We start from the raw sequence: 60,948 nt of genomic DNA, 5'->3' as shown, positions 1-60,948 counted from the left end.
TCTAACTTCAGCTGGCCCTGGTGGCCCACATGGGCATAAGGTCTATTTTTAGCTCTGCCACAGAAGCCCAGCCACCAGGCTACAGGGGTAGCCAGTATTTCTCAAAGGCTGTCCGGGCAGACGCAGGAGTGGGAGAGATCAGCTTTGCTTCCATCCATATCACCCTTGGCCACCCCCAGCCCAGACTAGTTCTCCATGGTCTGGCAGACAGCCTGCCTCTGGGTCAAGGGCAAGGTCAGGGGGTGCAGCTGTGAGGGCAGATGGACGCGGTCTTGTGGTCTGGACAAGGGTTGCATCAGCCCAAGCAGTGGCCCGGGGCAGAGGTCCCTACTGAGAGGGCAAAGGCTGGCTAGGTTGTGGGAAGACGTGTTCAAAAAGCCAGCACTGCCCACAAGGGGTCAGTCCCACAGGTGGTCAATAACGCTGTTTGAACTTAGGAGCCTGCCTTCAATGGGCCTCAGTCTTCGGTCCATGCAGTGAGTGCTGGACCGGAGCGCTCCTGCCCTGGGGTTCCCACCTTCCCTATTTGCTACAGAAGTTCCTGAGGTCCTTCTAACCCTGGCTGTGGGTGGCCACATGCCCCTGTGGAGAAGAAAGTCCTTCTGGCTGGCACTGTCAGTCTCCTGGCTCCTCCTCATTCTCCTGGGAGTCTTCCCCCTTCGCTTGGCCGTGCCACCCAGACCTCTACCAGAGCGCTCCCAAGGCTGGCCCCGCTGGCTGGATGCTGCCTTCCTACAGAGCTTCTCCCAGTCTGAGACACCCCCAGAAGATGCTCCCCGGCTTCCTCAAGCTCCACGGGGGAGCAGCTGCACCTGGGGATCTTGCTTTGACACCTCCAAATGTAAGGGAAATGTCCTCAAAATCTTCGTGCACTCCCCAGGTGGTCCAACCACCGAGGCTCATCGCAGGATCCTGGACTCCTTGGAAAGCTCCCGATACTATGCACCTAGCCCAGCGGAAGCTTGCCTCTACCTCTTCCTCCCCAGCCAGGACCATACATGTGGACCCCTGCCTCCTTACTGGAACGGGGGCCGGAACCATCTGGTCCTCAGTCTGTATCCAGCTCCCTGCACCAGGCTGGGACAGGCAATGGTAGCTGAGGCTAGCCCCTCCTTGGACATCTTCCGACCAGGTTTCGATGTATCCCTTCCATATCTTCCTGAAGCTCACCCACTGCAAGGTGGGGCTCCTGGCCAGCTGCAGCAGCATAGTCCCCAGCCTGGGGCCACCTTACTGGCAGTAGCAGAGAAGGGCAGGTGGCGAATCACAGACACCCATTCTTCAACCTGCCCTTGGGACAAGCACTGTGAGCAAGACCCAGGACTCCATCCGTAAGTAAACCTACCCTTGGGGAGTAGAAGGGAGGGGCTGCGATAGGAGCAAGTCCAGAGGATGGAGTAAAGGCAAGAAGTGTGACATCCTGTCTGATGGGAGCTAGTCCTGACAAACCAGTCTCAGCAGCAGTAGGCGTGATAGAGTTAAGATAGCAGAGTGGACTTCTACCAAGATGATTTGCCTCGAAGGGAGTGAAAGGCAGTTTTGGAATTCTCCCTTGGGGGCCTTAGAAACATAGCAATGCTCACTCCTACTCCCCCTCCCCCATTCCTGTTACCCTGGTCCCTCCTACTCTTAACATTTTATGTAACAGACAGATATCCGTGTGTCACTCACTTGGTGTAAGCACTTCCATAAACAGTGGTTACAGATGGGGGGGGGGTTAGATCAGTCATACGGTGTTTGCCTGCCAAACATAAAGACAGGATCTCAAGCCCCACGGCACCCCCAGCTGATGGAAAAATCCAGTGCTGAGGAGGTAGAAAGATCCCTGGAGCTCCTGGCTGCCAGCTTAGTTGAATGAGTGCGTTTCGGGTGCAGTAAGAGATCCTGCCTTAAAAACTAGAGAGATGGCTCTGTGAGCAAAGAAGCTGACCACCAAGCCTGATGACCTGCGTCCAATCCTGAGCCGGCAAGCTAAAGAGAGAGAGAACAGACTCCTGGGAATTTTGTCTTCTGACGTCCACACACTCTCCAAGACACATAGGCATCCATGCACAGGAGTAAGTAGATAAGTGTAAAAAAGATGAAATAAAGTGGAGAGTGACTGAATCTCTAGCCTCCACACATGTACACACACACAGGTGTACACACACATTATATATAATAAAATAGTTCTAACTACTATCACTAAAGAACCTGTATTCTAAAGGCAATATAGGTTAGGTAACTATGGCCACCCGGCCAGAGGAAGCACAGCCAGTATTTTAATCCAGAACTCTCTGTCTCCAAAGCCTTCAGTATGACAGTTCTGTGTTTTAAGCAAGAGTTATGATCAATCCCGTCAAAAGGCCTCAGGGGAGCCACAGAGACTGGTAACTGGTCCCAGCTGGAAACTGCTCTTGTGTCTAATTTTGGAGATTAATCTCTCAAGGAAATAACAGCCTTTGATTTTGGAAAGATGACTTAGGTCGGATGTAAAGAACTTCTTCAAGAATGAATGCCTGCATGGAGAGCTTGGAGAGACAGCCCTCCACCTGGGCTGGCCAGCTGGGCACACTTCCTAAGTGACCTAAACCTGTCTAACTAAACCCTTATATCTCCAGAAACTACCAACACCAGCTTCTAAGGTTGCCTAGGTGGAGGGGCCCAGGGCTCCCTCTCTATCACCCCAGGGCAGACATGAGTTTATAGCCCTCTGGTGTCTCTCTTTTGCCCCCTCCTGAAGTCTCCTCCTGTCCCCCAGCTGGGCTATTCTGAGCTCAGCTTCCCCCAGCATGCTTTCCCCTGGCCAGACTCCAATTCTGCCTCTGCTTGAGTCTCTGGGCTCTGGAGAGAGTAGAATCCTTACCCTCCTGGAGGCACTTGGAAGACCTCCCTGTCATTCCCACAGCCATCCCTCTGGTCCTCTGGGCTCCTCAGGCCCAGAGCCTAACAGGAACTCTGCTGTGGTGACAAGGCTCCTAGTGTCATGGCCACCCTGTTTCTCTTTTCCCACTGGGCACCCCTGGCTCTGCTTGCTTCCTGGAAATCCCTCTTTGAGCTAACTTCAGTTATTACTATATGTGCTGAAGGAAAACCGTTCCAGTGTAGCATCGGTCACCTGTAGATACTTGTATAGTGGTAGTTGTTTTTTGTTTTGTTTTGTTTTGTTTGCTCTGGCCTACTTGGAAGGCTCAGGGTAGACCCTGCTGACCTTGAGCACAGGATAATTCTGCTGCCTTTGCCTCCTGAGTGTGGGCTAGGGTTTACAGGTGTGTGGCACTCCATTCTGCTCCGGGCAGCATCTCCCATGATGAGTTTATTCCCAAGATCTGCTGTATGGTAGCCCTTCATTGTCCTCAGTTTCTCAGAAGTCCCTGCAGCTGCCTAGGCCAGACAGCATAGGGACAGAGGGGGAGGCCAGCCCCAGGAGACAGCCTGAATAAACAAACTCTGGCCAGAGAAAGAGGCACTTGAGCCCCTGCCACTGTCCCACATTCCCTGGCTGGCAGGCAGGCGGTGGTGGTGGAGGCTGCCCGGGGCACCGTGCTGTACCTGACTTCCTCCTTTATTATTGATTCTCCCAGCATCCTCCACAGTAGGTATTAGCCCCCATCTCAGGACACAGGAAACACTCAGGGGGTTGTGTGTGGGGAGTGTCAGGAGCCCTCGGCTGCCCAGGCCTCTTCACTTTTCTGATTAAGCACTCCATGGGGTTGGGATTCAGAACTGTACTTCTTGCATCCTGCGCCAGTATTTTTCCACGTTGGTTGAATAGTCTCCTGTTGCCTTGGAATAAGGGCCCGCCCACTGAAATTGTAATTTCTTTATTTTTATGAATAGGTGATTCATTCACAGTATGAAGAATTCCAGTAGTACAAAGGGGTACACATTCACATTCCTCCCCTCCCCGCCTGACTCGACCACCACCCGGTTTCCTTTCTGGAGCAGAGTGCTGGTTCCATCATCTTGTGTGCCTTTCTTTTCTGGGCAGCTCTATATATCCAGGGCATATGTAGGCATGCCATATGCCGTTTCTTCTGCTCAATTGCTTGGGTTTTCTGAGACAGGGTCTCCTCTAGCCCAAGCTAGCTTTCATCTCACGGTGTGGATGAACTTCCTGCCTCTACCACTCAAGTACTGACTGAGATTACAGATGTGTGCCACCAGGCCCAGCCTTTTCTCCACTTTTAAAATTCTGTACATGTCTGTGGTGTACATACATGCATGCTAGCTCACATGTATGTGGCCACGTATGGGAGTACATGCACACTAGTGAGCACAAGCCGGTGGATGTCTGTCTTCGTCGATTGTTCTCTACCTTATACATTGAGGCAGGGGCCCTCCCTTGAACCCAGAGCTTACCAATCTACCCAGTCTAGCTAGCCAGCTTGCTCACAGGTCCCATCTCTGTACACCTCATGTTGAGTTTACAAGTGGTCCGCTCTGCCCACTCAGCATTTTGATGGGTGTTGGGGGATCTAAAGTCTGGTCTCTCAAAAAAATTGTTTAATTATTTTTTCAACTGTATGTGTGTGCTTGTATGCATTTATGTGTACCATATGTATGAAAGATATTTTAACCGACCAGAAAAGGCCAGGCGGTGGTGGTGCACACCTTTAGGTCCAACACTCAGGAAGCAGAGGCAGTCAGATCTGTATGTATTCCAGGGCATCCTGGTCTACAGATTGAGTTCCAGGGCAGCCAGGGCTACAGAGTGAGTTCCAGGACTTCCGCTGCTTCCTGAATGCTGAGATTAAAGGTGTATATCACCACTGCCTGGCCCATCTTCCCATTCTTAATGTAAATTGAGCAGATATTTCCATGCCTCGCTCCCACCCTGTGGATGGTATGTATAGCCCAGGGACACTTTGTGAAACACATAAAAGCAGCTTCAAAAGAAAAAGTGTGAATGTTTAGGTGAAGGAAAATGTTTTGATATGTAACATTATTTTTTTATATATCAACCCAGTATTTAAATACAATTTGAATATTTTCTCCCAGGGTAGGAGTGACTGCAAAAGCCTAGGACCCATGGAAGCCACAATATGGCTCTGCCATGGCCAGGCTCTCGTGAACCCCATGGCCGTGGGCAGAGTCATGCCGTTCACCATGGGCTCTGAAGTCCTAGGCCTGTGGTGCATACTGTAAACAGTAGACATCCTCAGACTTCCTGGTGATGTGCACACAGAGACACAAGTTTCCTCTCTGTTGCCCTGAGCCCCACACAGCTGCTCAATCTTCCTCTACACGTCCATACACCGTCTCCCAGGGGCCCCTTCCTCACAACCCTCAGCACCCTCCGCCCCTGTGCTCCGTTAACCGTGTCAGGAAGGCAGGTGCTCAGTGGTAGAGTGTTAAGCAGAAGGAGGCTGTAGAGTAGTGATCCTCAATCTGTGTGTGGGTCTGACCCCTTGGAGTCAGATTACCCTTTTACAGGGGTCACCTAAGACCATGGGGAAAACACATATATTTACATTATGATTCTCAGCAGCAGCAAAATTACAGTTACAAAGTAGCAGCGGAGGTATTTTTATGGTTGGGGGGGCACCAGCCCAACATGAGGAACTGTATTAAAGGGCCACAGCATTAGGAAGGTTGAGAACCACTGCTCTAGGGTCTGCTCTACTTTGGAATTAAGCATGTCTTTGGTGCTGTTCCCTCACCTGTCAGGTAGGATGGTAGAGAGGGCTTTCCATCTCAGAGCGCTGCTGTGAAAATGATCTTCAGACATGGAAAGCACTTAGAACTGTGCCGGTTGGGACATCAAGGAGGGCTTCCTGGAAGAGGTGACGCCGAGCCAGGTCTTTGCTGCAGAGCAGGAGCTCCCCGTGTGAGGTAGGGAGGGCACTCGGGATGAGAGGACAGAGCATCCAGAAGCACAGAGGTAAGACAGAGAGGACCTAAAAGCCAAAGTCAGTGCAGTGAGCCCCTTTCTTTCTGTGTGAGTTCCTTTTAGTTCCATACGTACTGGGGGGAGCTGGGCCTGCCTGGCCAGTGCTGTGGCTTCTATTGTGATAGGTGGGTGATGTTAGCTCTGTGGTTCCTTCCAGAGGTTCCTGGTATACCCCTAAACATACCCGTCATGATGGCTGACATCACCGGGGATTGGAATTGACCCATCTTAGTTCTCACCACAGCCCAGTCCCTCTCCTGGAGACTCAGTCTCCCTCACTGGTCTTGTACCGAAGCTTCTTGATACTGCCAGAGGCGGGGCTCAGCGCTGAGGAGGCTCTTAGGTGGCCCCCTTCATGCATCTCACTGAGCATTGTGAGCACCCATGGGTCCCCTCTGGCTTTTTCTTCTCCAGCTGGGCTATAGGCAATCCCTGAGAGGTTGTGGCTCTGGACTCCTCTCCCTCAGACTCACACAACCTGATCAAGGCTCTGGAGGGGGGGGCTGGGGGAGGAGGGGAAACAGAGGAGCCCTGTCCTCCAAGATGGGCCTGTGGGCAAGGGCTTCCTGAGTGGTTCCAGGCTGGAGGCCCAGCCCACCTTAGTACAGAGAATCCTTTCATGGCTTGGCCACCAGTGCAGGAGGGCTGAGTGTGGAGGTCCTCAGGTGACGGGGGGGGGGGGGGCTGAGTGTGGAGGTCCTCAGGTGACTGGGGGGCTGAGTGTGGAGGTCCTCAGGTGACTGGGGGGGGCTGAGTGTGGAGGTCCTCAGGTGACGGGGGGGGGGCTGAGTGTGGAGGTCCTCAGGTGACTGGGGGGCTGAGTGTGGAGGTCCTCAGGTGACGGGGGGGGGGCTGAGTGTGGAGGTCCTCAGGTGACTGGGGGGCTGAGTGTGGAGGTCCTCAGGTGACGGGGGGGGGGCTGAGTGTGGAGGTCCTCAGGTGACTGGGGGGCTGAGTGTGGAGGTCCTCAGGTGACGGGGGGGGGGCTGAGTGTGGAGGTCCTCAGGTGACTGGGGGGCTGAGTGTGGAGGTCCTCAGGTGACGGGGGGGGGCTGAGTGTGGAGGTCCTCAGGTGACTGGGGGGCTGAGTGTGGAGGTCCTCAGGTGACAGGGAGGGCTGGATGTGGAGGTCCTCAGGTGACTGGGGGGCTGAGTGTGGAGGTCCTCAGGTGACTGGGGGGCTGAGTGTGGAGGTCCTCAGGTGACGGGGGGGGGGCTGAGTGTGGAGGTCCTCAGGTGACAGGGAGGGCTGAGTGTGGAGGTCCTCAGGTGACAGGGGACCTGGCTATGGAGGTCACTCAGGTGGGGAGGGCTGGGCCAGAGTGGAAGTGAAAGGGAGGACATGAGATCCAGGCACCTCCCGTTTTGTAACTGGGGTACAGGGACGAGGAGGGATATGTCTGAGGCCACGAAGGGCACTCAGGGTGTCTGAATCCCCGCAGAGCAGAGGAGAGGCCAGGTCGCTGTCCCCGTGACATCGCTGTAAGTGTGTGGTTATGTGTCTGAGGATGCAGTAGGCGTCAACATCTTGTGACTATGGGAGAGGTGTCACCTGTGGCAATTCGTGTCACCGCAAGGTCACTGGGGCAGCCAAGTGTAGCCAGGGGCAGCTGTCCTAGGCTCCTGTGTCCAGAGACCTTCCTATACCTTCTCAGGACCCACCCAGGAGAAACACTACCCAATGCCACCTTCTGCCTCATTCCTGGTCACCGACCTGCTGCCTCCTGCTTCCTTCAAGCCCTTCAGGTACACCCCAACCTGAGTATCCCCAGCCTGTATACCTCACCCTTGAGCTAGCAGGGCTGCTGGGTAATGCACTTAGGAAGGGTTCCCTGCCCCCCTGCCCCCCCAAATGCTCTCCTCTTTATCCTTCCCCCTAACAGCAAGGGCTGCTACCTTGGCCTGGGGTGGTGGTGAGTGTATGTAGGGAGGGGCTGGGCTCCCCAGTAACTGCCCTGCCCCCCAGGCCGGCTGTATCCCTGTGCTCCTCAGCCCGCGCTGGGAGCTGCCTTTCTCTGAAGTCATCGACTGGACCAAGGCAGCCATCATTGCTGATGAGAGGCTCCCATTACAGGTAGCTCAGGGTCTATACCATGGTGGGGGGGCATTTCAGGGGAGGGACCCCAGGAACTTGACCCCCTTCTAGTAGGCATTCCTATCCCCATTGCCTCCCTCTGGGGCTCCCACAGACACAGATGGACATGAAGACTCTGGAGGACGCTGAGAGAAAATTCTGAGCCACCTTTGGCCTCAGTTTCCCCATCTCTACAATGGGATGTTAGACCAGGTGATCTTTGGGGATCAGCTGAAAGGAGATGTGTAAGACCCTGTGTCTTTTCCATCTGATGAAACTAATTTTGCCTGGGTCTGAAGGATACATAGGAGCCGCCTTGAGGAGTCTGGGGAGTTAGGTGGAGGTGTGAAAGAGACCAATGGCGATCCTTTAACTGGGCGTGGTGGCCACACCTCTGAAGCCAGCAGGGAGATCAGGGATTCAAGGTCAACTTCAACTTCATAGCAAGTTTGAGCCTAGCCTGGAGAGTATCAAAAGGAAACGAACACACTCACACACACACACACTCAACTACTATTTACTCATTGAGTCTCCACATGACCTAAATACTAAAGGGTCATTTTCTATTTGAATCTATACACATGAGGGAGGTGTTTAATGCACCCATTCCACAGATGGGGAAAACGAGACTGGAGGTGTTGTGACAGTTCCTGTCTCCTCCCCCTCTGGGTTGGTCTCATGTAGCCCATGTCTATGAATCTATGCATACTAGAATGGTCTTGAACTTATTTTTTTCCCTAAAGATTAATTTAGTATATACAGTGTTCTGTCTGCATGTGCCCCTGAACCAGCAGGGGGCACCAGATCTCACTACAGGTAGTTGTAAGCCACCACATGGTTGCTGGGATTTGAACTCAGGACTTCTGGAAGAGCAGACAGTGAGTGCTCTTAACCTCTGAGCCATCTTGCCAGCCTCCTGATCTTGAACTACTGATCCTCCTGCCTCCAGCTCCTGAGTGCTGGGATTGCAGGCACGTGTCCATGGTGTCTCAAACCCAGGGCTTTGCCCATGCTCTGCAGGCACTTACCAACTGTTTCCTCTCCTTCTCCCCCATCCCCAGCCACTCCTACCCTTTGTTTTTGTTTTTTTGTTTTTTGTTTGGTTTGGTTTGTTTGTTTTAAGACCTTCCTGCCTCCACTTCCTGGGTGCCGGCAGGACTTGCAGCCATGTACCACCTCACCTAACATTAAGTGTCACTTAAAACTAGCTCTGTGTGACCCTGAACACGGGGTGCACATGTCTGGAAGCTCCCAGTTCCCAGAGCTCTGACAGGGTCAGTCAGGGCCCAGCCCCAGGCCTCCTATTTTTCTTCCTCTGTCCTCCAGGTCCTGGCTGCCCTCCGTGACATGCTCCCTTCGAAGATTCTGTCCCTGCGCCAGCAGACCCAGTTTCTGTGGACCGCTTACTTCTCCTCAGTGGACAAAGTCATCCACACCACACTGGAGGTGAGGGGGACTCATCGGCAGGGCCCCAGGCTCCCCTGCAGCCCTTCCTCTCTCCATCCTTCTCTTCCTGTGTTGTGGTCCTCCCTTGGAGCTTCTGGGAAGACCTAGTCGTGGCACACATCTGCTCCCAGTCTTGAGCTTGTCCTGGTCTGCGGACACCACACCTCTGCCACTGTGGCCCGGGATTCCAAGGACCGGCTCACTCTTAACTCATGGCAGGAGCAGTCTGGAGTGCTTTTGGGAAAGAGGCAGGCTCATTCCGAATTTTGAGTCCTGAAAGAATGGTTATGATCCCACACTTGTGTCTGTGGGAGTGAGGAAAGAAGTGAACGCTAAGTCAAGATCTGTCACTCATACATTCCTGCTACAGAACTGGGCTCCTCTGGCTTCTGGATTCTCTGCTCTCCTGCACCTGAGAGAAGGTGTGGGTGTGGGCCTAAGGGCCCCTGGTAGAGAGTTAGCCCCTCCCATCCCACCACTCAGACCCCGCCTCTTTCAGGCTCGGCCCCTCCTCAGGCCCCACCCACAACCTGCTGTCTGAAACCCGCCACTCCCTCTGTACTGCCGCCTCCTCTGTCCACAGATCATTCAGGACCGGATCTGGGGTGCATCAGCTCACTCCTCACTGATGTGGAACAGCCCCCCGGGGGCACTCCTGGTTCTTCCTACATTTTCCACGAGCCTAAAGGATTTCCCCTTTTATCACCTGCAACAGGGTATGTTTGCTCAGCTTCATCTGTAGATACTCTCAAACTCTAACATCTCTCGTGGTTCTCCGGGGTCCCCCAGCTCGGGACACTCCACGGGCCTCCACTTCCTCCCTAACTATCTGCCTGCGTCTTCTTCCCGCAGGCTTCAGCCCGGAGAGCAGTTTCAGCGCCCTGATCTGGGTGGGGGTCTCTGGCGAGCCCCTGCTGAAGCTGCTGCAGGTGGTGGCAGGTTCCCGGTATTGTGCCCAGGTCTGCCCCCTCCCGCCCCCCGACAGCTGGAGCCCTGGGGTCCAGGGTGGACGCCAAGGAACAGAGCAAGGCCCCAGATGACCACACATCTGAGGGGGGGGGAGGCACAGGGAGGATTTCCAAAGATTCTTGTTGCCTTTAAGTCTCGGTTTCTTGTTCTTTCCATGAACTCTATCAGAATTGGTGAAGCCCTGGAAGAGCTGGTGCTTCTTGGTGAGGCTGAAAGGAAGCATTCATTCATGTATTCTCATTCATTCATTCACTCATGCATGCATGCATTCATTCTCTCACCTTGAGACCAGACTGGTGCTGAGTATCAGAGAACATAGTTTGCCAGGTGTGGTGGCTCATGCCTGTGATTCCAGCACTTGAGTTGGAGGTAGGCTAGCCCGGATTTCAGAGAGCCCAGGCACTTGGGGTACAGACATGCAGGCTGAACCTGCATGTACAAAAAATAATAAATCCATCTAAACAACAACAAAAACCTACCAAAGAATCCAGGTTGATTCTCAGAGGAAGTGGGTAGCTAGGCCAGGGTGCAGAGGGAACCACTGCAGATGGGACATTGGGACTGAGCAGGAGATGACACAGAGGAGACGGCAGGCCTTGGAGGGAAGATGGGGATGGCACGTAAGGAGTACACAGGACTTTAACCGGCATTTTGGAGGCAGAGGCAGATGGAATTCAAGGTCAGCCAGGTCTAGATAGTGACTTCCAAGACAACCAGGGCTATATAAAGAGACCCTGTATAGGTGGCTGCACTTTTTTTTTTGGGGGGGGAAGGGGGAGAGGCTTTTTTTGTTGTTGCTTGGTCTTGGGTTTTTTTGTTTTGTTTTTCAAGACAGGGTTTCTCTGTAGCTTTGGAACCTGACCTGGGACTCGCTCTGTAGACCAGGCTACTAATTTTACTATTTAGCACTGGTTAACCCTGGCTAGACTCAAAAGATCTGCTTTCCTCTGCCTCCTAAATGCTGGAATTACAGGCATTCACCACCACCCGTCTCAACCAGAATTCTTGCCTTCCAGAACACCCGAGGCAAGACTAAAGATGTCAGTGAAGGGATCTGCCCCCTCTTGAGTGTGCAGAAGTAACTGCTCTCTGCTCCATCCACCCTAAGAAAGACCATCCTTGGGACTTCCCTTCCAATCCCGACCCCAGATTTCAGATACATCTCCTTTTTTTCTAGATCCTGATCCTATGGAGGAGTGAGAAGCCACCCCCTGACAGGTGGCCTGAGACAACAGTGCCCTTGACAGTCATTGAGGGGCGCAGGAAGGTGAAGGGGGAGGACTCCCGCTGGGGGTCAGGGAGGACCAACACGGGATGTTTTGAACCAAGCTGGACTTCTATGTGGCTCTGAAGGAATCAGGCCATGGGTTTTAGCTGAAGGTCTAATTGGAACGATGCCCTTACATTAAAGTGGGTCTTAGTGGTTTTGCCGGCTATGTGCAGGGTCCTGGGTTCCATTTCTAGCCCTGGGAAATACACTTCTAGAGCATTACAGGAGGTGCCTGTAATATGGAAGACAAGAGACTGCATAGATGTCTCGTGGGCTCGTGGAGAAATGCTACAGAGAGCAGCTCAATGGGCTGGAAAGGGTGGGAGCAGGGGACCAGGGAAGACACTTAGCTCTCCAAGTCTGAGCTTTTCAAGTAGTTGGTGCAGGATTGATAAGAGTATCTGATGTGGTAACAGAGGGAATCCTAGATGCCAAACCAAAGGGCCCTTGAAGACAAAGGGGAAACTTCAGTCTAGAACTTTGGGCAGGCTTCTGTTTTCCCGGCTTCCTCTTCCACACCCTATCTGAAGGGCTCATTCTTACTGGGTGGGGGTTGATGAGTGCCTCTCATGGCCAAGTTGCCCCCAACTTGCTCTGCCCCACCACAGGCCAGTGACCGATTCTTCCCGTACAGCGACATCAGCAGCAGGGTCATCCTCAGCCTTGATGCCCACAGCACTCTTTCCACCAGTGAGGTGAGGGTTGGGCCCACAAGATCTTCCGTGTGATGGGGTCGGAGCCCAAGGGTGCTAGAACCTCCTCAGGTTCCCAAGCCCTGAGATCCAGCCCTTAGCTCGTGTCTGGGCAAGTTCCCATGAGTTCCCCAGAAACATTCATGTTAAACTTCTAGTAAAACTCCAAGCCATGGCTCCCATCCCGTCCCCTAAGCCTTGCCCCACCCCCTCAGGCAGGCTGGCCTCCCCACCATAGGCTATAAGGATGTTGGTCTGAAAGTTCCTCCTCATAACTCGCTTAAACCCCTCTACAGGTAGACTTTGCCTTTGTGGTGTGGCAGAGCTTTCCGGAGAGGATGGTGGGCTTTCGGACATGGAGCCATTTCTGGGATGAGGCCCGGGGCGGCTGGGGCTATAGGACTGAGATGGCCAATGAATTCTCCATGGTCCTCACGACAGCTGCCTTCTACCACAGGTGCAAACATTGGCCCCAGCACAGGGAGAAAGGGTCAGAGGCTCCAGTCCCCACCTTGGAGTAGGTGGGTGGATTCCTGCTGTCCAGAGCCAGGGTTCAAGACCTAGATCACCCTGTTCCCAGTGATGTGATCTTGGGGGGGGTGTCTGCTTACTTGTTTTTTAGCTGGGCTGGGAAGCTGGTAGGAATACTTGTCTAGTATGTGCAAAGCCCTGGATTATGATGACACACATGTAATCTCAGCACTGGTTCAGTGCAAGTGGGGGTGGGGTCAGTTCAAGGTCACACTCAGCTGGGTAGTGAGTTGGAGGTCAGCCTGACTCCGAGAAGGACCTGTCTTTGCAGCCCAAGCTGAGCTCAAGCGTACAAGCTTCCCACTTTCCTGAATGGTGAGATTACAGGTGCCATCCCCCACCCCCAAGCCTGGCTTCTGGTGCCTCTTGAAAGTGATTCTTTAATCCACTTAAACCTCACCCATGTATCATGGGACTTTGTATAGGTTTTATTGAGGGGCTCTGTATGGCGAACTCATGATGGAGAATAGCCCTCATGTGTGCAGGGTGGGCCCAGCATGGACACAGCCTCCCTGAAGCTGGTCTTTGGGTAGCCGTGTTTGATGGCTTTAGAAACATCTAATACTTTCCCTGCCACCAAGTCTAACTGTGTCAGAGTTCATACTTGGGAGCCCAGAAAGTGGGCCCCAAGGAGGGATTGGAGGGATAAAGAATTAACACATCATTGCCCACGGCAATCAAAGCTACAGGACATTTGGAGAGCCGGTCATGCCCAGGACTGGGGCTCCCTGTGAGAGGAGTTAGGAGACGGGGTACAGGTCTTGGGAAGTGGCTTGAGGTCTGGGTCAGAAGAAGAATGGACCCTGTCTGCAGCCTTTCCTTGTCTCACCAGCTTACCTTATACCTTACAGGTATTACCACACCCTCTTCACCCACTCCCTGCCTAAGGCTCTGAGGACCATGGCAGATGACACTCCCACCTGCGTGGATGTCCTGATGAACTTCCTGGTAGCAACGGTCACCAAGCTGCCCCCTATCAAGGTGCCTTATGGCAGGCAGCACCAGGAGGCTGATCCACAGGTGAGAGGACCCCGGGACTGGTCCGCACTAGGAAAGCACGGGTTGGGAAAGAAAAAGAGGGCAGATTCCCTTTTGCCGTCTACTCCAAATCTTTCTTGCTTTCTGCAGCACGGGTGAGGGTTCAGAAAAATAAGCTTTACGGATACGTTTCCCTTCTACCTCTTAGGCTGCTGAAGGGCTTGGACCCGCGCCAGAGCCTCTGGCTCAGGACTGCTTCAGCCGTGTGGCAGCAGGGTTCAGCCACATGCCTCTGGTGTCCTCTCGAGTGCGTCTGGACCCGGTGCTGTTCAAAGACCCGGTGTCCGTGCAACGCAAGAAGTACCGCAGTCTAGAGAAGCTCTAGGTAAAGCGCTGCACCTGCCCGCTAGACAGGAAAGAAGCAGTCGAGACAGGTACAAGTCTTGTCCTGGTTGGCCAATCAGGACAGGGTGCCCTGAAGGGCGGGGTCTCCCACTGGATGCTGCAGGACTGCGTTTGGCGCAGGCCAAGGCACAGACTGATCCCGGTTTCCTCAAATGCCTTTCTCTGTATCTCTGCCTGATCCATTTCTGACCCGCATGCCTACTCACCTCCTTGGTGGTCTCGAAGTCCTAGCACGGACTCAGTTCTGAGTGTTTGAGAGTACGGCCCGGCTCCAGGACGGACCTGGGAGCTCGGGAGGGCAGATACTGCTCACCTCTTTGTTATGGCAGGTGCATCGCAAATATGTGACCTATAGCTACAAGGCTACAAGAGTATTAACTGGATGCTAGCATGGTAGAACATGGGCAGAGTGTGCACGAGACAAAACTCCATCCTCTGCCCTGGGATTCCTAGTCCACGATGAAAACAAGCATCCGTAGACATCAAGGCTGCCAGTCTCAATCAAGAGTGAACACAGAGGCCAAGAGTGGGAGATAACTGGAGGATTTTGGGTATTGTGTGCCAGAGATCTCTGGGGGCAGCCAGACTAGCACCACTGCACTACCAATTTTGACCACTAGAGGTCATCTGCTGCACAGCTCTCCCATCATGAAAGGACTGGAGTTTGATTTTGCTTTCTTGATTATTTTCTCTCTCTCTCTTTTTTTCTTCCCGTTTTTCGTTTTAGACAGGGTTTCTCTGTGTAGTCCTGGCTGTCGTGGAACTCATTCTGTAGACCAGGCTAGCTTCGAATTCACAGGGATCCACCTGCCTCTGCTTTCCAGAGTGCTGGGATTAAAGGTGTGCACCCCACCCCCCACACAGCTCTTTGTTGAATTTTTTGTTTTTGTTTTTGGAGGGTGGGTGTGAGGGTGTGAGACAAGATCTGACTCTGTAACCCAGACTTACTCTCTCAGCTTCCACAAGTGTTAGACTTACAGGTATGAGCCATAATGGCAAACTATGAATGGACTTATGGCTCAGAGGGCGGCTAGTTGAGAGAAAGTGGAAGGGCTCTGGTGTGTGCAGCGGCCAGTCTGAAAACTCGGGAGGAATATGACAGAACCCCTCTGTGGCCAGCACACTTGGAGCCTGGGTGGTTCGAAGATGGGCTGTTTGCGAGAACTGTCCTCAGCGTCCTGTCGGTGAGAGTGCCTGGGTTCATCCACCTGGAACTGGGATTATCGCTTCTGAAATAAAGCACGTGTCTTTGCCCACTCACCCTCGGGCTATAAATACCCATACAGCAACTGCACTGTGGTGGGGCGGCCAGGGTCAAGCGGGAGCGTGTTGCGGGCCAGGGTGACTCGGTGGGGCGAGGGTCTAACCCAGGTCCAAGGTATTCGGTGTTTTCCTTCTTTGCTGGCTTCAGCCACTCTGGAAACTCCCGTGACAAGGTTGCTGGCTAGAACAGTCTGTCCCTTGAGGCCTCTCACCCGCTTTCTCCAGCTTTACTCCTGGCTGCTGTATGACTCAGGTCCTTCCTGAAGCCTGTCACAGCTGGGTGTGGAAAGTAGGCCCTTTATTGGAAGCCAGGAACTGTCAGATGCTTGAGGTGCAAGGGGGGAATGGAGATTAAAGTGGGGGGGGGTGGCCTGGCCCACGGTCAAGAGCATCAGAGAGTGAGGAATCCACACAGCTGCAGTCTAGGCAGCCTGCCAAGGATGGAGGGCACCCAGTGCCAGGGCCAGCCTGCGAACAGGACACCCAGGACAATGGCTGCCTCGGGTTGGCTATGCCCTGTGCCCATGTGGAAGACGCTTGGAGCAAGGCAGGTGTCAACCCTGGCTATAACAGAGATTACAGGGTATGTGACACACCTGTCTCACATCTGCTGCGTGACGTAGCCTCTCAGAACCTTGTTTTCTCATCTATAAAAATGAAAACTGGCTAGAGACGGACTCAGTAGTTAAGAGCGTTTACTATGCTTACAAAGGACACTGCCTGGGTTCCTAGCACTAACACCTTTAACTCCTGTTCCAGGGGATTTAACACCCTCTTCTGGTCTCCATAGGCACCCAGATACATGGTTCACATGCAGATAAGTGCACGTGCGCTCACGTGCACGTGCGCACACACATTCACACACACAATTTAAAAGGAAGAGGAAGAGGATCCAGTAGCTCCTGTCTATGGCCCTAGCACTCAGGAGGCTAAGGCTGAAGCAGGGGCAGGAGACTCTCTGAAAGGCCCAGGCCAGCCTGAACCACATACACAGCAACCACAAAAAAGACAAGGGCCATCTCCTGAGATGTGTAAAACTGTGGCACACAGAGATGCCCAGTATCCAGAATCTGGGGGCGGGGGGTGGAAGCTGAAAGGTAGGCACTTGGTTACTTAGGGCTAGAGGATTACATAACCAACAGCATCTTCCCCATTCCAGGGTCACATTGACTTCACAAGCCTTGAAGAGCGAAAGAAACCCTGAGCCTAAGCCTCAGTGGCAGTGCTGAAAGGCATAGTTTGTTTTTGTTTTTTTAACAGATGGAGAGAGGGACAAACGAGAGGTCAGGGGTGGTACATGTTGTAATCCAGTACTCAGGAGGCTGAGGCAGGAGGATGGGACTTACAGGCTAGCATGGGCTATCTAAAAATTGAAAGAGCCAGCTGTCTGCTATATACCTGCAATTCCAGCATTCAGGAGGCAGAGACAAGGGTCAGAAACCAGGCCAGCCAAGTACAAGACTGGTGATCTGAATGCATTCCCAGGACCCACAGTGCAATGACAGCCACTTCCCAAAAGTTGTCCTCTGACCCACACATGTGCCATGGAACACAAATGTCCACACTACGCAGATATGAAATAATATATTTTTTAAAAACTTAACGGGGTGGAGAGAGAGCGCAATGGTTAAGAGCACCAACTGCTCTTCCAAAGGACCTGGGTTCAATTCCTGGCACTCACATGACAGCTCACACTTGTAATTCCAGTTCCAGGACTTCTGACACTTATCACACAGATAAACACCAGGAAAAAAAACAACAACCAAAACAAAAAAACCCAATATCATAAAATAAAAATAAGTAACAAATGTTTGTCATTTCCTTTTTAACATGTGGTGCTGTTCTGTTGGGAGCAGACAATTGGCCTCTCCTCTTACCTGCCAGGGCAGAGTGAAGACAGGAGGCTTCTGTCTTCACTGGGAGGCTGGCCTGGCCCTTCACGACACCATCAACTGCAGAGTCCCTTTTCCAGGGTACTGATCAAGTCTGATCAATCTACAATCACTAAGTATGTGGCAGGCTTGGCTGTCTTGATAACCCTGTGGGGGTGGTGTCCCCACATTTCTGGTCTCCAAGAGTCACATGCCCGGGGAAGTGACAGCCTTTAAGGACTGGCCTACAGCAGATGGACACATTGGCCCAGGGCTTCCTATAGGCTTGTCACCTCTGAGAGGGGACAAGTTTCTCTTCTTGCATCTTATAACCACAAGCCAGTTACAATTTTCCACCTTCCTGGCCCCTGGATACATCCTCACCCCTAGGTTCTAAGGACATCATCCAGGCAGCAGAGCTCCGTGTACAATCTCCTGGGATAGTATCAGGCCAAGGAAGGTGGCCTTGTCCCCAAAGGTCCCAACTTGAATCTGTCCCTGTCACCTGTGTCAAGGCCATGGTTACACTGACATTTTCCTGGGCTGGGATACCAGGAAGGAAGAACCATCCAGGCTCTTCCTTACTAAGAGGCCTCCTCCCCCAGGAAGTTACATGGGGCCCACAGCCAAAGTGACCATGACACAGAGAAGCCTCAGGTGCCCTTTGGACCCAAGTCTAAGGGTGATTTGTATGAAGAAAGTCACCATGGCTTTGGTAAGCCTATGGCCAGAGGCAGGGGCTCCCAATCACTACAGGTTCCTGAGGTAGTTGATGGGGACCATCTGGGGAAAAGCAAGCCAGGGAGGGCTCCCCCTTGAGGCCAGTCTCCTAGAAGCAAATTATACCCCCGCCCTGGGTGAAGAGAGGACATTCTAACCTGCTCCAAAGACTAGATTATATACCGCTGTCCCCTCCTCAAGAGTAGCTCAGGCCTGACGACCTGTCATGGATCCCAGGAATTCATATAAAGGTAAAGGGATCATTTCCAGGGTTGTTCTCTGACCACCACACAAAGAGTTCGTTCACTTGGGCCTGACAGTCACCCAAAGATGTGCTAAGAAAGAGAAAGGAAGAAATAGCCCCTAAATAGGTACTTAAGGCTCTCTGCCCACCCCCACATACAGGACAGTCATAGACCTCAACTGCTAAGTTACCCTGTTTTCCCAGATTCTAACTCAAAAGCATGATTTCCCCCTTTTTATTTCGTGTGTGTGTGTGTGTGTGTGTGTGTGTGTGTGTGTGTGTGAGAGAGAGAGAGAGAGAGAGAGAGAGAGAGAGTTCAGAGACCACATCCTCCATTGCTCTGCAACTTCTTTGATGTAGGGTCTCTCACCAAACCCAGCAAGCCCCAGGGGGTCCTGTTTCTGCCTCCCACTAAGCACGAGGTGCAGCGCCACCCAAACCTAGGCAGCTTTCTACCCACAGGCTTCTGTCCAGCTCCTGTTTAGTCTTTGGGAACTGACCAAAACCCTGAGCATGCTGTGCTTCCGTCTCTCTAGTCCCTTCCCCATTACAGCCACTCAGCTGTTTACACAATTCCACTGCCAACCCTAACTCAACCCTAACCCTCTCTGCAGCTGCCGAGTTACAGCTTGCCTGTCCTGTGTGCTTTTTTCTCCCAAATTCTAATAAAAATGGTCTTTGAAGCATCCTTCTGAGTCCGATTCAAAATTCTTTTATCAAAGAAACTGACCATGAGAAAGGGAGCCAACCAACTTCCTGGTAATGTGTGTCTTGTTCATTTTTTTTTTTTTTTTTTTTTTTTTTTGTTCAAGACCCTGGATAGTACAGGCGACTCCAGAGTCCCCTTCTGTGCCTCAGTGCCATCAGCTGTGATGTGAGGATGGCATCAGTTGAAGGTCCAGCCCAAACATCTCTGGAGAAGTATGGCCTCATCTGCCTCATCCGCCTCGTGTGGGCTCACAGGAAGCCATGGAGAGTCCCACTGGTGTGGACGAGGCTGTGCCTTGAACCTGGAGTCCTGGCTGAACATTCCATGTGCCACCCACAGATCCTGGCCATGCCTCCAACGGCGTCTAGCCAGACAGTCAATCTGAGGGGACTTGGCACTTCTGGCAGTCTTTCATGTCCTCAGAGTAGTTCTCAATTTGGATGGTCATGATGTGGAAATTGAACTTCCCCTGGAGGCGGTCCCTAGCCACCTTCAGCACAGCCTGGGGGTCAGCATTCTGAGCTGGGAAGAGAGAAACATGGGGTATTGACTAGGAGACAAGAAATGCCACCGGCTATCCTGTACCAGGCAAGCCCGAGAGCAAGAAAAACCTTACAGCTAGTGAAAGACCTAAAAAGTAATGTTAATGATGGACTAACCTAGAAACCAATATCTGTTCCTTGGAATGTGCTAGCTTCCTCTCACAAGGCCCTGAGATAAGAAGAATTCACACTGCCCCTCCTTTCCTGTGAGTCAACAGGTGGTAAATAGGGTCAAGAGATAGCTGTAACTCTGGTTTGCCCAGACAAGATTAATTAGCACACCTGAGGCCCTAAGGTCTGCTGACCCTAATAGCAGACCATCCAGCCTCCAAGGGTCACGTACTCAATGGACAGAGGGTCCCACCCCCTCCCTAAGCTTGTGGGTTTGCCTTTAAAAACACCTGGGCCCAGGGGAGGGGGCTTCTCCCTAGCCTGCGTGCTGGAGGAGCAAACGTTTCCTGTTCATTAAAGCGTCTTGCGTTTTACAGCAACTGGACTGGACATTGAGTTCTTGGGGTATCGACCGAACCTGGAAGACTCCTCATTCTGAGGGTCTTACACTAGAATCTGTCTCTCCCATCTACTCACCCCCTTGCCCCTGTACAAGTGATCAGACCACCCCAAGCAAAACCTGTTGTCTTCATCCATAAATGCAGTGGGAAGGATCAGAGGGCATTTCAATGTTCAGCACATGGCCAGAGCTTGGCAAACCCTCAGGAATGGCCTCAGGTCTCTGGCCACTTCTCTTTACCATAACTCACCGATAGCTATGTGGACAGACAGCATCGGCTGGGCCACTGTCAGCGCCCAGATGTGCAGGCTATGCAAGGTTTCCACCCCATCCACAGACAGCAGGAGATTCTTCACAGCTGTGAAGTCCACACCTTTGGGAGTCCCTGGGGGCAGCAAGCACAACGGTAAAGGACCCTACCCTCTCACCCCACCCCATTCCTCCAGGGCCATCTACTTAGAGGGTCTTCTTGGCCAGCAGGTTCCGTTCCGTATGGTTCCCATCCCTCATCAACTAGAATGATCTCACGAATCTGTCTATTGCGTGAGTCTGTTGTGCTCACAGCTATACATATGGTCAATGTCTATTTGTTTTACACAGTCTTGCTATGTTCCCCCAAATTCTGCTGGGATTACAAGTATGGCCCCACCAGGCCTTTTGAGGATAGCTTTGAAGCTAAATATTCCTGCCAAGCCCGGGCTAGCACCCCACTCTCTTCCAACTGTTCCTGACCCTCCAGAAAGCCATGGCTTGGGCCTAAGTCCCAAGGCCTAAAGTGTGAGACAGGTCTGTGGATTACAGGTAGTTCCAGACACCATTCACCAGCTACAGAAGGAACAGAGTGTAGGACCTGAGACCTGTGGTAAAGGACTAAGCTGGTGTGGATTCACTCAGCAACTATGGTGGTGCACATCTTCACTTCCAACATTTGGGAGTCTGAGCTGCATATAGAGACCTGTCTCAAACAACAAGGGATTAAAGATCTGGCTCAAAGATTAAGAGCATTGGCTGCTCTTCCAGAGGTCCTGAGTTCAATTCCCAGCACCCACAAGGTGGCTCACAACCATCTGTAATGAGATCTGGTGACCTCTTCTGGCCTGCAGGCAGAACACTGTATACATAATAAATCTTTAAAAAAAAAAAAGGAAACAAAACAGTGTGTTAACAAAAATAAAAACAAAAACAAACAAAAAAAGCAAGAGGGGATTAGAGAGCCAGCTGGGAGCACTTGCTCTCTTCCAGAGGATCAAGGTTTAGTTCCCAGCACCCTTTGATCCTACGAAGGCAGAGGCAGACAGTTTTCTGTGCTTTTGGTGCAGTCTGGTCTACATAGTGAGAACTTGGAGAACTTGTCTCAAAAATAAAATTAAGAAGAGTTCCTAGGTGTGGTGGTGCATGCTTTTAACTCCACACTTAGGAGGCAAGACTTTGAGGTCAAACTGGTCGGTCAAGTTCCAGGCCAGTCAAGGCTACAAAAAGAGACCCTACTTTAAGCCCCGCCCCTTCCCCCAAACAAAAAACAAAAACAACCCAAACACTGGAACCAAATCCCTATCTTCCTGGGGAAAGTCACCTGATGACTAGGGGTGGGGGTGGAGCTCCAGGTGTTACCAAGGCCGCCCAGCCACGTGACCAGCCAGGGTCAACACACACCCTCAATGCAAGGGAGGCGGCAGCCCTGGGCCTAGGGGGAGGGCAAGCACTGGCTGGGACCTGTGGAGGAACTGGCATATCTGATCAACTCAGAGCTCTGAAGAACCGGGCTTGCACCCTAGTGCAGTGGTCCTCTCCAAACATCCACAGGTAGATTAGACTTTGTGAACTACAGGCTGAGAGACCCCCAAAGTCTGGCTGGGGAGATATTCAGCTGCTAACCATGTTAGAGGCCTGTTAGATACCCCAGAATTCACTAAACATGCATGCAGGGTAGTACACACTTGTAATCCCAGACAGGGAAGGCAGAGATGGGCAGATGCCTTGGGCCAGCCAGCTTAGGCTACTTAGAGAGTCCCAGATCTGGGAAGATCTGGGCTCAATGGGTAAAGTGAAGACCCAGCACCCACGAGAAAAACAAAAAGACTACTGTCCTTTCCAGTAACCCTGAAGTTGGGTGGGGATGGAGGACAAGCAGTCCCTGGTGGCTTTTGTGGCCAGCCAGCTTAAGAAACTAGACAGCTCTAAGTTCAGTAAGAGATCTTTTTTAACCCCTGATTTCTACTTCCTTCCTTCCTTCCTTTGAAACAGGGTTGCTCTGATTTTGGAGGCTGTCCTGGAACTTGCTTTTGTAGACCAGACTGGTCTCGAACTCAAGAGATCTGCCTGCCTCTGCATCCTGAGTGCTGGGATTAAAGGCATGCCCTACCACCGCCCGGCTTCAGTAAGAGATCTTAATTAATAAGTTATTAAAAAAATAAATAAGGGCTAGCTGGGTGGTGGCAGCACATATATGATGTCTTTAATGCCAGCAGATTTCTGTGAGTTCAAGGCTAGCCTGGTCTACAGAGCTAGTTCCAAGACAGCCAGGGTTATACCTAGAGACCCTGTCTCAAAACAAAACAAAAATTAGGGTGATGGTTGAGTGGTGGTGGCACACGCCTTTAATCACAGCATTTGGAGGCAGAGGCAGGTGGATCTTTGTGAGTTTAAGGACAGCCTGGTCTACAGATTGAGTTCCAGGACAGCCAGAGCTATTGAGACAGAAACCCTGTCTCAAAAAAAAAAAAAAAAAAAAGCAAAACATTAGGGTGAAGGAGACACCTCACTATCAACCTTGAGTTTCTACAGGAAACATGAACATAGACATCTTCATACACCCCCACCCCAAAAGCCCTAGTTACCTTCCATGAGAACCAAGATCACATCTCTTAGGATGGTTAACGTTGTGCCCAAGACCAACATGGAGAAGAGGAAAGTGCAGATGGGGTCCACGTACTTATACTCAGGCTGCAGGAAAAGACAGACATGGGGCTCAGCAGCATCCATCCACTTCGGTCTACGCTTTTCCCTTCTATCAGTTCAGTATCAGGGAGGGTCTCTCTTTTCAGGGTGAGCAAAGGACTTGCCCTGGCTTTGTCTTTTCCAATTTTCTATTCTATTCTCCATCCAGATGACCTCAGGACACATACATCTCTTCCTAAAGAGCTGAGACACCGACGGGGCTAATAAAGCTTATCGGTATTTGATTCACCACTCCCATTTTATAGGGGAAACTGAGATTCCATGGGACCAAGCAATTCATTCATCACACAAAGTCAGCCACACTCGTGGCTCATTTTACATCCCACTGCCTCTGTGTGACAGGCAATGCCTGGGCCTCAGCAACACAGTCATGGGCTTAAATCTTGTTTATGTGAAACTGTACAAGTAACAGAACCTTTCTGAATGGCATAAAGCACAATTGCCTACCTCTCAGGCTTGCTGTAGAAGTAAAAGGTGCCAACACTTGGTCAGTATTAAATAAACATTCCTTCCCTTTTTCTACCCTCTTATCCCAAGCTAGAGGGGGCCTAGCACGGGGACTAAAGCCCTGTGCAGAGGAGCCCCAGGTACGTACCACCTCCCTCTCTGTGCCCAGCTCTGACCTTGAAGTATATAATGTAGGCAGCCACCAGGACACCCAAACTCTGCAGAAGGTCCCCAATCACATGGATGAAAGCTGCTCGGACACTGGGGTTCTCCTGCTGCTCTTGGCTGTCTTCACGGCTTTGCTCACCATGGCTGTGCCCCTGTCCATGGCTGTGCCCCTGTCCATGGCTGTGCCCATGCCCATGGCTGTGCCCATGTCCAGACTGATGAAGGACCAGCCCCATTCTATGGAAACAGACAAAGCTCAACGAGGACGCAAAGGTTTCAAGTCAGCCAGGCACAGTCTACCCCATTCTATGGAAACAGACAAGGCTCAATGAGGTAGCAAAGGTTAAGTCAGCCAGGCACAGTCTACCCATTAGGGCTGGCCTCCCTGAGGGTGAAATTCTGAAGTCCCCAGCACACGGTGACCCTCTTGGGACCAGGAATCTAGCTCTACAACCTTGGCTCACAGCCACAGGGCAAAGAGCTCTGCCCACAATGGAAGGCTGACTAGGCACAATACCCCAGGGTGGAATTTCAGAGCAAGGGGGCACTGATTCATCTGGTTCATCATCCCATCATGTCACAGGAAGGGAACCTAAGACAAATGAGCAAAGGGGACACAAGGCCCGAACCTATGTTCTCTCTACCCAGCCCCCTCTTTTACTAAGACCAGTTTCAGCCATGCCAACCTGACTTGGCCTTTGGTCCAGCATGAGCCAGATGCATCCCCTTTGCTGTGGACATGTAATATGGGGGGGGGGTCGCGTTGAGATGGCGGGGGTGTGTATCTATAACCTCCCATGTCCTTGGCAGGACCCATGCATACCAGGTACCAGAGTTCAGGCCGTGAGTGAGATTCTGTGCTGGAAGGAAAGCATGGGCTCCTTTCCCTGGGAGCTGACAGGTTTGCAATATGGGGAGGTAGGGGTCAATTACAGGGAATTGGGCCACACTCACATGATGTTCACAGCCACGGCGCAGCCGGACGTGATCAGCATGGTATCCCCTTTGATCTCATAGTCTCCAGAAATCAGGCGCTGCACAGCCAGGTACACCAGTACCCCAGTCACCACCCAGATGGACAGCACAGACACCAAGGCTCCAAGGATCTCTAGATAAGAGCCCAACAACAAGAACAACCTTAGCCTGGGCCCTAAGGGAGCAAGGCCTACTCCTCCCTCCATGTTAGCCCCTCCCTGCAGTAAAGTCAGAGCCTGGGTGTCTTTGGCGTTTGCTGAAGACATGCCTCTTCCTGCAACTCATATATGAGAACTCATATTTAGAAAGTCATCCAACTCAACCCTGTTTGCTTTATGTGGAAAGAAACTGACACATATATGTATATGTGTGTATTCTAGCCAGCCTGATGGGCACCTCTATCTCTAATCCTACAGTGTGAGCTGCTAAGACAAGAGGGCTGCCGGAGTTGATAAGCTCCCTTTTCTTGTGGTCTCATTATATAAATCAGGCTAGCCTTGAACTCGGAGAGGTTCACCTGCCTCTACCTCCCTTGTGTTGGGATTAAGAGCATATGCCTAATTTCCCCATCCAAATAAAGGTGGGGTCACTACCGGCTTTAATTAAGGTAACAGGAGAGGGCCCAAACTCCCCCGAGCAGGGGCTATAGTGCAGCCAGCAGTGCTAACTGCCAGCCACCTCCAGCTCCTTGTTTTGTGACTGACAAACGGAGGCTGAGGACACTGAGCCACCTCTCCCTAGAGGACAGTGAGGACAGTACCACCAGGAAGGGAACTAACAGCTTCAGGGAGTGTTTACTTCCCTATCCCAAAGCTGACCCACAGTGACAGGCAAGGCTTTTGTCATTAGTTCTGAGCCACTACTTCTCCATTAACAAGTAGCTCCCAGATAACTGGCACCAAGTCTGTCCCATCAGATTGGGAGTTCCCAGGGGGCAGAGGCCAAGACAGACAACTCCCTTCTCCACAGAAGCTGTTTTTTTGGCTTAACTCCTGGCATTCCTGTAATGGATGGCACAGGCCTTAATTCCAGTCCTTGGGAGGCTGTAACTGTATCTGAATTACACAGTGAATCAAGACCCTGTAAAACAAAACAAAAAACAAAAATCCCCCAAAACTAGCTGGGTGTGATGCACCTGAAATTCCAGGACTTGGGAGGTGGAGACATGATGAGGGATTTCAAGGGCAGCCTTGGTTGGTTGCTTAGTACATTCAAGGCCAGCCTAGACTACTAGAAATGCTAAAAACCCTATCTATCCTAATGGGTGTTTGCTTTCTTGATCACCCCATTGGTGGCCCACAAGGATCCTTACCAGCTCGTTGCCAGCCAAAATTCATGGTTTTGGTGGCCGGTCGGGAAGACACCCAGAGGGAGAAGAGGCTAATGAGCATGCTGGCAAAATCGGTGAGCAGGTGGGCTGCATCAGTCATAATGGCCAGGCTGTGTGCCAGGTACCCACCTACAAAAGTGAGAGCCAGGGGTGAAGTTCCCCCAAAGAGTTAACCCCGCCCCCAACCCTGCACAGCAGGGAGACCAAAGCCTAGGAAGACAGTGGGCTCAAGGTCTCTGCACCAATCAGTTGTACAATGTGAGCACATGACCGCCACAATGAGCCTCGATTTCTCCACTAAGGAGTTGACATTTTCTTACAGAGTTGAGTGTGCAAATCAAGTTCAGGCAGTGGCAGCCCACGCCTTTAAATCCCAGCACTTGGGACAAGCAGACCTCTGAGTTTGAGGCCAGCCTGGTCTACAAGTTCCAGGACAGGCAGGACTACAGAGAAATCCTGCCTTGAAAAAGAGGGAGAAAGAAGATCAAGTTCAGTTTGAGCTAGGAAATCGAAGCAGGAGCTCAGTAAGTGCTCTTATTTTTATTTTTAACTTATGTGCGTGTGTTTTGCCTACACGTATGGATGTACACCATATGCCTGGTGCCCACAGAAGCCACAAGAGGACATCTGATCCCCTGGGACTAGAGTAACAGGTAATTGTCAGCCACCTTGTACACCTTGTAGGTGCTGGAAATCAAGTCCAGGCTCTCTGCAAGAACAATCAGTGTTTGTTCTTAACTGCAGAGCCAAGACTGCAACCAACGTACAGACTTAAAAACATTTGCCCAGTGGTGGTGATAGCACTTAGGAACCAGAGGCAGGCAGATCTACAACAGCCATAGATATACAGAAAAGCCCAGTCTCAAAAAGCCAATAAACAAGTAAACATTGATGGGTGTGGTGTCACACACCCTTTAATCCCATCACTCTAGGAGCAGAGTTCCAGGCTAGCCAAGGCTGCTTAGTGAGACCCTACCCCCCCCCCAAAGAAACTAGCCAATAAAACACGGATAGTCATTAAGGGCCAGCAGCATTAATGGGAGCATTCAACCTATCAAAGCACCAACTTCACTTAACTCACACACACACATGGCCTTACCAATGATTTCTCCGATCATGAACACCAGGCAGATGGCAGAGGCCACATAGAGCTTGCGCCGGGCCTTCTGCCTCTTGGAGTCAAGGTGACTAGTGGAATCCTTCTGGGCATGGCAATAATGGTTGCTCTGGACAGCCAGCTCAACAGCAGGCAGGTCCACAGGAGGGGTCCAAGCAGCTTCACTTTTCCACAGCGATCCTAAAAATGACCTGGAGGTGGGAGGAAGGAAAGAAAATGCTCAGCTGGGAGGTGGGAGCATGGAGCCAGTCTCTGGGAGCAATGCTGGCCCTGTGTTTCCAAAGCAAGTTAAGCACTGTGCCGGTAGGTGGTCAGAGGTAAGAAGCCAATGTTACAGGGGGATGCTGGGGAAGTGAGTCTTGGAATCTTGTTCTAAACTGTTCCCTCCTCCTCTGTTCCCAGGCCTAGAGGAGAGTCTTTGGGAACTAGCCAAAGGGCAGGCCGTCCAGTGGAGCGCAGAGAAAGAGCAGAGTTCTGGCTCAAGAGTGTGCAGCATGGAACATAGCGCAGCGCACCCGCACCCGAGGGCAGAGGGCCTCCCCACCTCAAGGCTGCTAGGGATCAAAGGGCTGGAGTGAAGGCGGGGTTAAAAGGCACCCGACTGTGTCCCACTGGAGCGCAGGCAGCGTTCAGAATCTGTGTGCTTGGCCAGTTGAGACAGGTGATCCCCAGGGCTACGAGGCCACAGCCAATTTCCTCTTTCCCTTGCCTCAACCCATCCCTCTGGCGGGATCCCAGGTTCAAGCCCCCGGCCGGACCAACCACAACCAAGATGACCAAAGAGGAGGTGCGTGTGATGCAGCCCAGATTCCCGCCCCTCGGGGCTTGAACTTACCGGGCTCCGCTTGTGCTCTCAAGCAGGTTCTGCTTGTCTAAGGACGGCATGCCGCCTCCCGCCGTGCGTCCTCGAAGTTGCGCGCCAGACGATGTCAGCGCGCACTCACCTTCCGCTTGAGTCTCGCCGCTGCGCCCCGCGCCCGCCCGCTTTATCCCCGGCCCTCGCCCCGTGTGAAGCCGCCCGCCGCGCGTCGTGTGCAAAAGCCCGCGGGGAGGGGGTAGGGTAACCGGCTGCAAAAGGAATCGCGGCTCTGCCCCCAGCACTGATCCCCTGCGTCCCTGAGCCTTAAGGAGCCAGAGACCCGATACCGAAAGCTTCAGGAGCAAAGCACTTGCTCAGAGTTGCTCAAAGTTGCTAAATTAGGACTGGGTGACCAAAACATCCACTCTTACGGGCATCTCATAGATAACTCTTGGGGTCTGGGTTTCTAGAAAATCCGCCGGGTGGTTGCTTACGCCTTTAACCCCAGCACTCCCGAGAGGTGGCAGAGGCAAGCGGATCTCTGTGAGTTCGAGGCCAGCCTTGTCTACATAGTAACTTTCAGGACTGCTAGGGCTTTGGTATATAGAGAAAAACCTGTCTCGAAAAAGCCAAAGAGACAGACAGGGAGAGAGAAAAATGTTGCCTAAGGGCAGGGAGTGACTACTGGCAGAGCGAAAGGGGACTCCTAAGGCTAGGGTCGGACTTCCAGCTAGGAAAAGGGACTTCCAGGAAACTTGATCCATTACTTTTCTAGGGAGTGACACTCACTCCCTAGAGTGTGGGCTGGGGTGCCCTTGACCTTTGGCTACCAGCCTACCCCTGTGGGGGTGCGCGCTGCGCAGGGCGGGACGGGGCGGGGCGGGACCGGCTACTGTTAGAGTTACAGATCCAAGCTTCGCTTTGAAAGGCTGAACCAGTTCCTCCTGCCTTGAGCTCTGATGAGGATCCTGAGTGACCCGCTCCATCTCCACCTCTAAAAAGAGCAGTGTCCTTCCTGTCTCATTAACTGAAGCTATCTGCGGATAACCGACACTACAGCCAGCCTTTCCTTACACCCCAGAAACCCAACAAATTCTTGGAAGATGGCAGAAGGGCCAAATGTGGTTGCCAGCGCATACTGGGGTTTGGGGCCTATGGCCTGCGCAGTGCCTTCTAGTTGGCGACCTGTCTACTTGGTCACTTCATCTGCTAGGTCTTCAGGACTAGCAGCTCGTTAGGGGTGCAGCTCGTTGATAGACTGACTATTCATTCACAAAGCCTTGGATCCTAACCCCAGTGCCTACTGGGGAAAAGAAGGAAGGATAGGCCTCATAATGGCCATGTAGACCAGGCTAGAGTAAGAAACTTTGCCTCAAGGCGATGGGGGCAGGACTGGGCAGGGCAGGACTAGGGCCATACTTGCCTAGCATGCATGAAGCCTTAGTTCTGTCCATAGCACCACACATGCTTGTAATTTCACCTCTGCAGAGGGGGAAGGACAAAGCTATCAGAAGGTCAAGGTTATCTCTAGCTATATAGTCAGCTGGGGGTTAGCCTGGGGTACTTTAGTCTTGTAGGCCCTGGCTCAAAACACAACAATAAACCCGCAGGAATTAAGGAGCCTTGGGCAGAGGGATCTCAAGTTTGAGGCTAGCTGGGCAATTTACTTGGACCCTGTCTCAAAAAAAAAAAAAAAAAAACTGAGGTGTTAGCTAAGTGCCTTAGTTCTAATAAGGTGAGAGGCAGCAAGTGCTGTTTGATGGCCTTTTTATAGGGCAACCACAGGTTACTATTGTATTGTAAGGTGGAAAAATTGTGGCAGTGTGTTATGGCTCTCTTTTTCTCCTCAAAGCAAAGCATGGCATAATTCTCAATGTTTTGGTTTTGGCTTTTTGAGACAGGGTTTCTCTGTGTAACAGCCCTAGCTGTCCTGGAACTCACTCTGTAGATGAGACTGGTCTCGAACTCACAGAGATCCACCTGCCTCTGCCTCCCAAGTGCTGGAATTAAAGGCATGTGCCACAACTGCCCCATTCAGAAGATTTGTTTTAAATCCACATTTCTGATGGTGCCTATAACCCAGTGTGGCTTGGAACTTGTGACTATTTCAGCACCTGAGTGGTGGGAGGGATTGCAGGCTAATGCCCCACCCACCCAACCTACTCCATCCCAAGGAAGGCAGAAGAAATAGAATCTCACTTTCTTAGGTAGATCATACAGTTTTGTTTTTAAGACTGGATCAAGGTAGCCCAGGCAGATCTTGGATTTGCTGAGGGTGACATTGAGCTACTGAGCCTCCTGCCTCGACCTCCCATCTGAAGAAACCACAGAAATTCTGATCTTCCCCACCTTCTATCTAGGAGCAGATCATAAAAGAATTCTCTGGCCTGACCAAGCAGAGGGCCCCTTCGTGGTATCTGGAATGAGAAAACTGCACAGACAGGCTTTGCTGGATGTCCCCACCCAGCTGTTAACTTCAGTCTCAAATCCTCAGGGTTGCGATTTAATTGTGTTTACAGGAGGACATCTCCAATACAAAACACACACACACAAGGACAGAGTTCCAGAAGCTTCCTAAAGCCAAACACAGAAAGGTTCCTGGAAGCTGCTGTACCTGGAGAGAGCACAGCATGTCTCCACCCCTTCCCATAAGCCCTGCCCTCTGCCCCTTATCTATATCCTTTGTGATTAATTCGTAAGTGTTAGTATTTCCCTGGGTTCTTAGCAACTTGATGGTACCCAAACCTGGAGCTTGTGCTTGGCATCAAAAGAGAAGGGGGTTGTCTTGAAGACCAAGACTACACAGATTGAATTGAATTTGTGGACACCCTGCTGTGATCCACTGCAAAATTAATTTCTTGCCTAGTGTGTGCATCTGGTGTTTGAAGAGTTTATGGGGAGAAACTGCATTTGAAGTCAGCTTTTCCCTGTATCCCCATAAAAAGGGTTTTGTTCGTTTGTTTTTGGAGACAGGGTTTCACTGTGTAGACCAGGCTGGCCTCGGAGTCACAGAGATCTGCTTGCCTCTGCCTTCCAAGTGCTAGAATTAAGGGAGTGTGCCACCACTGCCTGGCTCAGAAAAGATTTTAATTTATTTGCAAGAGTTTGTGCTGAGGATGTAGTTCAGTGATAGAGAGATTGGCTAGCATTCCTAGGGTCCTGGGTTCAATTCCAAAACACACACACTCATGCATGAGCACTTGCACACACATACACACACATGCACTTGCACGCATGCACACACTCACTCACCTAACGAAAAATTGCATTTAAAACTTCAACAAGGGGGCTGGAGAGTCAATGGTGAAAAGAACTCAGTGCTTTCTCACGCCTTTAGTCCCAGCACTCGGGAGGCAGAGGCAGGTGCATCTTTGTGAGTTGAGGCCAGCCTGGTCTACACAGTGAGTTCCAGGACAGCCAGAGTGACACAAAGAAACCCTGGGGGGGGGCAGGAAAGGACTTCAGTTCTCTCCTCCCACAAGCATATGTAAGTAGTGAGGCCCACTGTATAAGTAGGGAGATGCTCTTAGATAAGAATCTGCCTAAAAGAGATCAGCTGACCTGCTGGGAAGGACCCTCTCCAACTCGCCGAGAGGACAGAATACCGTGCTGTATGTTCCAGGTTGATCTGTCGCTCATGGTGAAGTAGGATTTTAGTGATGCAGCTATCAGTCATTTCGGTACCTGGAAGTAACCTTTCACCCACATTCCTGTAAACCTCGCTTCCTCAGGTTGGCTAGATTAAACAGTAATGCCTGCTCTCTAGTCAGGAACATTGAGAGGTGTTGAGGAAACAAGATGTGCATCAGTTATATGTTGCGATTTTCAGGAGGTGGGAGCATCTGTCTTCATTGACTAATTATTTACCCACTTTTGAGACATAATCTCCCTGTGGATCCCAGGCTGGCTTGGATTCTCAATCGGTCTGCAACAATGTCTTCAGTGCTGGGATCAAAGGTCACCATGTCCCGCCTCTCTCTTTCTGGCCTTGAAAAGCTTTAAAGTCTTCTGCAGGAGAATACTTGAAAATAGGACAGTAAAGCAGATTCATTGGATAAAGCGGATGACCTGCGCTCCATCCCTGGTATCCACATGGTGGAAGGAGATAACAGATTCCTAGTAAGCTTTCCTCTGACCTCATGTGCTGAGGCATGGCCTTCCCCTCCCTACCACACACCAGAAAATGTGAATAAAATATAAAAAAGACTGTAAGAAAGCTAAGTGCTTTTGGCCAGAGCTGCCATCTTCCAGTAATTTGACAATGTTAAGTTTCAGACCCAGGACAAATGGCTGAGGTGTCTATTTAACATATTTAAAGCAGACCTGGCTGCCACATTCTCCCAGCATTCCCCAGTCCCTACCTGGTGTAGGACATGGCTCCTATACCCCACCTCCTACCTGAACTCTCCAGCCCAGGGGCTGGGCCGCCCTTCCCCCAGAGGCTCTTCCCTATATAATGCAGACATTCTGGCTACCCACCCTGTTTGGACCTTTGGCCTCCTGCGGCTGCTCCTGGTTCCTCTCTCCCCTCATCCTTCCCCTCCTGCTCTCCTCACATGGCCCAGCTCAGGCAGTCAGGTCCACACGGGACTCTCCCAGATGTCCCTGGCTCTGACTGTGCTCTCCCTTTTATCTACAATAAACTTTCTCCTCCACCATAGCTAGGAGTCATCATGTCCTTTCCTTTTTGTTTTTATTTTTTCAGACAAAGTATCTCCCAGTGAAAGAGAGGGAGGCCCTAATAGCACTCACTGAGCTTCTTAAATGATATGTGCCTGCATTTACAAGAAGAATCATACTGCAGACATCAAACACGTATGGGTCAAATGTCGCCATGGCAGAGTCAACACTGCCCCCAGTGCTAGCAGCATTGTAAACAAGCAAATTGGGGACCAGATTCTGAGAGAATGAACGTGTCTACTGAGCCTGATCTGAAATGACTTCCTGAAACGGTAAGGAAAACAAACAACAGAGAAGGTTCCAGGCTCTTGCTGAAGCACCAGCCGGCTCCACCCAGCGCAGTGAGCAAGTGAGCACTGTGAGAGCTATCAGGAGCCCATTCCATGTGAAGTCATGGAGTGAAAGGTGAAAATAAAAGGCCTCAGCTGTAAAGGTATTTTTCTTTTCTTCATTAAAGATTTGAGTATTTTTATTTGGAGTGTAGGTGTGTGTGTGTGTGTGTGTATGTCAGAAGAGGGCATCAGATCCCCTGGAACTGGAGTTAGAGACAGCTGTTAGCCACTGTGGGTGCTGTGAACCAAAGCCTGGTCCCCTGCAACAACAGAAAGTGCTGCTGAGCCATCTTCCTAGCCCCAAAACTGATTTTCTTTATTTGGTGGAACTGTAGTCTCCTCTGCCCTCCACACACAAATACTTAAAAAAGAAAACCAGGGGTGTGACAGTAAAAATGACAGGGTAATGACGCATGCAGAGTGATGGAAGAGACAGGCTGGCATCGGCACAAAGCGGCTCTGAGGTATACTGGTTTTGTGACACAAGCTAGAGTCATCTGGAAAGAACCTCAGCCGAGGAAATGCCTCCATAAAACCTAGCTGTAAAGCTGGGCAGTGGTGGCACATGCCTTTAATCACAGCACTCAGGAGGCAGAGGCAGGTGGATCTGAGTTCGAGGCCAGCCTGGTCTACAGAGTCAGTTATAGGACAGCCAAGGCAGTACAGAGAAACCCTGTCTCAACAAACAAACAAACACAGAGTTGTGGTGTCTCTTCACATCAACAGAAACCCTAAGACAGAGAAATAAATAGATAAATAAGAAAAGAGGGGGAGAAAACCCCAACAAACTCATTCTGTAGTTAAGACTGGCCTTGAATTCCTGATTCCCCTGCCTCTATACCAGAAGTGTTGGCATAACAGGCTTGTATCACCACACTTGGTTTGAGCCTAAGACTTGACAAATGTTAGCACACACATTCCATCAATAGAACTGTATTCCCTAGCCTGATTCTGTCAAAATCATGTCTTGCCATGTATCCCTGTCTGGACTGACCCTTGACATGTAGCCCAGTGTGGTCTCAAGTGCTTAGCAGCCTTCCTGCCGAGCCTTCTGAATGCTGAGATTACAGGTGTGCCCTATCATCCAGCTTCGCCACCGTTTGCCTTATGAGACAGGATCTCAGACTGGCCCCAAACTTGCTTCAAGATGACCATGACTATCACAAGATGGCCTTGAACAATCTTACTGCTTCTACTTCCCAAATACCATCACCGGTGTGTTCCACCAAGCCCCGCCTTCACCAGCTCTCAGCTTTTTGGCTTTTGTTTATTTTGAAGCCAGGTCTGCTTACATAGGCCTGGCTGTCCTTGAATTTACAGGCAGGGATCCACCTGCCTCACCCTCCAGAGTACTGTGCTACCATGTCAGCTTCTTCCTTCCTTCCTTCCTTCCTTCCTTCCTTCCTTCCTTCCTTCCTTCCTTCCAAGATAGGGTTTCTCTGTAGTTTTGGCACCTGTCCTGGAACTAGCTCTTGTAGGCCAGGCTGGCCTTGAACTCACAGAGATCCTCCTGCCTCTGCCTCCCAAGAACTGGGATTAAAGGCTTGTGCCACCACCGTCTGGCCTTTGCTTTCTTTTGGTAGATTGTTTCCAGTATTTGTGGCACCCTGTGTTCTGCTTGCTTGTAGGCGAACTGAGTCTACACTGCTCTCTGAGATTGGACGAGGCATGTTAAAGGGATTAAAAACTGGCCGAAGCTGAATTCTGTTCTCCTAAAATAACACAAGCAAAAACGGGGTAAAGGAGGGCTGGGGCCTCCTGCAGATCAGGGAAGAGTTTTCATCTAGTATTTTCATGGTCTTCAATTCCATCACTAGCAACACACACACACACACACACACACTCAAGTTAAATGAAATTACACCTCTTTTCTAGTTACATGAAAAAAAAGCACTGTGCATTTATTTATTTTTTATTCTTTTTCATTATTATTTTTGAGACAGTATCTCTCTGTATAGTCCTGGCTGGTCTGGAATTTTCCATGTAGACCAGGCTAGCCTCGAACTCAGAGATACAACTGCCTCTACCTCTGGAGTGCTGGGATTAAAGGGCATTTGCCCCCAGGCCCAGCCTGTTGTGCATTTATTAAAACAACATGTAACACAAACTCAGTCCTCTCCCCTTGTTTGGGGATGGGCACTGAAATACAGTACATTGCCCCTTTCTAGGCCTTTGAGTGAGACCCAGCCCTCCCACCAAGGAAGGGAAGTGGGCAACTCTATTAGCTTTGCTTCCTTCCCTCTTTGTGACAATCGCCAGTCACACAATGACCAGGCGTGATCATACAAAAGTTCTCATACAAAAAGCACCAACTTGGCATACATAGAAGGGTATATACAAAAATCACATTTTAAAAACATACAAAATATTTCATTTTTCACCAAAGTAGAAAAGTGTCCTGTGACATTTAGAGTATGTTTCCAATCGTGTTTGAGCAGCTGCTGGACACAGCGTTGGAGAGTCCTACTCTAGTCCCTGCTCTCTGAGCAGAGAGAAGACACACTTCCCCACTGTGCCCACCCCCCAGGAGCCCCAAGCCCCAGCCCTCTCCTGAGATGGGCCTGTCACCATCCTCCCCAGTCTGCATCCAGAGGGTGGCTATTTCTTGAGCTCCTCAATGGTGTCCTGGAAGAGAAAGTCAGACACAGGCTCATGGTGAGACACAGACTCAAGAGGACCCAGTCCAGAGCTATGGTAACAACACCACCTCCAACCTGCTCTTTCTTAAGAGCCAAACTAGAATTTAGCTGTCAGATGGCTTAGAGCAGGGCTTCTCAACCTTCCTAATACAATGACCTCTAACACGTTCCTCATGTGGTGACCACCAACCATAAAAAATTTCATAACTGCAATTTTGCTGCTGTTATGAATGAATCATAATGTAAATATCTGCATCTTCTGATGGTTTTAGGCAACCCCTGTGAAAGGGTCGTTTGATTCCCTTTTCACGGAAAGGGGTCATGGCTCACAGGCTGAGAACCACTGTCTTAGATTCTTCAGAGTTAGCTACTTTAGCTGGATTGGAATTTGCCTCCATTAATTGGGCTTGAACACTAACTGGGTATAGGGCAACATGCCTTTGAGGCCAGCCATTAACAAAAAGGAGGAGGTGGCAGAGGAGGAAGGGACGGCAGCTGGGAATTGGCTTGGTGGGTGGGTCCCAGAGTTCAGACCCCCAGCACCCACCCAAAGAAAGGCTGTGGTAGTCCCTGTGATTGCAGAGCCCAGAAGACGGGAAAAGGGACCCCTGGACAACTTGGCTAGCTAGACTAGCAAATCCATGAACTTTGGGTTCAATTAAGAGACCCTGCCTCAGGGAATATAGTGGAGAGCGATCAAGAAGACCCTCAATGTCAGCCTTGGACGTCTTCATGGACACCCCTGATCACACACATGTGCAAACATGTATATATGCATGCATACCTCAGATGTACAGAAAAAGGGACCAAAATAACAGTAAACGCTAAACACGCCCTGAGAATATGTAGCCTGGCACCCCTGTCATTGGTGGCGCAAAGGCAGAGAAAGGTTCTTACCTTCTTTCCCCTCTGTGGACACGCCCTCTCGCTGATCCTCCTCCTCTTCAATAAACTCCTCCTCATCCTCATCTGTGACAAGACCAATTGTTTTAAAATGGGATTGGCTTCTCAGAGCAACTATTAGAAGACTGGCCCTGGGCTCAGCTGAGTACTAGAAGCAGCAGGGACCTAGGAGGTACTGGGCTTGTAGGACCCCAGATCACAGAGTCCAGCCCACATGCCGCCTGCCTCCTCCCTCCAGATCACAGTCCTTCATCACTGGTGTGTCTGTGTCCTCAGGGATGCTGGAGGCACATTTAGGGTTCTGTGCATGTCAGTGAAACACACACATTACGAAGAAGAAGCTGGGCAAACATCTCCTGTCCTTCCTGATCAGAGTCCTTGGCTTTAAGGAATTTGCTCGGCCTTTGAAGTCAGCTTGCTCAGCATCTTGCTGTTTGCCTCAGTCCACAGTCCACAGAGAGGCAGTCTCGGGGTGGTCTGGGGGTTTCTGCTCAGAACAGTGTCCCCCCAAACCCCAGGTGCAACCTGGGTCCTCACTTTCTCATCCTGGGATGTGACCTTCAAACTTTCCTAGCCCCCACTTCCAGGCCTTAGGGAATAAGAGTCAGCATTTGTCAAGCATATTTACAAAGCAGAGCATGATTATGAAGGGTGTACAGGCCTTCAACGTGTTATGTTTATACAGTACAATCTGCTCCAACTCACCATCTTTCTGCCTCAACTTCCCAGGTTCTAAGACTCCAAGCCTGAACTAACAAACAGCCCTTAGTTTTTAGTCAAAAACAAAAAATCAAAAACCTCAAGAGAAGCGCAGAAAGCTGGCTCAGTGGGAGAGCACCCAGGAGACACCGAGGTACCCAGAGTCTCACAGATAGCATAAATAGCACACAATGGCAGAGGGTGACACCGAGGTACCCAGAGTCTCACAGATAGCATAAATAGCACACAATGGCAGAATCGGGATTTGAAGTTAGATTTGGATTCACAAATAATTTTTTTTTTTTTTTTTTTGAGACAGGGTTTCTCTCTGTAGCTTTGGAGCCTATCCTGGCACTTGCAGACCAGGCTGGCCTTGAACTCACAGATATCTGCCTGCCTCTACCTCCCAGGTGCTAGGATTAAAGGCATGCGCCACCACTGCCTGGCTTCGCAAATAATTTATTGAGCAACAATTATGTAGCAGGCACTGTGCTAGGCTCCAGATTCATCCCAAATTTGACAGTGTAGCCACAAATGGTGGCACACACCTTTAATCCCAGCGAGGCATAGGCAGAGCTCTGTGAGTTCCAGGCCAGCTTGGTCTGCTTAAAGAATTCTAGGACAGCCAGGGCTCTATGGAGAGACCCTGCAGAAACTGACTGTGTAAATTTGGTGTTTTTAGTGGATCTGCCTACCATCAGGACTCAGAGGACTGCTGCCTTCAAAGGTCAAGCAGGTGTGCGAGCAAGTAGCGTTACCATGTCCTTTACCTGTTCCAAAGTCGATGGCCCTTAGGGCTTCTGCTATGTGTTCCAAATCCAGAGTAAAGTAGTCCATGTTTTCAAAGCCCTGCTCTGTCTTCCCCAGCTGGCAGCCCTTGGAAGCTTCCACAATACTAAGGGGAGAAAGAGAAAGACAGGGTAAGGTCCCAGGGCTCCATGCAGGAAGGGACAGCTCAGCCTCCACTCTGTGCGGGTCTGTCCCAGCCCCGTTGTCCATCCCTGAAGTGATAGGGGATGAAGACGTAGAGAATGTTTCTTCTCCAGGGTAAAGCAGAGTGGATGACTCAAGAAAGTAGGGGACATGAGCTGGGGATGAGCCCTAAGGCCTGAAGAACTAATGCACAGTGTCCCACTGGGCAAGTGTCGGAATTCATTGGGAACTAAGGACTTGGGCGGCAGTTCCAGAGACACTAACCTCTTGATGAGTTGCTTGGCACTCTGTGGGGAGAAAGAGCAGAGGTTAGGAGACATAAAACAGTGACCTCCTGAGTGTACACTCAGGTACCGTTCCATGGTACAGTTGTAACTTGATTCCTGCCCTGTTAGGCAGAACTTGGACATTTCCTCGCTGTCTCTGGTCAGCACAGGTCTTGGCCAGCATGCACCCACAATCTGCTTCCGCTGTTGTGGCAAGAAGTCAGGGTTCTGGGACCAAGCCACTCACAATGTCTGAAGTCTCCTGGATGAGAGTCAATCAGACCTCCTTTTCAGACCCATGGTCTGGACAAATGAGAAGCTGGCCCAGGAGAAAAGCTGAGAGCATGGGTTTTGGGTACTGTAGTTCTTTGTTTTAAAATTTTTCCTTTGTATGTATGTGTGCCTGTGTGAGTTTATGTGCACCACACGTGTGCAGCAGCCTTTGGAGGCCAGAAAGGGGTGTCAGATTCCCCTGGGACTGGAATTGTAGGTTGGTGTGACTGTCGGACGTGGGTGCTGGGAACCTAACTCAAGTCCTCTGAAAGAGCAGTTATCACTCGTGACCCCTGAGTCATCAACCCTCTAGACCTTTGGGTTTTGCTGTTGTTGAAAAGATCTGTTTGTTTTTGTTTTATGTGTATGTATGAGTACCTGCATACATGTACGTACATGCATCATGGATGGTTGGTTGTAAGCTACCATGTAGGTGCTAGGAACAGAATCCAGGTCCTTTGTAAGAACAAAAAGTGTTCTTTCTTTCTTTCTTTCTTTCTTTCTTTCTTTCTTTCCTTCCTTCCTTCCTTCCTTCCTTCCTTCCTTCCTTCCTTCCTTCCTTTCATGCCTTTTCTTTTCATCTTTTGAGACACGGTCTCTCTATGATGTAATTGGCTGTCCTGGAATTTGCTCTGTAGACCTGGCTGGCCTCAAACTCAAAGAAATTAGCCTGCCTCTGACTCCCCAATGCTGCAGCACAAAGAATGTTCTTAACCACAGGGCCATCTATTTTTTAATGTGTTTGTTTATTTTGAGACAGAGTTTCACTATGCAGTCTTGGTTGGCCTAGAGCTCCCTATATAGATCAGACTAGCCTCAAACTCACAGAGATCCTCCTGCCTCTGCCCATGTCTCCTTCTGCTTCTGCCTGTGTCTTACAAGTGCTAGGATCAAAGTCATGAGCCACCAAGCCTACCCTGGCATGTTTTATTCTGAGATAACATTCTACCTGGTTTCCCTTCAACTTGCAATTCCCGAGTCTCACCATCTCAAGTGTTAGGATTACAGGCATGAGCTACTATGCCTGGCATCTCACCAAGATTTAAAAGACCTGTTGAAGGGTTAAGGAAAAGTTCAAATCCTCCCAGACCTTCCAGGTGCCACTCACCAAGAGGAAGGTGGCCCCTCCAGGCTCATCCAGGGACTGGATGGCTGTTTCCACAAGCTTGGTGGACTTTTCCAGTTGCTCTCGGTACTGGAGGATCAGGGCCTCGATGAAACCCAGCTTCTCCTCCTGTTCCTGCGTGATCCGCTGCAGCAACTCGCTCTTCTTCTCATCCAAGATGGCGTAGAGGGTGTCAAACTTCTGGCTCAGCTCCTCCTTCACCTGGTGGCTGTTTTCCTGAGGACGGAAATCCTACAGTCTCATCTCAAGAGGTCCCAACCCACTTTTGAGACAGAAGGGCCCAAGAACCAGTCATCTGCGTGGAGAAGAGAGACTATCAAGTCCTCACCGCACAGGAGGCAAAGCTAAGGGAAGAACACGCCTGCACAAAGGTGGTGCAACTCAGCGAGACTTTGTCTCAATAAAAAAAAGTAGATGGGTTGGCAGTGGCACTTTTCAGAATGGGACAACCACTAAAGGGACCACAATGCTGTCCCTTCCCACACGCTGTCCACTTTGCAGTTACGATGTCCTCCCCCCTTACCAGCTCCAACCCTTCCTCAAGAAGAGACCAGATTATTCTTCTTTTTGGAGACAGGCTCTCACTGTGTACCCCTGGCTGTCCTGGAACTCACTCTGTAGATCAGGCTAGCCTTGAACTCACAGAGATCCACCTGCCTCTGCCTCCCAAGTGCTGGAATTAGAGGTGTGTGCCACTGCATCCAGGAAGAGCAGAATTTTGAATACTCTTCCAGGAATGGGAAAGCTTCCTTCATTTCTTTTATCTTTCTCCTCTTCTTATTCTTTTTGTTTGTTTTTGACAGTTTCATGTGGGCCAGACTGGCCTCAACCTCATTGTGAGTAGGAGGATGACCTTGCCTTCTGCTTGCCTTCATCTCCCAAATGCTGATATTACAGATGTGGCATCACATCACCTCTGCCTTCTGTAGTCTGTGGAACCAACAGCCTGCCAAAACTCATTAGAAATGCAAAGTTTCAGCCAGGTACATTGCTATAATCCCAGCACTTGGAAGGTAGAGCTAGGAGAATCAGGAGTTCAAAGCCAACCTAGATTACATAATAAACGCAAAGTCATCCTGCTCTACACAAAACCTTGTCTCAAATCAAAGATAGGGAGAAAGAAAATAAGACAGACAGATAGACAGAAAGAGGGCTGGGGAGATGGCTTAGTGGTTACAAGCACTGGCTGCTCTCCCAGAGGACCCTCGTTCAATTCCCAGCACCCACATGGTGGCTCACAACCACCTGTAACTCCAGTTCTGGGGGATCCAGCTCCCTCTTCTGGCCTCCTCAGGCACTCACACACTTGGCAAAACACCTGGCTGGCTGGGTGGTGTCAGCACACTAGGGAGGCAGAGGAAGACAGATCTCTGTGAGTTCGAGGCCAGCCTAGTCTGCAGGGTGAGTTCCAGGACAGGCTCCAAAGCTACAGAGAAACCCTGTCTCAAAAAACCAAAACCAAGACCAAAAAAAAAAAAAAAAAAAACCACTCCTATACATTAAAAATAATAGTAATAATAAGTAAAGAAGTGGGGAATCCCATTTCATTTCCAATCCCCTGAATCAGAACCTGAGTTTCCATAGGGTCAAGTGTGAACTTTTAAAGGTCCAGGAACCTTGCTCTGCAGCAAAATGACTGATGCTAGAGACATTCAGGGAGTTGGTGGATCCCTGCAGTCAGGGACCAACAGGGTCAGGCTTGACCTTGGGCGGAGTCTGACACAGCTGCTGTGTTCACAAACTATTTGCCGAGTGAGTGGACGAATGGCTGTACCCCTTTCCTGCCATCTGTACTGGGCACCCCAGGCCCCAAACCCCAACCTGCACTCACAACTCAGGCCTTCCCCAGAGACCAGCTGTGCTTGAGGTGTCCGCCTGGCCTCACCAGAGACAGGGCCACTCAGAACCCTCACCTTGGTCACTCGGCAGGAGTCCTCCAGCTGTGAGATGATAGTCTGCACTCGGTCATTCCCTGCTACCAGCATGGAGATGCAGTTACTCAGCTCAGTCTGGATGGCAGGGGGTGAGAGGAGACAGAAATAGATTCAGAGCAGGCTGCTTTTCGGCATCATAGCAATATGTCATCCCAGCTCCCCTCTCTGATAGAGTCACTAGTAGGATTGCTATCCCTCCTTCTAGGGTAAGGTTCAGGTCTAAAGCAGAGACTGACACAGATGCTGTGTCCTTTACAGGCAGATGAGACCCAGAGAGAGAAGCTGAACACCCAAAACAGCAAGATACTGACAAAGGGACAAAAGGCAAATGTTCTTTCTTCCTTTTTCTTCGTCTTTTCCTTTTTTCTCCCTTCCTTCCTTCCTTCCTTCCTTCTTCCTTTCTTTCTTCCTCTCTCTCTCTCTCTCTCTCTCTCTCTCTCTCTCTCTCTCTCTCTCTCTCTCTCTCTCTCTCTCTCGAGACAGGGTCTTACTATGCTGGCCCAGAACTTACTATGTAGACCCATTTGACCTCAAATTCATAGAGATCCCCCTGCTTCTGCCTCATGAGTGCTAGCCTTAAAGGCCTGTGCTAGTTTCTGAGAAAAGGAATAGTATTGAAAAGTTCTAGAAGAGAAAAGCCCAAGAGCCAAGCGGCATGAGGAGAGCAGAGAGTTTAGGAAGGGTTACAGCTTACTACATAGACAGGGTTCTGGGGTTGCCAGGGCCCAGGGAAGAGCCTTCACTCTGCCTTGTGCTAGATGAGAGGCTCAGGTGGAGAGGTCTGGGACCCCAGAGTACACAGGAGGGAAAGCCATGACCTGGAAGGGCCTGGCAGCCTGGCCCTAGGGTCTGGCCTCTTCCCTGTGGCCACACCCAGGTCTTCTCAAATGGCTCTAAGTATAACCCATGAGCTCAGCCACCTCCCCCAGGGAGGCAACGGCTGCTGTCCCTGTGGCCTGGGAAGTCCCTCCAGAGGGACTATTCCTGAAAGGTCGGCTCAGCACACCCACAAGGGTCAAATCCACCCTGGGGATCATCTGGGCACAGCCGCTGTAGTCAATACCTTCTGTCCCTGGAAGATGTTTTGCAGGGGGGCTACCTCACAGGCCTGGTGTGCCCCGAACACCTTGCACAGGGAGCAGGTTGGCACCTCACACGTGAGGCAGTAGATGTTGATTTTCTCATCTTCATGCTCCTTGCACATCGGGTGGCTGCCTTTCTGCAGGGGCCGACTGTGAGGGAGAAGAGTCACAAGTCAGTGACTTCCCCTCCCCTCGTCCCCTTGCTAACTGTCTCTTGCTAACTCCCAGCACAGGAGGCCGTCACATCCACGAGTCAGCTCCCAGAGTGTCATCCTGCTCCAAACAGTCTTTGTTTTAGCTCCTGGGAGCCTAAGATCAGGGAAGCTAATGACACCAAACCTGTTCCCAAACCCCCAAACTCAGACTCCAGCACTGGGGCTGGCCTGAGTTGGTACAGGAGACCTGGGGAGGATCCCGGAATTCTAGGGTCAGACCAGAAGATGCTGACCCTAGGGAAGAGACAGCAGAGTCCCCGAAAATGAACGGACTTGCCCAAGGTCGCCCAGCACACAGGCAGGGGAGGCGAACACCTTTGCTCTAATTATAGCCCCAAAGCTCTTGTTTGCTGGGCCTGGGCAACTTATTCTGATAGCAACTCTTATGTCTATATTTAATCTATCAGACCATAGCCTTCAACCAGGCTGGGAAGCCTGCTTGTTTTTCTCCCCAGTATCTATAACATACAGTACCTGGCGTGGAGACCATGGAAATGAAATGCAAGCAGAAAGAATACACGAGTAAACACATCCTGAGTGTGTGTAAGGGTTCAGAGAAGGGGACAGTATGTACACCCTAAGCCATACCAACAGCACATAGTGGGGGTAGAGCTGTCTAGAAGCCCAGTGCAAACCTTGACCTATGCCCCACAAAGCTCTCTTCATTTTTAATTTTAAAAATGCCTTTACTGACTATGTGTGTGTGTTGAGGGGAAATGGAACATGATGGAGGTCGGAGGACAGCTTGAAGGAGTTTATTCTCTCCTTCTACCATGTGGGTCCTGAGGGTAGAACTCAGGTTGACAGGCTTGGCAGCAAGCACCTTTACAACTTGCTGGCCCAAGAGTTTCTTCCTTCTGCCCTTCATTGCTTTCTCTGCTTGGGGTGCCTAGTACGCTCCTCTCCAACATCGGTCATTTCCCAGCATCCACTGGGGTTTTTAGGCAAGGTCTTACCACCCAATCAAGACAGAACTTACACCTCCTTAGGATAAACAGCCATGTCTATACTACCTCTGATGCCCAGCCCCTAACATGTAAGCATCTCATAAGTCTCAAATAGTGACTGTCCCCATCAGTGTCAATGTCTTACCTCCCAGCGCCCTGCATGGCTGTCACACCCCAGACTTCCCTGCCTGCTCCAGGAGTCCCTATCCAGTCTGGCTTTGTTTTTGTTTTTTATTTCATCTTTGAGTTCAGGGACCTCGAACTGTGGCTGTGGTGATACAGGTTTCCTGGTATCACCTGCTGCTCTCCCAGACCTTGGTCAAGGGCAACTGTCGTGGTCATTCACCTATCAGGGAAAAGCCTCAAAGAGTCCAAATAAAACATACTCTTCCAGGCTCTACAGCCTTGGGCTGACATTGTATACTATAAATTGCATTATTATTGTTATTACCATCACCATCATTATCATTGTCTCAGAAATAGGCATCTGTGGGCCAACAAGATGGCTCTGTAGACAAGGGTACTTGCATTGCAACATGAGGCTAGCAACCGAGTTTGATCCCTAGAATTCATGTAAAGGCAGAAGGAGAGAAAGGATTCCACAAAGTTGTCCTCTGACCTCTACACAAGGACCATGGTGTGTGTGCCTACTCCACACACTAATAAAAATAAATAATACAAATAATTTAAAATTCATATGCATGTCCTATCAGAGGGAGGGACAGGACAGGGCCTTGTATTAGAAAGAGTTCTATCATCGAGCCCTATTCCAGCCCCTTATTTTTATTATTTTACTTTCCTTTGAATCAGACTCCTGCTGAGTGGTCTAGGCAGGCACTGCATTTGCAGTGTAGCCTAGGTGAGCCTTGAAACTGAGATCCTCCTGCCTCAGACCCCCAAGTTGCTAGGATTGCAGACATATGCCACTGTGACTGGGACTCAACAATGTCCATTTGTAGTGTTGCGTTCTAGCTACATGAGACCAATATAACAAAGATGTTTGCAATATTCACTGTGGAGACTGGAGGAACAGGTGGGCAATTAAGAGAGCTTACTACTCTTGCAGAGGACCTGGGCTTGGGTCCCAGCACCCACATGACCGCTCATAGCCATCTGTAACTCCAGTTCTAGTGCCAGGGGGACTGTGATGGCAATATCTTGTCACCTTGGCTACATCTGGAATTAACTAAAACCCAAGTGGCTAGGTATACCCATTTTCTTAATTTTTTCTTAATTAAATCATTTTAAGTGGGAAGACACACTTTTAATCCAAATCTTGTGTGAAGTGGGAAGATCCATCTTTAACCTGGGCCACACCTTCTGCTGGAATCCAGCATAAAGGACATGGAAGAAGGAAGCTTTCTCTTCACCTGCTTGCTCTTGCTCTCACTGGCAAGTCCATTCTTGCATTGGCATTAGAGCCAGCATATATTAGAGATTCCAGCATATATTGAAGGCCAAGCGAGACATCCAGTCTTGTGGGCTGAAAACTACTGAATTCTTGGACCTTCTGTTGTTGGACTAGCTAGCTGGACTACAGCCTAAATGCCATCCTAATGAATCCTGGGCTTATATTTATTCTATTCCTCTAGAGAACCTTGACTAATACAGGGATCCAGTACCCTCTTTTGGCTTCCACAGACACCAGGCACATACACACACACACATACACAATGCACAGGCATAATTATAAGAAAAATAGAATAAAAATATTTTTTTAATATTAGGATTCTGAAACCAAAGTATCTCATGTTGATATCAGCTTGGGCTACATGCCAAAGCTTCATCTTCAAAACACAAACAACTCTGAGGATGCAATTCAGAGAACATGTGCTCTCTCTCTCTCTCTCTCTCTCTCTCTCTCTCTCTCTCTCTCACACACACACACACACACACACAGGTCTCAGGCTCTCTTTCATATCCCTACTACACCCAGTGAACTCAAGAGCTGAGGTTCTGTGTGAGCTGGAGGGTGATGGCTCTCTGTACTGGTGAACGTGGCTATAGTCTCCTGGGGGGTGTGGCTGGGGCGGGAGCCTGGGCTGTTCAGCTGCTCACTGACCTGGAGCACTCCTGCTTGTAGATGTCAATGATGTTCTCCACCAGGAGATTCCTCTGCAGGCCATACACCCCATGTCGGTCCATGATCACCTCATGTCGGCATGAGGGGCAGCGGAAACGGCCTCCAGACATGGACACTGAGCCACTGCGGTTGGTCCAGTAGGGATTTGCAGCCTGCAGACAGACAAGGCAAAGATGAGGCTGGAGTTTCTTCCCTCTCCAGTTTCCAGTCCTCCTCTCCCCAGTGACCCCCCCCCACACACACACACCGTCCAAAACAAAGGACACAGGCGCCTAGTCTTGACTTAGAACCAGCCCACCCACGTGGTGGAGTTTCTTGGTTGAAGCCTTTAAATAGTATCAGCCAACATGAATTCAAGTCATGTGACTTTAGGCAAGCAACTCTCTGTATGCCTCAGTTTACCGCTGATATCACAGGCCTTAGAATTAGCACCAGCTCCGAGGACTGTTGAAGAAAACTGTGAAAGAATAGATTTTGGTTTGTCGGTTTTGTTTTTGAGCTAGGGTTAGGTAACCAGACTGGCTTCAGACTCTCAGCAATCCTCCTGCCCCGGCTTCCTGAACGCTGGAATTATTGGTATACACAACTCTGTCTGACTTTGAAGGCCATTTTCTGTAGTGACTAGGGACCCTTGAATCCACCTTTCAGGGCAGTCACCACAACTATTCGCTTTCCCACCTCAGGAAGATGGCGTCCCTTCTGGCCTCGTATAGGAGCAAACAGCCTCTGAGGATGCTGCAGTGTCTGTGCCTCTTGCCACCCTCGTTCCAACACTCTATGCCTCCTGCCATGCTGGAGCTGGCTCCTGTCTGGGGCCTGACCCCCTCCTCCCCCCCCCCCCCCCGTCATCACTAATGCATTTGACTCTAGAGACTCAACAGTGAGCCGGCCAGGCAGAGCTGTCCAGGCAGAGCTGGAGCTGTGGGCAGGGTGAAGAAGGACTGGGGTAGCTCCTCCTTCCCCTTATCCGCCCCCAACCCCCAACCCCACCCCTCCACCCCTACACAATCTCTACCCCTTCCCAGGGGTCTCTGCTTGGCTTCACATTGGAGCTAGTGGTCACGAGTGACCTAGTCTGAGAGGGAGGGGAATCTGAGAAGCCGTCCTGGGGGAGTGGTGGGGCGCTGCTTCCATGTCTGGGCCGAGCTCAGTGCTGACCTGAAAGATGTCGTTGGCACATTTCCGGCAAAGGTTGTGCTGGCAGGGCAGGATGACCACAGGCTTGGTAAACATCTCCAGGCAGATGGGGCAGATCAGCTGCTTCTCCAGGTTCTCCATGGCGTTTCCATCCGGAATCAAGCTAGATTTATAATCCATATTGCTTTGAGATGTGGCTGCCTGCCTCTCCCACCTCTGTCCCACGAAGCAGCTCTGCGGGGCTTGCCTTTGTCTCCCACACCTCTCCGATCCTCTTTGTCTTCTCCGGGCGTCTGACTTCTGTCTTGGGCTGAGGCCCCTCTGATATTTATAACTGTACCTCTGGTCACATGAGGCCCAGGAGGGGACCAGCTGAGCATTCCTATGCCAAGCTGCTGCTGGCTGGGCTTGAGTTTCCTCCAGGCCCCAAAGATTTGGCCCTCTCAGATCACATGCAGGGATGAGCAATCACTGTTCCCCTGGGATGGGGGTCGTAAACAAGAACAGATCGTCCAGGGCCATGTTCAGGGGAGGGCCAGCTACCCTAGTTTCCTGCACAAGTTGGTCTCCACCCCGCACTCCACCCCCTCCTGCTTCCCCCCCCCCCCCAGTCAGGTGAAAGTGAGGGAGTAGGAGCTGGAGGAAGGCTGCCAGGCATTCAAAGGATGGACAGTCGAGCTCCTTACCAACCTAAATCAGTTCCCCTTCTGGATCCTTGAGCAGCTCCAAGATAAGGGCTTGGGCAGCCCCTCGGTGTGCCCTTTCCCTTGCCTCAGACTCCAGCCAAGCATTTTGATGGTTCTGGGAAGCTCACCCTGACATCCCTCAGCCATTTACTGTACTTCATGCTAAAGGGACTTTCTTGGGCCTAGAGAGATGGCTCAGAGGTTAAGAGTACTGGCTGTTCTTCCAGAGGTCCTGAGTTCAATTCCCAGCACCACATGGTGGCTCACATCATCTGGATTGGGTTTTGACACCCATTATAAAGACATACATTCAGATAGAGCACTTAAATACATTAAAACTTTTTTATAAAAGGGGGTCTTTCTTGAGAGCTGGTGGGGTGGCTCAGTGGTTAGGTGCCTGATGACAACCTGCATTCACATGCTCACTTGCTTTCCCTGCACGGAGATGCTCATAGCTCAGAAAGAAGACAAATGTGAGATCCCCTGCTCTGCCTCTGAATCTGTGCCCTTATACTCGGGAGTCTGCCGGAGGCTCCCCTGGGCTTTGCATATATGTTCATTCTTGGGCCCCAGGAGAACCAGAGACTGTGGAACATGTGGATCTCTTGAGACAACAGTGATCAGAGCCCTGAGCTGAGATCTAGTGATCTGCAGGTCTATATTCCCAGCTACTCAGGAGGCTGAGGCAGGAGGATTAAAAGTTCACGACCATCCTGGGCTATATGGTGATGTCATGTCTCAGAATAAAAGGAAAAACAGAAGCCAGGTGGTGGAGGCTTTTTAATCTCAGCACTTGGGAGGCAGAGGCAGGTGGATCTCTGTGAGTTTGAGGCCAGCTTGGTCTACGGCAAGTTCCAGGACAGCCAGGGTTGCTACACACTGTCTTGAAAAACAAAAACAAAAGCAACAACAAAAAAAGCAGGGGCTAGAGAGACAGCTCAACAATTAAGAGCACTGGATACTCTTTCAGGGGATCCAGGTTCAAATCCCAGGGCCCACATGGCTGCTCACAGTTCCAAGGAGTCTGCCCTCTTTCTGGATGCACATGGTATACACACATACATGCAAGCAAAACACCCATACACAGAATAAAAATACTTTTAAAGGTAAAAGGAGAGTGGGGATGACTTAATGGTAGAGCATTTGTCTAGCATGTGTGATGAGGACTTATGTTCCATTCTCCATAAATAGCCCCTTCAAAAAAAAAAACCTTAGGGGGTCCCAAGAGCAGAGGGGCCAGCCTCAGGAAAGGGCAGGTGAGGAGGAAGAGGGACCAGTCCCAACTGGATTACACAGGACAGAAATCCAGACCTAGTGACTCAGGCAGGAGGACTACTGTGAGTTCAGGCCAGCCGGGGCTGCAGTGTGAACACAAGTCAGTTTTTTCAGACGTAGTGGTTCTGCTCAACCCCAAATCCTGGTGACTAGTATTTGCTGAGCCCCTGCTACATGTCAGGCACGGTGCTAAGGACTCACACCCCTTGCTGCATTTTGTCACCTGAACAATCTACAGTGCAAGAACCATTACATCCCCATTAAACCAACAGGCAGGTCAGGCACAGAGAGGCAAAGTAACCTGCGTGAAGTCACACAGCCAGCCAGTGGCTCTGAGACACAGTCCAGTGTGAGCTTCTGGCATCTATGGAGGTGTGTTTGGGATAAGTCGATACTCCGGGGCCATCTAAGCGGGAGAAGATGAGTACTGAGAAGAGGTATTCGTCCCAGTTCACAGGACCTTGGTTTATTCAGGCATGAGCAGCCTGGTGCTCCAAGAAAGCGGTTCCTTCTCCTGTCACGGGATAATCACAAGAGGTTTAAGCCTATGCTGGTAATCTCATTCCTTTCTGTCTAATGGTGCAGGTATTGCCAATGTCAGTGACAATAACATTCACTAACACTAAGAACTTTCTCCAGGATAAAAACATGAGTGCAAGAAGAAAGTTGCATTTTTATTTGGAATAGGACCATGAGAAAGTGGGCAGTTATTTTACAGCTATGAGGGGACAGTGTGACAAAGAAGCCAGCACTCTGAGGAATGCTGAGGGGAGCTATAAAAAGGTCCCTGGTGCCAACTGGGACATCCTGACTCTTGCCTACTTGAGAGGTGTGATATGGCTGATGGCTCAGTGGTTAAGAGCACTGGCTGTCCTTTCAGAGGACCTGGGTTTGGTTCCCAGCACCTACATGGTGGCTCACAACCATCCGTAACACCAGGCCCAAGGGAACTTATGCCTTCTTTTGGTTCTGTGGGCACAGGTGTGGCGCACCGAATACAGACAGGCAAACCATATGCATAAAAACTTCAATTTTAGAAATAAGATAAATATTTTTTAAAAAAGAAATTCAAGGTCATCCTCAGCTACACAGTGAGTCCAAGGCTAACATGGGTATATTAGATCCTATCTCACAAAGCAAAACACAAAAAGGGGGCCCGGTAGAAGTGGTGGCAATGGCCTGCGCCTTTAATGGCAGCCATCGGGAGGCAGAGGCAAGGGGATCTCTGTGAGTTTGAGACTAGCCTGGTCTACATAGTGAACCCCAGGCTAACCAGAGATAAGCCTCTATTTCAAAACAAACAAACAAGAAGATACTTAAGAGCCAATGGCAGGGCTCTGGCACAAGAAATCACTGGACTTGTGGACCAAGACCTGAGCTATGAAAGGAGAGAGCTGATTCCCAGAGATTGTGACTTAACAGAAATTTATATTTTAAGAAGATACTTAAAGCTAAGATAGTTCAGACAATGATGAGAAAGTAGAGATAGGCCTGAGTCTGACAGTGGGAATTTCAGTTTTGAGATGCAGGCTGGGAGAGGAAAAAGACAGAGGGAACATTCTGGGGCTGAGGTGGCAGGTGGCAAGAGAGGGTCTAGATTAGCCCCTGTGGCGAACAAGGAAGGGCCTTGCTGCTGTCTGTGTCCTGGACATGCTTGTCACCTGGGAGGAGCCAGGCAGGTTCCTGTTGACTTTCTCCAGCCACACTGGGCAGGCCAGGTGCAGAGCCCCAGCAAATGGGCAGTGGGATGGCCTCCAGCGTGGACACGTGTAAGGCCAGCGATGTTGAAAGTCAAGGGGTGAGGTGAGGAAATTCTCATGTGGGCTGCACTGGGCAGCAAAACATGTCTGGTCATTCGATCCTCACATCTGTCCTTCAGGAGATCTGTGTTTTTCCTCTCCCAGCCGGAAGTGAGGCTCTGAGAGTTAGCTGACGTGGCCAAAGGCACATAGCTACAAATGGCAGAGCCAGGCCCTGGTTCACGTTCAAGGTAGCCTGACTCTCAAACCTGTGCTCCTCTATTAGAGCAGGTATTGAGTGCTTATTATGGGCTGGCCGTTGTGCTGAGACTTTTCCACACGTCCCGTCATTCAGCCTTCAGAGTGACTCGGTGGGGCAGAGGGCAGCACCTTCTCTGCCTCCCGCTCATCTGTCGAGGCTCAGGGACATGCAGTGTCATGGCCAAGCTCCACCAGGAGTAAGTAACAGAGCCAGTGGCATCGCCATGAAATTATAATCCAACACCACTACCAGGCATTAGAACAAACTAGAGAGCCACGGGACTGGCAGGTGAAGAGATCAATATGAATTATCTGTGGTGAGTTGGGCCCAGGACTGTTTTTAAGGGCAGACAGAGTCTCACAATGTAGCCTTTGCTGGCCTAGATCTCTTCTGTAGATCAGGCTGGTCTCAAACTCACAGAGATCCGCCTGTCTCTGCCTCTCAAGTGCTGGTATTAGAGGCATGTGCCACCATAGCTGATGCAAGCTTTTGTTTGTTTTGTTTTTAAATGCTGGATCTCATGTAGATAGGGAATTTGGCAGACTGGTGGTAAAGATGTGATCTGTCTGCCTCTACCCCCCAAGTCCTGAGATTACAGGCACAGGATTCAATGTCTGGCTTATTTTTTCTTTAATGAAGATTTCAAACATATGAACGTAGGAAGAACAATTAAATAAGCTCATGTAATTAAGCCCAGCTTCAATTAATTCATTGGTTTGTGTATGTGTGTGTGTGTGCATATATGTGTATGTGCATGTGTATGTATTACTGGAGAATGAACATAAGACCTTGTGCATGCTAAACATGCACACTCTACCACCAAGCTGTACCGCAACCTTCTCTGTTTTAAAAAATTATTTGTCAGGACTGGAGAGATGGCTCAGCTGTTAAGAGCATTGATTACTTTACCAGAGGTCCTGACTTCAATTCCCAGCACCCACATGGCGCTTACAGCTGTCTGTAACTCCACTTCCAGGGGACCCAACACCCTCACCCAGATGTACATGCAGACAACATGCCAATGTATATAAAATTAAAACAAAAAAGGAGCACTGTTTGCCCTTCCAGAGGAGCCAGGTTCAATTCCCAGCACCCATGTGAAAGTTCACAACTGTAACTCAAGTTCCAAGGGCTCTAATATCCTCACACCAAGGCATATCAAAATAGAATTAAATAAATTATTAAAAATGGTTTGCTGTTGCTGGGCATTGGTGGTGCATGCCTTTAATCCTAGCACTCGGGAGGCAGAGGCAGGCAGATCTCTGTGAGTTTAAGGCCAGCCTGGTCTACAGAGCAAGTTCCAGGCCAGCCTCCAAAGCCGCAGAGAAACCCTGTCTCAAAAAAAAAAAAAAAAAAAAAAAAAAAAAATTGTTTGCCAACTTCATGCATTTGTATAATGGATTTTAGTTATGTTCACCTCCCATTCCTTCCCTCTCCCACTGGGGTCCCTTCTTGTCAGCAAGGCTCCCTCCTACAAGCATCAGCTGCAGACAGTAATGCTTGGAAGAGTGGTACCTCCTGGACCCTCTATCCATGATGAAGCGTCCACAGGTCCAATTTCGTGCAAGTCTCATCAGACAAACACAGCGGCAGTGAGTTTACCAATGAAATGACTCTGCCAATGTGCGTGCTGGGAATTATGCTGGGTTCAATTTTTTTTTTGTACACATCAGTAGTTTTACTTGACTGTGAACTCTGCAAGCTGCAATACTGACCTACTAGGCAACATGTAAACAATAGTGCAATAGTGCCATGGTTGTTGTGGGGGTAACCAAGTGTTTTCTAATTCAGTCTGAGGCTGTTTCCACAGTGGTGGAAACCTACTACTTTCCCACCCACCCCCTAAATAATCATGTTGCCAATCTTTTTTTCCCCCACTTTATTTTGAGATACAGTGTTGCCAAGGTGAGAGGGCTGGTCTCAACTCCCTCTATAGACTTTTTGTCTCCAACTTTTGACGCCTCCTGCCTTAGTCTCCACGTGACTGGGATTACAGACATGCACTAACAGGCCTGTATACAGGCTTGTTGTCTCCTTGTTACAGAAGAGGAAACTGAGGCACAGACTGGTATATGGAGCTCCATGTGTACACAACTGGTACTGGTAAAGCTGGAACAGGCCTGTTGAGCTCCCAAGTCTGTGCTCCTTGGACTGTCACTAGAAAAGGGACTTTTTAGAAACCTGAGAGCTTGAGGCCTCTTGGGTCATAGGAGACCCTGGCCAAGGGCAGGAACCTTGTCTCTGACTCTCTGTGACCAAGACTTGCCAAGTGATACCCAGCAGGCCACACCCACCCCCAGTGACTCCACCTGCCAAATGGAACAACTGCTGGGAAGGATCCCCAAGGGTCCCTTTTTGTCCGCACTGGTCTATTTTCAGGGGAGCTGTACAAGATGACGAAGTTGTGGGGATAGTGGTATCATGGGGGAGGAGACCGCCTCATCTTCCCTTTCATATCTCCCCGTGTTTTCGACTTGCTGGACCGCTTTCCTGGTTTATCACAGTATGTCCCGGAACAGCTCTGTGTCAGGTGCCTGCCTGCTCCCACCTGCCCTTCCCTCCCCCACAAAGAGTGTGGGGGTCCATTCTGCCTCTTTAGGACAAGAGCAGGAAGGCAGGGGACTCTTTTGCTAGGGCTTGAAGTCTCAGCCATAGCCTTTGATGTCATCTTCAGTAAAGAATCAGCCCAAATCACAGGATCAAACCAATGGTCATTTGATCTAGTGGCTAAAGTCAGAGCAGTTGGCAGCATCAGGCCCATGGATTCTGGAGCATGATGTAATGTCCCAGGGGCCAGGACGATGTCCACTGGGCCTGACCCACATGCCATAGAAAGGACCAGAGTGTCCCAAGAACTCTTAGATTCAACTTCTTGTTCCTTAGCCTTGAGGATCAGGAGTAGTCAGACCAGTTCTGTTGTTATTTAGAATAAAACAGCCAAACACCTTACTGTAGCCACACCTTTGACCTTTAGGTGTTATGACTTACTGAGGACAGTTTTGAACTCTCTGTCCTTGGGCCAAGATGGAGTGCAGCCATTTTTATGGGACCAACAGTCTTTAAAGAAAGGGACTATCAGGCTAGGAATGGTGGCAACATCTTTAATCCCAGAATTTGGGAGGCAGACACTGTTGGATCTCTGTGAGTTTGAAGCCAGTCTGGATCCAGAGCTAGATCCAGGATAGCTAGGGCTCTTACAGAGAAACCCTGTGTCGATAAAAAAGAAAGGAAAGAAGGAAGAAAGGAAGAAAGGAAGAAAGGAAGGGAGGCAGGGAGGCAGGGAGAAAGGGACTATATCTCAGGGCGCTTGGGGGCTGAGCATATGAGGTGGCTGTGGACGGATGGGCCCGGAAAGGGGGGTTAAAGTGCTTTGTGAAGTGTGAGAAGGGACAGAGCCACACTCTGAGCCCTTGAGAGCAACGAAGAGGCTGCCCAGGACCAAGGCAGCTGAGGTCAAGTTTAGGATCCTTCACAGCAGTGGTTAGTTCTGGCCCTCGGGCAGGCCCTCAGCATCTTCCTTTCAGCTTGCTAACCTGTGAAATGACAGGTAGAGCAGAGAGCTCTGGGCCAAGAGTCTAAACTTCAGGGTGATTATCCTTTAGCCCTCTACAGCACAAAGGTGGGATCCTGACAGTTCTTCACAAACATACTGTCCTGGATAGGGAGCAAGTCTGGCTACCAGAGCTCAGCAGAGTGGGATGAAGATATGCTTGTGGGTTTGTTGTGACAGACTCATCCCAGGCTGGACTTGAACTTAGTGTAGAGCTGAGGATGACCTTGACCTCATTTTTTTTTTTTTAAAGGCAAGCAGCCAACTCCCCAAGATTTATTTATTTATTGTGTATAAAGTGTTCTACCTGCATGTATACCAGCATGCCAGAAGAGGGCACCAGATCTCATTACAGATGGTTGTGAGCCACCATGTAGTTGCTGGGAATTGAACTCAGGACCTCTGGACGAGCAGCCAGTGTTCTTAACCTCTGAGCCATCTCTCCAGCCCCCACCTTGAACTCTTGATCCTCCTGCCTCCACTCCTGAGTGCTGTGATCACAGGTGTGAACTACCACACCTGGCTTACTGTGGGGCTGGGGATAGAGTCCAAGGCTCACACATACTAGGCAAGCACTCAACCAACTTAGCTACAACTGGCCTCAATGTGTAACCCCCCCACTGATTTGGATCTTACTGTATAACACAGGCTGACCTCCAGTTGGTGACAATTCTCCTGCCACAGCTTCTGGAACTTGGTGATTACAGGTGCTGGCTTCAATTATGTTTGAGGTGAGGTCTCCATTTACAGCCTAGGTTGGCCCTTGTGGTCTCCTATTTCAGCCTTGGCTTGTCATCCCACAACCTCCATCTGTGGATTGCCTTTTTTCTGCCTAACAAATTATCCCTGAATTTCGCTAAAACCCATAATAACCATTGACTATCATAGTTTTGGCGGATTAGCTAAGTTGGAGTTTCTGCCTCAGGGTCACTAAGAGTCTGTGGTGGTGAAGACATTGGCTGGATTGTAGGCCAGTTTATCTGAGGGCTTCACTGGAGCTACATGAGCCACTTTCCAGACAGCTCACTCAATGTTTAAAAGATGCTGGGAAGAGAAACACAGGAAGCGAGGCCAGAGAGACGCCATGTAGCTACGAGGAAGATAGGACACCGAGCATTCTCCGGTAAGCCAATGGAAATACATAGATTAATAGAAATGGGTTAATCATTAAGAGAGAGCTAGCCAATAAGAAGCCTGAGCCATTAGCTAAACAGCTGTGGGCCCCAGTGGGACAGAAATCTCCACAGCAAGTGACTCAGAAAAGGGAGACAATGGCAATGTTTTTAGTGAGCTGGCCTGGAAGTCACACACTATCAGTTTTTAAATTAATTTTTATTGATTGCATGCATATGTGTATATGTGGAAGTTAGAGGACAATGTGCCGCACTCAACTCTTTCCTTCCCATGTGGGTCCCATGAATTGAACTCAGATCAGACTTGGTAGCGAGTATGGAGCCATTCCTCTGACACTCTCTTGTTGTGACTAAATTCTTCAGGGGTCACAGCCTGACCTTGATGCTCAGGGAGAGGAGCAAGAGCTGCTGAGATTTTCTTGGAAGCTGGTTACAGTCCGTCCTGAGTATTTTATAGGTACTGATTTATTAGTTCATGAGGTCCATTCCTGTTCCATCCCCACCAAACAGATAAGGAAACTGCATCAACATGCTTGCACACTGGGTAATAAATCCTGGATTAGGCTCCCGGAAAACAGCCTGGGGCATGGATAGGGACTGGAAGCTTGTGTTGCCCTAAATTCACAGCCATACCTGGGTATGAGGATATGTGGAGACCAGGCCTCCCTTACATGTGAAATTCAAGGCCAGCCTGGGATGTGTAGGATGCCACCTTAGGAAATTAAATAATAAAAAGTCATGGGGGACAACAAGAGGAGATAGTGTCCATACCTCCATGTACACAGCAAGCAAGATCTGTGTATTCACACAGCAAGATGTGATATTCCTCCTGGCCTACCCTGCTAGCTCCTTCCTTGATGTGGGGCTTCCCAGGCTCCAGAACTGAGAAGTAATTTCTAGTGTTGGATTCTGTTAATCTGTAGGGCAGTTGCAATGGCAGACCAAGTAGACAATTGCATTTAAAAAAAAAATGATTTAGCTAGGTGGTGGTAGCAAACACCTGTAGTTCAAGCACTGGGAGGCAGAGGCATCTCTGTGAGTTCAAGGTCAGCCTGGTCTACAGATCTAGTTCCAGGTCAGCCAGACCTGTTACACACAGAAACCTTGTCTCAAAATAAATAAATAAATAAGATTTATTTATTTTTACTTTTTTGGTATTTTGCTCACATGTATGTCTATGTGAGGGTGTCAGATCCCCTGGAAGTAGAGTTGTAGACAGTTGTGAGCTGCCATGTGGGTGCTGGGAATTGAACACAGGTCCTCTGGAAGAACAGCCAGTGCTCTTAATCACTGAGTCATCTCTCCAGGCCCAATAATTGCATTTTTAATTGTGTGTGTGTGTGTGTGTGTGTGTGTGAGAGAGAGAGAGAGAGAGAGAGAGAGAGAGAGAGAGAGAGAGAGAGAGAGAGATGGAGAGTTCACACATGCTTTAGTGTAAGTCAGAGGATGGTGTCCACCATGCGTGTCCCCAGGACTAAACAATTCAGTCATAAGAGATGGCGGTAACTCCCTTTACCCACTGAGCCATCTTCCTGGCCCCTCACTTCTTTCTCTTCTGCCCTGTGAACACTGGCTGGCTCCCAAGCTTCCTGTCTGGGCCCAGGCCTGGAGAAGAGACTGTTCTCACTGGCACCCACCCTAAACTCCCCAGAAAGACCTGGAAAGAACGGGAGGAAGCGCCCCAGGCATACTGCCAACCATTGGCTCTGGCTGCCTCTGCTGTCTCTTTGCTTGTGCCTCAGAGAGCTGTCTTGGGGGTCCAGTTGTTGCTGCACCCCACGCTCACCAGCTTGAACCTGGGGCTTGCCACATACTGCCTCCAGGACTAGCCAAATCACAAACAACAAGCAAGAGGAAAAACAGACTATATTTAAACCTGCAGTTGTTCCATAAACAAAACTAAAAGACAAGTAACTGGCTGAGGTGGAAAACACTGGAGACACATGTCCAGACCAAGTGCTATGAGGAGTTCAAAGGTTAGAGAGAGCAAAGGGCACGGAAAGGTTGTTCACCAGGTACTGATGAATTGAGTTCCCAACAAAAACAGAGGCGGCATGCTTATCTACACTTGCTTACCAACTTCACGTCAAAGGCATAATGAAGTTGGATTTTCTCCCATAAAACTAGCAAAGATAGTACTGACTGACCCCTCTTGAGACCTTGGGGAATGCAATTTGATAAACATCACAATGTAAACTATTCATACAAGGGGCTGGAGAGATGGTTAAGAGCACTGACTGCTCTTCCGGAGGACTCCCAGCACCCAACATGACAGCTTACAACCTCTTGTAACTCCAGTTCCAGGGGATCCACCATCTTTTCCAGCCTCTTCAGACACTGCATGGTGCACAGACATACATGTAGGCAAAACACCCATAAACATAAAACAAGAAAATGAATATATTCATACATGTGACTCAGCAATGGTGCTCTGAGGAATGGAGCTTTGTGAAACCATCAATAGCTAGACAGTTAATAGATATCTACAAGGATTTTTCTTTTGAGACAGGTGTTTGAGCATATTATAGCATAGGCTAGCCCAAAACTTGAAGCAATCTTCCTGCTTCAGCCTCCCAGAATGCTTAGATTATAGTCTTGAGCTATGACACTTGGCTTGCAAGATTTTTCTTTTATCGGTCCTTAAAAACGTTAAAGAAAAAAAAAAAGAGCACAACCAAAGCCAAACAGAAAACCATGGAAGCAAGCCAGATTTCCACCACACCACTGGGAGAAAAGCATAAGCCGTGTGTGGTCACAGAGAGGAGAGCATGCAGGATCAGAACAAGAAATGTGCCTATAATACAGACAAGTCTCATCAACAGCCTTGAGCCAAAGAGGGCAGCTTGTAGTCCTTTCCTACCTCAAAACAGGCAAACTATCATAAACTATTACAAGCCAGAGTGGCTGGCGGTGGGCACCTGGCCCAGGTGGCTTGTCTAGCATGCACAGAGCCCTGGCGTTTGGAGAATTTTCTCAGGGAAGGAGTAACTAGGGGACACTAAAAGTCACTCCCCACCCTCAGGGAAACGAGTTTCTTGGGCTTTCTTCACAGAGCATCCTTCTTTACAGAACAGCCATGCTGAGAGGTCTTTATCCAGTATAGATGACGGCTTCCTCACGGCTGCACAGAGGGAGCCTCCTTCCCCTTAGTACTCCACTTGTTGGTGGACTCTAGCCCCTTCCAGGACAGAAGGCTATGTGAAATCAGGGCAGGATTACATAAGACTGACTGAGAATGGCTGGATATCGAGGTGACAGCCCTGTCCCCTCTTTCTAAGAGTGAACTTCAAAAGTTGACAAGCCCAGATGTCATGATCATTTGTGAACAAACATAGCTGCACTCGTGAAGATGTCAGGTGCTTGGCTCTGAGGATGGTACTGTATAAATGCCTGTCTTCGTCCCCCAGCACCAAATAAAACCAAGAGTGCAGGTGAGCTAAGTTCTAAAGAGGTGGAGGCAAGAGGATCACAAGTTCAAGGCCAGCCTCATCGGCAAAACAAATTTGAAGCCAGACCTGGACTGTGAGGCCCTGTCTCAAAAATAAAACAAGAGGGGCTGGAGGGGCTCAGCAGTTAAGAGCACTGGCTGCTCTTCCAGAGATCCTGAGTTCGATTCCCAGCAACCACATGGTGGCTCACAACCATCTGTAATGAGATCTGGTGCCACCTTCTGGTGTGCAGGCATACATGCAGTCAGAACACTGCATACACAATAAATAAATAAATCTAAAATAAATAAATAAAACAAGAAAGACAATGCATGCTGGCTCAGGCATTTAATCTCAGCACTTAAGAAGCCGAGGGAAACAGGAGAATCTCTGTGGGCTTAAGGCTAACCTGGTCTGCAGAGCCAGTTCAGGTCAACCCAGGCCAACAAAGTATCAAACAAACAAATGGCAGTCATCAGAACAGCTGTTATAATGACCTGTGGAGTGGCCTAGGAGGAAGCATGGGAGGATCTGGAAGGGCAGGGGTTGGAGTCCTTGACCCAGACAGGGCTCACCCAGGTCCACTCACTTTATGGAAATGCCTGGTGTGTGCTAAGAAATTACATCTAAAGAAAAAGATGTCTTGCTAGGCAGTGGTGGCACATACCTTTAATCCCAGCACTCATGAGGCAGAGGCAGGCAGATCTCTGTGAGTTCGAGGCCAGCCTGGTCTACAAAGTGAGTCCCTGAACAGCCAGGACTACACAGAGAAACCTGTCTCAAGGAAAAAGAAAAAAAGAAAGAAAAATTTTCTTGAAACAAACAAAACAGCCTGGGTTATACAATAAAATCCTGTCTCTAAATCAAGTGTAAACAAAAGAAAAGCATACCTCCACAAATATCGCCACTGTCCTCACAGAAAAGCAAATTAGTGTGTAAATTTACACAAGAATTCTTCAAATTAAAAGTTACAAAGGGACTGGAGAGATGACTCAGCGGGGAAGAGCACTGGCTGCTCTTCTAGGAGACCCAGGTTCTACTCCCAGATCCCACATAGTGGCTAACAACTATCACTAACTCCAGTTCCAGGGGATCCAACATCCTCACACATATATGCAGACATATATGCAGATAAAACACCAATATATGTGAAATGAAATTAAACACATTTTTTAAAATTACATGGAAGTGGGTTGCGCTGGTTCATACCTGTCTTGTCAACACTTGGGAGGCTGAGGCAAGAGGGTTGCCTAAAGTTGGGGCCAGCCTGGGCTACCTGATAAGACTTTGCTCTGGAACTCACACGGGGAATGGGGAAAGAGAGAAAAGGAGGGAGAGAGAAGGGGAGTGAGGCAAGTGAATTAGAACAAGAGAGAGAAAAGAAAAAGCATGGAGTTTGCCTGCATGCTTGTCTATGGACTTTGTGTCCCCAGTGGCTGCAGAGGTGAGGACAGGACTTCTGATCTCTTGGAACAGGAGCTACAGACAGCTGTGAGCTGCCATGTGGGTGCTGGGAATTGAATCCCAGTCCTCTGGAAGAGCAACCAATGCTCTTAATTGTTGAGCCAACCCTCCAGGGCCCGAGCTTTCCAGACTGAATATTAATGTGAAAGGATCTTAGTTGAATAAAAGAAACAATGTGTGCATGCGTGCACTTACACCCCGGCATGTGGAGGCCAGAGGACAAAGTTTAAGAGTCGGTTTTCTCCTTCCACCATGTGGGTCCCAGGAATGG

General features: G+C 50.0%; 3 protein-coding genes across 3 annotated transcripts; 1 reads left to right on the top strand and 2 right to left on the bottom strand.

The window, feature by feature from the left end:
- The first annotated feature begins 509 nt into the window (after positions 1-509).
- Extl1 (exostosin like glycosyltransferase 1) lies at positions 510-15,497 on the top strand. The gene is made up of 11 exons (XM_051173722.1): positions 510-1,331; positions 7,528-7,618; positions 7,839-7,946; positions 9,273-9,392; positions 9,976-10,108; positions 10,245-10,351; positions 11,539-11,628; positions 12,240-12,326; positions 12,620-12,780; positions 13,706-13,874; positions 14,041-15,497. Exons 1-11 carry the CDS (start codon positions 577-579, stop codon positions 14,215-14,217), a joined length of 1,998 nt encoding a protein of 665 aa, XP_051029679.1. The 5' UTR covers positions 510-576; the 3' UTR covers positions 14,218-15,497.
- Positions 15,498-19,315: 3,818 nt separating this feature from the next.
- Positions 19,316-27,312, bottom strand: Slc30a2 (solute carrier family 30 member 2). The gene is made up of 7 exons (XM_051173721.1): positions 27,075-27,312; positions 25,958-26,104; positions 24,625-24,778; positions 23,679-23,907; positions 22,935-23,040; positions 20,348-20,482; positions 19,316-19,566 (listed from the first exon to the last, which is right to left on the bottom strand). Exons 1-7 carry the CDS (start codon positions 27,091-27,093, stop codon positions 19,421-19,423), a joined length of 936 nt encoding a protein of 311 aa, XP_051029678.1. The 5' UTR covers positions 27,094-27,312; the 3' UTR covers positions 19,316-19,420.
- Positions 27,313-35,502: 8,190 nt separating this feature from the next.
- Positions 35,503-47,358, bottom strand: Trim63 (tripartite motif containing 63). The gene is made up of 9 exons (XM_051173683.1): positions 47,162-47,358; positions 45,983-46,155; positions 42,740-42,908; positions 41,656-41,751; positions 39,725-39,958; positions 38,342-38,364; positions 37,915-38,039; positions 36,440-36,511; positions 35,503-35,528 (listed from the first exon to the last, which is right to left on the bottom strand). Exons 1-9 carry the CDS (start codon positions 47,318-47,320, stop codon positions 35,518-35,520), a joined length of 1,062 nt encoding a protein of 353 aa, XP_051029640.1. The 5' UTR covers positions 47,321-47,358; the 3' UTR covers positions 35,503-35,517.
- Between the last annotated feature and the right edge of the window lie 13,590 nt (positions 47,359-60,948).

This window comes from Phodopus roborovskii, unplaced genomic scaffold (genome assembly GCF_943737965.1).
Source record: "Phodopus roborovskii unplaced genomic scaffold, PHOROB, whole genome shotgun sequence".
Classification (NCBI taxonomy): domain Eukaryota; kingdom Metazoa; phylum Chordata; class Mammalia; order Rodentia; family Cricetidae; genus Phodopus; species Phodopus roborovskii.
The sequence above is the reverse complement of the archived record's forward strand: the minus strand, read 5'-3'. Positions and strand labels throughout refer to the sequence as shown.

Bases quoted from the DNA above. Each gene is read 5' to 3' on its own strand.
- Trim63 (XM_051173683.1), bottom strand. From the start codon at position 47,320: ATGGATTATAAATCTAGCTTGATTCCGGATGGAAACGCCATGGAGAAC. The intron at 41,752-42,739 runs GTATTGACTACA...CCTGCCATCCAG, and splicing joins ACATCTTCCAGGGACAGAAG to ACTGAGCTGAGTAACTGCAT. The intron at 36,512-37,914 runs GTAAAGGACATG...GTCTTGTCACAG, and splicing joins GGCCATCGACTTTGGAACAG to ATGAGGATGAGGAGGAGTTT.
- Extl1 (XM_051173722.1), top strand. From the start codon at position 577: ATGCCCCTGTGGAGAAGAAAGTCCTTCTGGCTGGCACTGTCAGTCTCC. The intron at 9,393-9,975 runs GTGAGGGGGACT...CTCTGTCCACAG, and splicing joins TCATCCACACCACACTGGAG to ATCATTCAGGACCGGATCTG. The intron at 12,781-13,705 runs GTGCAAACATTG...TATACCTTACAG, and splicing joins ACAGCTGCCTTCTACCACAG to GTATTACCACACCCTCTTCA.
- Slc30a2 (XM_051173721.1), bottom strand. The intron at 23,908-24,624 runs GTGAGTGTGGCC...CTGTTTCCATAG, and splicing joins GCCGTGGCTGTGAACATCAT to AATGGGGCTGGTCCTTCATC. The intron at 19,567-20,347 runs GTGAGTTATGGT...CTCTCTTCCCAG, and splicing joins GTCTGTCCACATAGCTATCG to CTCAGAATGCTGACCCCCAG.